This window comes from Sceloporus undulatus, chromosome 6 (genome assembly GCF_019175285.1).
Source record: "Sceloporus undulatus isolate JIND9_A2432 ecotype Alabama chromosome 6, SceUnd_v1.1, whole genome shotgun sequence".
In the NCBI taxonomy this organism is placed as follows: Eukaryota; Metazoa; Chordata; class Lepidosauria; order Squamata; family Phrynosomatidae; genus Sceloporus; species Sceloporus undulatus.
Genome location: NC_056527.1, coordinates 86171702 through 86232788, shown reverse-complemented (window position 1 = coordinate 86232788; position 61087 = coordinate 86171702). Strand labels below are relative to the sequence as shown.

At 40.6% G+C, this 61087-nt stretch overlaps 2 protein-coding genes across 3 annotated transcripts in view; both read left to right on the top strand.

Moving 5' to 3' along the window:
• The first annotated feature begins 5268 nt into the window (after positions 1-5268).
• On the top strand, positions 5269-38431 carry CDC27 (cell division cycle 27). Of its 2 annotated transcripts, none has more exons than XM_042475791.1 (19): positions 5269-5591; positions 13064-13139; positions 14419-14566; positions 15822-15947; positions 17597-17694; positions 18246-18400; positions 18516-18727; positions 21051-21165; positions 23228-23343; positions 23535-23634; positions 27209-27416; positions 27951-28120; positions 30448-30600; positions 31049-31257; positions 31907-32024; positions 32120-32248; positions 33638-33712; positions 35776-35956; positions 37072-38431. In XM_042475791.1, exons 1-19 carry the CDS (start codon positions 5565-5567, stop codon positions 37152-37154), a joined length of 2499 nt encoding a protein of 832 aa, XP_042331725.1. In that variant the 5' UTR covers positions 5269-5564; the 3' UTR covers positions 37155-38431. The 2 variants fall into 2 exon arrangements, with proteins under 2 accessions (XP_042331725.1, XP_042331724.1); XM_042475790.1 differs by having other exon boundaries at positions 27948-28120.
• Positions 38432-56851: 18420 nt separating this feature from the next.
• The window catches only part of KANSL1 (KAT8 regulatory NSL complex subunit 1), a 176610-nt gene continuing 172374 nt past the window's right edge, over positions 56852-61087 (top strand). Inside the window, exons 1-2 of the mRNA XM_042473396.1 lie at positions 56852-56954; positions 58550-58689. The gene's annotated coding sequence lies outside the window, so the exon portion shown is untranslated. The remainder of the gene's footprint in view (positions 56955-58549; positions 58690-61087) is intronic.

Genomic DNA, 61087 nt, shown 5'->3' with positions numbered 1-61087 from the left:
TGGAAGCATTTTCTTCCATAGCTCCCAGGATAGGACATAGCTGGGGGAGGGGGCAAAGAGAGATAAAAATAGCACCCCCATTCAAGGCAGGCTTATAGCAGCATTTCTTCTGTCTGAGAATAAGAAAGCATGCAATACCAAAGATAGTTTGGATGGCGGCAGCATCAGTGTAGGCCAGAGAAGAGGTGTGAAAATGGCTGAGATCAGAGGCTAACAGAACCATGCTTGGTTTCCTGTTCAAATTAGTCCTACTTGGATATCTGTAGAGGACAGTATATTGGCTATGCAAACCTTCAATTATACAGCAACATTTTCTAAGGGGGTGCTGTTACACTAACCATCACTCTGTTCCCATCTGATATATCCCTATACATTTTCCAACCTTAAATAGGAGCAGGATATGTTGGTTGGAAGATTTTGAGAGCTTCCACCTTGAAGCTTTGCATTTGATCAGACAAACACACACGTACACAGAACCACTGTGGGCAAATGTGGTGCAATTTTAACCCCCCCCCCCCACAGCAATACCAACTCCATATGGCACACTACCATTTCAATAGTGAGCTGCAACTCTGCCTTCTCATTTCACCCCATATTTGCTCATCAGTTTGACAGCTAACAGTTACGTTTGTAGCTGGAGCTTCAGAGGAGTGTATGTTTGGGATATCTTTAACAAAATGTTGTAGCAAATCTTCTCTCTCCAAAAGAAGGAGCACCTCTTCAGAGTTCCAGCTAACCACTTCTTTTCTATAAGATAATCCATTCTCTAACCACTGGCTACCAGCAATCTGCACTGCCTTTCCCCAAATATTTTTCCATTTTCTAAATACTTTTAGGCAAACTCCAGTGTTCCCATGAACATGTTAATATTTCCCTCCTTGCTTTTCAGTGGTACGTCTCTGACAACATTGCCTTACTATAGGAGAAGGCAGAGTAATTTCATATTTTGATCCCACCCTTACTATCTGCGGACCTTCTAGCATAATATTAGATCACAAAGAATAACAGATATAATTAAAAGCAGCAGTATATGTTAAAGAATAACAGCTGTGAGACAGACATAGAAGCCAAGTAAAACCCCAGTTGTGCAAAGACATGCTGAGAAAATATCATAGAGCATCCCCAACTTTGGTTTAAATTTCTCTTTGATTTCCCAAATCTTGTGGAAGAGGTCTCCTCCACTTTATATAGTGAAACTAACTTCTGAGTAAACTCACACCCACTTGCACTTTTAAGAGTTTATAAATTTTCACCAGGCAAGCATAGTTCCCACAGCACCAAGATTTCCAACGGAATAATGAAAACTAGAAGTTTGCTCCTCTGTCTCCAGCTGCAAATGAGAGTTAAGGACAGAAACTCAAGCCGTCCCTAGAGCCCTCACTGATGTGATTTTGATCCTATCTAGAACCATTCCCATAAAAGCCTCAGTCTTCCCATGAATTTGTAAATATTTTGCCTCTTATTTTTCAGTTACTCCTCTTTGGCTACAGTCCTTTGGGGCCTTACCACTTCGGAAGGAGTAATTTTTCATATTTTGACCCCACTTTTAATTCTTTGAAACTTAAAATTTATACCATTCAGCACTAGGAGGGTGCAGGGGTTATAGACCATACCAGGTGACACCAAGGAAGGCAGTGATACCACTGGTCTAATTTGTGGCAGAAATGGGCCGTGCTGTTCACTTGCATCCCTTTAAAATGCTGAGGCTCAATGGAAAAGATGGGGTGAGAAGTGTAAGGCTCAAGGGGAGGAGAAAGGAGGGGCCTCAGGGTTGTTTACATTTTTAAAAAATTAAAATGTAAAAATATTGTACAATTTATTTTTAAAAATTTCTTTAAAAACATCACCTATTACCAAACGTTCAGTTTAACCACATGAAACTATGTGCAGGCAAATACATTTAGGTTGTCTGTATGATATTGTAATTTAAAAGTATAATTTTAATTTTGCTAGTAATTTATGTCACAACGATTGCCGTTACATTCCACTGATACTGCTATTACAATTTATGAGTAACAGTAGTACAAAAAACACAAGTAACAATTCTGTATGGTGTGGTATGGGAGGAAGCCAATGGAGGGGGTGACACCATGAGTTACTGCACTAGGTGATGCCAATCCTAGTTACACCACTGATACTTTTGAGCAATTTTATGCTATTACTGCATATTTCCTGCTTCCCAAAAGAACTTCCACTGGTATGTTGTCTCCTTTGGAATGAGAGAGGACCAAATAACATGGCTTTCCCTTCTTCTCATAGTGATCAATCCAGAGGATAGAGCCCAATCTCTGATCCTGGAATGAATGTACAGCCAGTTCAGCACCAGACCCATATCTGTATAAGGTGTTGGAATAAGGGTGATATATCCTTACAAAGGATTTTAAAACTCACCTTTTACTATGGATCTTTCCAGACAATCCAGAGCCCTCCAGACTGACACAGGGCAGCTGTTTGCAATGTGCCCCACTGTGCCAGCAGTTGCTGGCACAAGACTCTCTCTGTGCCACAGGCACAAGACTCTCTCTGTGCCACAGGCACAAGACTCCCACTGAAGTCAAAATGAGGTGCCCAGCCATGTGATTGATGCTGGGAACCTTCTTTTCGACCTCAGAGGGAGCGACTCATGACAATGGTTGGCACAGTGGGATGCACATATTAACAGCAACCCGATATCACTCCAGTGTCTCCAGGTAAGTGGGGGGCACTTCGTAGCAGGCTGCTTCCAGAATATTCTGGCCCATGCAGATATGGCTGTGATTAACAACTTAAAGTGTTGGACTATTTACTAATACCTAAGGGAGGTATGGCCTAAAGAGTGCACACAGTTTAATAGTCCTATCCTACATCAGATCCCCCAAAAGTCCACACCAAAAGTTAACTTTCCAGACCAAAAGTACACTGCCATTTCTCCTTTATTCCTTTTCAGGGCCATGTACAGATCTAGATTATGCCATCCTTATCTGGCTGCTGGGGTGGAATAGGGAAGGAGAGCTCCCCTTCAGAAGTGTCTCCAAATACAGTATTTCTACTTACCAGTAACTTCCCTGACAATTAATTAGCTTTATGCCATCATTCTGCTCCCCACCTTTAAATCTCCTTTGTGCAAACCAACCAAACATATAACAATACTTTCACTTATACAGTATCTTTATGTAGTCCAAAATGCCACAAAAGCGAGCAAGCTTTCAAATTGTCCGAAACTCTTTACAACCAAACAGGAAACTGAGGAAGAAAAAGAAAAGCCCCAAGTTCAAGGTTTGGCGATGAGGTCTTGTTGAACTCATTCCAGAGACAGAGACTGCAGACAGACTAAATCACTAGTGAGTGGGGAGATATCAGATTACACACAGCAAGGCAGGCTTAGCAGCCTTTGTGTTAGTTAAATGAAGACCAGGGAGCTCTTTGTCCCAGGAGGAATGGCCAGGTGTGTAACCTGATACCTGCACAGGTACCACTGATTCATTCCCTTTGCAGTCTCCATCCTGGAACTTAAATCAATGAAGATTCAATGGCCACATCATCTTTATTAATTGGCTAACTTGACATTGGAGTGCTCCTGTTGTGTACTAAAACTTTTATTTCACATATTGGTTGGTGAGTTATACCAAATTGCCTGAAATGTGTTCTCTTTTTATAACCGAACATACTTTTATGGGCTGTCACTGCAATAGGGGTCCTGGATCCAAGAATCAATACTCTTGCAGGGGGGCTTGGATTATCCTTGTGTATTTGGCAGTCTGTGTGCCTCTGGAAAACCATTCCCCAAAAGCTATTAACCCATCTTGATTGAGAATTGTTTATCACATACTTGAAGCCTCATTGGGAATATGAATCGGTTGTGGAAGTCGAAGGCTTTCATGGCCGGCATGCATAGTTTTTTGTGGGGTTTTCGGGCTCTGTGGCCATGTTCTAGCAGAGTTTCTTCCTGACGTTTCGCCTGCATCTGTGGCTGGCATCTTCAGAGAGTGCTTTGCCTGGAGAAAATTGGGTATATATATACTGTGTGAGCCTGGGAACGCAAGAGTCATTTGCATGTGTCTTGTTCTGTGCTGATGGCTGGCCTCAGCCTGGGAGGCTAATGCAAACGAGGATTAAGGTCTGCTAATTGGTGATCAATTGTGGAAGTTTGTGTGTTGCTGAGGTATAAATGCAGTGTCATATATAAGTTCAACTTGTATCGGGAAATATTTATGCAGAGCAGGGCTAGATTCAGAAGGAGGAGGAAGGGACACCAACGGATGACACTATACTACCGGTGGAAAGCATCATAGCCTTGGGACAATTACTAAGGAACAAAGGAGAAAATGCAAAGGCAGGCTTACTGCTGAACACAAAGAAAGCAAAGGTCCAAAATACACTGCAGAAACAATCCTGTCTGAGGCTGCTTTAACACTCATGGCTCAGTGCTGTGGAATTCTGGGAACTGTAGATTTTGTGAGATATTATTATTATATTATTATTATTATTGTTAGGCTTTATTTATATAGTGCTGTAAATGTACACATTTAGCCTCCTCTGTCAGAGAGCTCTGCTGCTACGATAAACTACAGTTCCCAGGATTCCATAGCCTTGAGCCAGGAAAGAGCCAAAGTGGTGCCAAACCAGGTTATTTCTCCTGTGTGGATGCAGCCTCAGTGTGTTGTTTCCAGTTCAGGGAGGAGTGTAGTCAGGTGGCATTGCTTCCTTTTAAACATTATAAAGTCCTGCTCAGCAGGTTGCCTGCACTCCACTTGGAGCTCCCTATACATCCAACATGAGGCCCATTCGGGTATTTCCGTCTCTCGACCGCCTTCGTCCATTTCCGGACACCTTCGTCTCATACACGCTGATTGAGTACTCTTTACCTCATGCCTTCCTTATCAGCTGTCGCACCTCTACGTCCACCAACATTCTGAATAGGCCCATTCGGATATTTCCGTCTAGTGCCTTCGTCTATTTCCGTTACAGGACCCGAACCTCTTCGTCCATTTCCGGACACCCTTCGTCTCAGACACGCCGATTGATACACAGTACTCTTTACCTTCCTCAGGTGTCGCACCTCTACGAGGCCCTTTACGTCACATCAAGAGGGGGCGTGGCTATTTATTTACTTATTCCCCTCCCCTCCCTACACATACACTTCTTTACGTCAGGGCGAGCGAAGAAGGACGACGAAGGCGACTTCGTGTCTTTTCGGCTTTTTCCGTGAATGGTTCCCATTCCCTTCGGGAGGCTTCGTGCCTTTCCGGCCAAGCGAAGCCAGGTTCGGGTGTCTCCGTCTCTTTCCGCCAAGGGCTCGGCAAAACTCGGCTCCTGACGGGCCGAGGCCTTGCCTTGCCTTTCCCTCCTCCTCCTCCGGTTAACGGTCGCTGCCAGTTTAAATGAGACGGGGGCCGGGTCGCCATTACTACTACAACTCCTACTACTACTACTATTATCCCCGCCGCGTCACCCGCTGAGGCGGAGCCTGGCCAGAGGAGGCAGAGGCGGAGGGGGGAGAAGGGGGCGCCCTCTCCCCACCTCCAACATCCGGGTCCTTTCCCTCAAGGGGCAGCAGCAGCGGCGGCGGCAGCGGGGGCAGCAGGATGACGGTGCTGCAGGAACCCGTCCAGGTACGGAGCCCGAGGCCTACGGAGGGAAGGGAAGGAGCAGGGAGGGAAGTGGGGGCGCTCCTCCCCTCCCCAGACCCCTTTTCCTGGGGGAGACTGAGGGGAGGCATCCCCTTCCATTAGTCCAAAACACACTGCAGAAATAACCCAGTTTGAGACTGCTTCGACTGGCCTGGCTCAGTGCTACAGGGAATTCTGGGAGTTGTAGTTTATTGTGGCACCAGACCTCTTTCTGGTAGAGGAGGCTGAACATCTCGCAGAACTACAGTTCCAATGTCCCCCAGCATTGAGCCAAAGCAGTCTCAGGCTGGGTTGTTCCTGCAGTGTGTCCTGGACCTTCTTCATCAGCCTCTTCCTCCAAAAGGAGCCATGTGGGTCGTTTTCTGATTTGTGCTTTCGTCCTCATCTCTATCATCCCTTTTTTCTCCCTTGCTAGCATCCCAGATGCAGAAACAACAATCCAGGTTGAGACTGCTTTTTGGCTGCCCTCAGTGCTAGAGGATCCTGGGGGTTGTAGTATATATCATGGCACCAGAGCTCTCTTTGACGTCAATGTACTACAGACATGATCCAGTTTGAGACTGGCTCAGTGCTAGAGGGAATCTTGGGAGTTGTAGTTTATTGTGGCACCAGAGCGCTCTCTGACAGAGAAGGCTGAACATCTCACAGAACTACAGTTCCCAGCATTCCCTAGCATTGAGTCAAAGCCGTCTCAAACTGGGTTGTTTCTGTTTTAGACCTTCTTCGTCAGCCTCTTCTTCTGGAAGGAACCATGTGGGTGGTTTTCAAAATTGCACATTTTGACCTCGTTCCCATCACCTTTCTACCTCGCTATCACCCCAGATAACCAGGAAAATGAAGCAGTCAAAAGAGTTCAACAAGGAAACTGAAATGGGTCCAAAACACACTACAGAAATAACCCATTTATAGAAGACTAGGAATGGGAAGAGCAACTATGGACAAGATCCTAAAGTGTAAAGATATAACTCAGAACTCTAAAGTGGGGATAGTCAAAGCCATGCCGTTCCCAATCACTATGGATAGATGTGAGATTTGGACAGTGAGCGAAGCCAATAGGAAGAGGATCGATTCATTCGAGATGTGATGCTGAAGAAGAGTGCTGAGGATGCTGGGGATGGCCAAAAAAGACAAATATATGGGTTCTATAGTAGATCAGGCCTGAACTCTTCCTGGAAGCCAGGATAACTAAACTGAGGCTGTTGTGCTTTGGCCACATCATAAGAAGGCATGATTCATTGGGGAAAACAATAATGCTCGGAAAGGTAGAGGGAAGCAGAAAGAGAGAAAGGGCGCATGTTAGATGGGTAGACTCTATTAAGGAAGTCACAGGTATGAATTTGCAGGAACTAAGCAGAGCTGTGGAAGACAAGGAGTCTTGGAGGTGTCTCATCCAGCGGATCACCATGGGTCAAAGTCAAACTGAGGGCATTTGACAACAACAAGAGCACTAAAAGTTCCATATATTAAAAATTTGCTTATATATTTGGATTCTAATGATTTCCCTGTAATTAGAGACTAGATAGTTTCTTAATGTCTTGCTTCCAGATGTCATAATCCCAGTCATCTTTCTCATTCCCATGGTGCACCTTCTTTTACACTTGGTATTGCATGCATATTCTCTTATTCTTCCCTGCATTTCTCCACTTTGCTACCCTAGGTTATTACTGCGCGTCACTTATTTGTTCCTCCGCAAAAAGTCATTGAGGGGTTATGCTTGGAGAGCTGGCCCAAGACCTTTTGGTGCCTCAGCTGAAGGATAAGGTGGCACAAAAGCCTGTCAAGATAGCAGCTGAATCTTCATTGCTAGCATGGGAACCAGCATCTCCCACAACACCCAGGGCCACAATTCTGTCTTAAGGATATATAGCTCTGTTTGGCAGTATCTTGTTATTGCTTCTTATTGTCTCCCCATCCTAGCATTTGCACTCTTAAAATACCTGTCTTTTTTACCTAATGATAGGCGAGACTCTTGTCCCCAGAGTGCCTACTCTATTCCTCCATGATCTTGTAGTACTCCTCTTACCTTCAGCTTCTCCCTGTTTGCAGCAAGAAGACAGAATGGAGCTGGGATAATATGTCAGAATTCTAGAAGCCAGAATGATATTTTCAGGTGACATCCCAGCCCAGGGCATAAGAGGTTTGCAAGTAGCAAGAGGTGTCATAAAACCTTTGCAGAGCCTGAGTAGATCACTGAGATTTTTCCAGCTTTCTATATTGCCTTCTCCTTCTTTATTAAAAATACTGTCAAGTCTCTGTTCTCTTTATTCATCTTCTTTTCTCCTTGTCACCCCCAGTTCCACAAAGAATCTCATCCCATGGCTTCCTTTATAGTAGCTGCAATTATTCTACAAATTATATCCACTGCCACCACTTTGCTTTTTCAGTGTTCCTTCTGCTTACTGCCCAATGTTCTTCAATTATTTGTTAATAATAATTTGCTATCTAATAAACACTCCTACTAGATTGGGCAACTGCAGGGCAGTGTCCACTGTTTCACTCTTCAGAAAAATCCTTGAGTTTGTATTTGTGGCCCAGCTCCAAGATTTCTTTTTTGATAATCTTGGCCCGTTTCACTCTGGTTTCCATCTTGGTTTAGGAACTGAAACTGCTTTGATCAATCGCATGAATGGCAGTTTCAGCAACTAGACGAAGGCATTGCATCTGTGATGGATCTGTTGGAATTCCTACTGGTGTTTGGCAGTCTTCTGGATTGTTTTGGATAGAGTTGCAGGCACCGTTTTATAGTGGCTTCAGTCTTTCTTGGAAGGCAACTTCCAGAAGATGGTGCTAAGGGATATCTGCTTAGTGTCTTGCCTTTCATCCTGTGGTGTCCTGCATTCTTCCAACTTGTCCTTTTGCTTGCTTGCATATCCAGGAAACCACTTGGTTGGGTAATCCACACATTGGGGTTGGTTAACACCTATATATGGACACTGTGGAACTCTGTATGCCATTGCTCTTTTAAACCAGGGAAGCGGTAGAGGTCTGAATTGTTGTCAAGCCAGTTAAAACTCCAGTTGGATAGACAGACTCACCCATAGTTGGTAAGTTCACTGACTCAGTGATATAGGCCTGAAACAGATGGGCTAAAAGCGCCAGCTTCGGTCCACATTGGGGGTGTGGCATTTAGATGCCACATGCCATGAATACAGCTGGAAGCTGTACTGAGCCTGCACCAACCCGGAAGAGCCAGCAGAAAAAATAGTGAGAAGGTGGTTCTTGATGGTGGCTGAGTTGAGGACAGTGGCAACGGCCTGGATTGGGGCTGGACACATGCAGTTGCTGTGACCCCAGCACGATTGGCACCGGCACAGCCATGCACCATTCGTTCGGGCCCATCTGCATGCCCCCATAGTTTCTGCTGCTTTGAATGCTTCCATTGCAGAAGTAGAAAAACAGGATAAATGTGCGCACCTCCACCTGTCTTCCCCATTAATGGACCAAAAGGTCTGAACTGGACCTTTTAGGGAAACTATTTTGATTTCTTATTATCCTTGTGTCTGTGCCATAAAATATATAAATGTTTTTAGGTATGTGTAATCCACACCTTTCCCTCCTCCTTTTTAGTATTCTTGCCCAAGGACAACAATAAGGAACGTTAGCCAAATCATTTATTTTCATGTTTCATTTCAGCTACAAGGGCTGGGGGGAAATTCCCATGATTTTAAGTGCATTATATTTGAAATTTGTGGCTTTCATTAATGTTACTCTTGACCACTCTAATCACAGCATAAAATGTATACTCAAATCTAGAATACAATGGTGCCTCGGGTTACGAAATTAATTCGTTCCGCCATTCCTTTCGTAACCCGAAAATTTCGTAACCCGAAACACTTTTCCGTTAGCACTGGAAAGCCTATAGCTGCACTTTGCAGCATTTGAATTTCGCGCCGAAATGAATTTCGTAACCCGAAAAATATTTCGTAACCCGAAACAGTTTTTGCCAATCCAACTTTTTCGTATCCCGGAAATTTCGTAACCCGATCATTTCGTATCCCGAGGCACCACTGTATATTGTTGGTGAACAAGAATGCTAGATTCTAATGCTTTTTATTTGTGTTTTTTGCTTAGGCATTTAGTATTGCTTTGGCTGCATTCCATCAGTAGCCATACCTGTAGTATTTTGTGATGTTTTGTGCTTTCAACTAATTTCTCACTTACAGCAGTCCAGAGGTGAATCTATCATGGGGTTTTCTGAGGCTGAGAGTGGGCGATTCACCCAAGATTTGTTTCCATGACCAAGCAGGGAATCAGACCCTGATCTCCAGAATTACAGTCTAATGCTGAAACCACTACACCATATTGGCTGTGATCTAGTGGTAGCATCACCAAATTTTAGTTGTGCACACAGTTATTGTAGAATAATATGACTTTACTATTGTGGCAACTATTCATGAACTGCAACAGTAGAGTGCTAGATAATCACTTTTCTCTTCCTAAAATGAATTATATCATCTGTTAATCAGCTTGTATTAAAGGCCTCTGAGACAGGTGAACGTATCCCAAAATGTCAACATCCTTGATTTTTATTTATTTATTTTTATTTATGGTATTTATACCCTGCCCTTCAGCCCTAAAAGCTATCAGAGTGGCTTACAATTATTATTTTTAATTAGACGGTTCTTTGCCCTCAGGCTTACAATCTACAAAGACATGACACAGAAGGAGAAGGGAATGGTGGTGGGAAAGGGAATGAGGTCCAGTGATTATTCTCTCTCTCTGAGGCCTGGACCAAGGCAGGTGGACTGGGGGGGAGGGCTCTTCTTCTTCAGGCTAGCCCTGATAGAGCTGGGCCTGCCTGTTCACTCCCTCACAGGCCGAAGGATGACAGTTATCATGGAGGGAGGGCTCTTCTTCTTCAGGCTAGCCCTGGTGGAGCTGGGCCTGCCTGTTCACTCCCTCTCAGGCCAAGCTATTAGGGATCTCAATTAATTTTAATGTTAGATACTTTACCAGGCTTGTGAAATATTTTCATTTTATGTGCCATATCTAAATTTTCATAAGACAGTGTCAAAATCTTTAGGTAATAGACTGAAACCTGATCGAAAAACATTAGTATTAAGACATGTGGGCATCCAGCTGGTTAAGGTTTTTTTTTAATTTGTTATGTATAGAGTCATAACTAGCCCATAGAAATGCAAGTTTCCTGCTTGGGGACAAAGTTGCCTATTTCTGCCTGTGTACTATGTTTGACACTCTGCCCCATCTATATCATCTGTATCTCTTCCCTTCCTTCTCTCTCTTATTTGGATCACATTTGAAAGCATGTATTGCAGTTCTTCCTCAGTTTCCACAAAATGTCTGTTTGGACCTTTGCCTATGTGGCTATGTTACAAACCTGTCATGAACACCCCAGCCCTCAGAAGTTAATGGTGATGGAGTCTGTGTTCACATTTCACTTTGGATGAGCTATGTGTTTGTGCATGCATCCTGTAAATTCTCACTTGTCTTCTCTGTGAATGTGAGCAGCTAAAGAACTAGAAATGGAGAATTCAGTAGCAGTGTCTAAACCAGAGATCCTTGCTTATGGTGCCCTTTACAAGTCACAATTCTAAACCATGGTTTGTTCTCATGAATTCTGATTTGTTGAGGTGCAACATACCAGGATCCCTGGTTCTAAAAACAAATTAAACAAAGAGAACAAACAAAGCTTTGTTTATGTTTATATCCCCCCATTCCTGTTTGACAAATTGTTTTGTTTAACTGTTTGTGCTAGTGAGAGGAGCAAGGTGGGAGCAAACTGACTATCCATCAATACATACCTTGTTCATGATAAGCTAGTATTCCACAGAATACAATGTTGTAAGAATGACTTGAGAAAGAATATGTAGTTTTTTCTTCCCCTGGTACTTATTTTGTTGTGGGGGTGTGTCAGAGCTTGGTTCCTTACCCACGTCCAGTAAAAATGCCCTTGTTATTCTGCTGCATGCCTTTCCATACTTGAGGTACAAAAATAAATAAATATGAGCTGCCGTGTAAATAAGACCTGTTGTGGCATATGCTGGAAATATTTGTTTTCCTTTTTTGATGTCTTTCTTTCTTGCTCATGTCTCTAGAAACTTTAAATTCATGCACAGATTACAAAGTCTGGTAGCTTTTGCAAAATTCTCCATAATGTGTCATTTGCTGTCCTTTCTTTAAGATAAGAGGAAAATGAATTCAAATTGACTGTTGAATGCATGGGGATTTGCTTAGCTGCAGCAGGAAGGCAGATATTTCAGCCACACATCTTCATGATGTGGCTGAAATTTGCTGCATCTTTTAGCTCCAGGTAAACTCTGACTTACGCAATCATAAAGTTACCCATATTCAGTAAATGTGGTTCTTCATTTGCCTTAATGTGCTGTAGTGACAGAACTAGGTTTGTTCAGGGTAGTGGGTTAGCTGCAGTGCTAAAATGTAGTGTAAAGCCTGACTCACTTTTACGAAGCAATGAAAATGTTCCTCTTGAAATGAATGAAAGGTTAGTCAGCCTTCAGATGCGGGTATATTTCAGGATAATGGATATTTGAAAGCATGGAGGACTCCATTCCCAAGGGAGTGAATACTAGATAGAGAAGCACTTTTTTCTTGAGCCACCATCCCAGCAAGGCATCACAGAAGGATAACATGGTTGATAGTATCAAAAGCTGGTAAGAGGTCCAGAAGAACCAACAGAGACACACTTCCCTTTCTAACTACCTGGACAGGCCATCCGCTGAGGTGACCATTGCCTAAAAATGGGATGTAAGAAACTGGCCAATAATACTCCAGAATGGTGGGGTCCAGGGATGGCTTTTTGTAGTAATGGTTTTATAACAAGCTCCTTCAAATATTTGGTTGCTCTCACCTCTCCAAGAATCCTGTCCACACCCACCTTGGGGTGCCAAATTGAAAAGTATCAATTGTCATTGGAGAAGCAGTGTAAGCTAGAGTTACATCCACTGGATTTTAACATCTAAGTCAGAGCTTTTTCAGAGCTTGGGCAAGTTGTTCAGAGCAGGTTGTCAGGTTATCTGGGCCTGTGTGTAAAAGGCCCCTGACCACTTGAAACAGTTCTGCTGGCTGTGTCCCTGCAGACAGTTGTAGTGCAAAACCACTGGGCAGCATCATATTTCCTGCCCCTGAATTAAAGCATGCCCGTGGTTGTAGTTCTGTTCACCTGAAGTGAACAGCTTTGTAGGTTTGTGTCATCAACCATTGCTGATTTTTTCCCTCTTTTACAAAGAAAAGATGAATGTTTTTTAAATTCAGAAAACATCTTGAGTTATTAAAAAGATCATCATCATCACTGTAATTATCGTTGCTCTTACTGTTTGCAAAAACTAGTATAATGTTATTTAGGAGGAAAAATAATTTGTTTAAAAACCAAATTCAAACAGTATTGTAGGCATTGGTTGTTCTTGTTTTCTCCCTGTGTTTAGTTTCTCTTTGCATTCTAATCTTCCCTTTTTTTCTCTCCCCCTTTCATACAGGCTGCTATATGGCAAGCACTTAACCATTATGCTTATCGAGATGCAGTGTTTCTGGCAGAGAGACTATATGCAGAAGGTACGCATCTGCTGTAACTCTAAGGTTTACAGAATTGTTTTCAGAAATTTAAAAAACTACCATTTTAATGTTAGTCATAAGGTGGAGGCCAATTGTGAAAGTGATCAGGTATGTTCTTGTATGGAGTGCTAAAGTTACCTTATGATATGAAAGTCCTAGCATAAGCTTGAAAACATTTTGATTTAATTGGGTTGCATTTCCAAAATACTGTCTTTGAAGGTTGTGGTAGTGGGTAATACTTAAAAAGAGGTTGACAGAGTTAAGGCCTGTTTGAGAGCTTTGCTCTCAAAGTCTTGCTCCTTAAATTCTAAGGGCATAGAGGCAGAGTGTGTTGCTAAGAGGGGAAAAGTACAGCCAGCCCTCTATCTCCACATTTTTTTATCCACGGATTCAGGCATCCACTGTTTTAAAATATTTTAAAAATGTATAAATTCCAAAAAGCAAAGCTTCATTTTACCATTTTATACAAGGGAATCCATTTTACTATGCCATTGTATTTAATTAGACTTGAGCATCTATGGATTTTGTTATCCATGGGGGTTCCTGGAACCAAATCCAAACCAAAATCAAGGGAAATAAAAAACCTATTTTGGTGGGTTTTTTATTTTTCTATGAAATTAAGTCATTGATGTGTATTTTTAAAAGATGCATGGCCACTAATGAGAAGGATAGTTTTAAACTAGAATGTTGAAAGGAATAGCTTTATGAGACCATATAGTACTTGGAAGAGATTTTCCACCACCACTATTTATACTTCTACCCAAGATTAGTATACAGCTCTTACCATGAAGTAGAATTGATCATGTTGACAGTTTTTTGTGGTAGAGCTGATAATATTGTTCCTGTAAGGCAGAGGTACGCAACGTGCAGCTTACAGACTTCATGCAACCCCAAGTTGAAGCTTTCAACCCCCTCTGATATCCCCTGTCCCAGTGTGTGTGTGGGTTGGAAGTTGACACTTAGGTTGTGTCTAGGAGCAGTGGTTCTGTGTTCATAGATCCTGAACACCCCTCTAATGCTAAAAATGGAAACTAGAAGGAAATGTCTGGTCACTTCTAATTTTGATTTTTTGGGGGGGGAGGAGAGGATTTTAAAATTGCTTTCTGGCCTGGCGTGGCTGGCAGTAATTGCTTGAGTTCAGCCCTCAGTTCAGCCCAGTGCTAATGTTTGGAGCTTTGTCATGGTTGCTAGTGGAAGGATTATAATTTACTTCACTAAATAAAATGAATGATAAAAGGATGCTAATACTTTCCATTTGTACCCCATTCCATTTCTACAGTTCACTCAGAAGATGCCCTGTTCTTATTGGCAACCTGTTACTATCGCTCAGGAAAAGCATACAAGGCATACAGGCTCCTTAAAGGACACAGCTGTACCACCCCACAGTGTAAATATTTACTTGCCAAGTGCTGTGTTGACCTCAGCAAGTAAGTTGCCTCTATAATTTGTTAGTGTTGTTGTAATTTAAGGTTGTTTTATTTTGAAGCCTATTAACACTATCCATTGGTTCTTCAGATCTTGGAATGATTCTGTTTTGGAATTAATTTTTACTAAACGTATTGAAGATCTTGTAAAGGCAGTGGTGAAAAAATACAAAGTGTGAGCGTTTGTGTGTGTAAAAGAGAAAGAGCGGGAAAGACTGGGATTTTAAAATACTGAACTGAGCTGTAAGGGTTAAGCATTTCCAGCACTTAGAGTGCTATAAACATGACAGATTTTTGATATCTGTCATCTGCAAGTTTCTCTTGCAGAGAAACTTGACTGAGCTGCTATTATATCATGAAAGTCTCAGGCTGGGGAAGCGAATCATCAAGGTATGGGACAAGGAATCTAGAAACAAGGGGAATGAAATGAGTAAAACAGGAAAAAGACTAAGGACAGGGCAAGGAGATAAAGGCTGGTAAAAATACAAGGGAATTGAGAAAAAGGGGATCTAATGAGGAAGCAGGCCTAGGGAAAGAGAATGCAAGGTTCAGAGGCACAGGGGGCTGTGCTTAATCTTAACATTTACAGCTCTCTTTCTTTCTGCACACTGATTCGTGTTAACATTTTAAAGGAGATGAATGGAGTATTATGGTTAGATAATCAGCTTGTTTTTACTCCTGTTTCCTTACACTTTCTTCTTCATCACTCATACTGAAGCTCTTTTATCATTTTCTTTATCTGCCATTGTATTGTTCGATGATGAAGGCCTGGACACTGAAGAAGACAGTACTTAGAAAAGCAGCTCTTTCACCAGCAACATTGTTGACATGCAATACATTTGTATTGCTGAAATTGTTTATGGAAACAAGGCTTATACCATGCAAACTAAGCCAGGGGAAAGGCACTTGAATCCATACAAACATTGCAAAAATAGCTTCATTGTGGCAGACTTTGGTAAAGAAGCTATGGAAAATTTTTCTCTGTAAGGTTGGTAAATTTGGCAGGCAGGCAGGTTATTTAATATCAAGTACCATGTATATAGCAATCGATGTGAAAAGTCCCTTGTGCCCATTTTGTAAATGGGGAATTGCACCTGAGACATGTACCTTGTCTGTGACAGAGCAAGGATTTGAATTTTTATTGGTTGTATTACAAGTGTGGTCATTCACTTAGTTCCTCTACACTTTTCTTTCTTTTCTTTAATTTTTTCATTTTCTCCATCGTTGTTTTCATTGTTATTTTATTACCTTAAAACAGACTTGCAGAAGGAGAACAGATTCTGTCTGGTGGAGTGTTCAACAAACAGAAAAGCCACGACGACATTGTGACAGAGTTTGGTGACTCTGCATGCTTCACACTTTCGCTCCTGGGGCATGTGTACTGGTATGGCTTTCTTTTCTTTTTAAGGATAAGCTATTGTTCCTTGCATTCTCCTTCCTTCCAGAATGTTCTTATGTGTCTTTCTTCAGGTGTGCAGCTCCTATGCCTCAGTTTGTAGCTATTCAAGCAAAGAACAGCATAAGAATTGTTTGTGAATAAGTGTCTCTACTTGCATGGTAAAGATGCAGATTCGATGTTTCTTTCTGAGTATGTTCACTTATGTGGGAAAAATCTAGTTTATGGTGAAAATTGTGCAGCCTTCTAGATGTTATTGGTATGCAACTCCAGCGGTTTTAGCCAATGGTAAGAATTGCTGGGTGCTGCAATTTAACAACAGCTAAAGAGTTGCATGATTCCCTTCTCTGTTTTGACATGATACATAGACTAGTGGTCTGACTGTATAAGGCACTTTCATAGTTAAGAAATATGTATCTTCTTGTAGTATTTTGCCTAATGTTAACATCTGGAAGTCCCAAGATGTTTAGAAACTCATTTTCTCCAAAGAAAAGAGTTTATCTTGTACAAACTTGTTTGCAAAGTTGGAAGTTTTTCTTTGCTGCGAGCTTCTGTCAAATCACAATGGCAGAGCTAATCAACCAGGGTCCACAAATTTTGTACAACATCTAACCAAAATCTATGATTATCATCAGACTTTCCCTTCCCCTAACTGGAGAAAGTGACATGGTCTCTTCCCTGATGTCATGCTGACCTTCGGAAATGCTTGGAAGCAGCAAAAAAGGACGAATATTTAGCTACTGCCTCTAGTGCCAAGCAGGAGGTCAGAGAACATCCTTGCCCTCTTCCTGAGTCTAGAGACAAGTGTAGGGTCTCTCTTTTCTTGAGCTGGTGTCCCAGATACTATGCATGCCCCAGAATGCTTCCAGAATCCGGGAGAATGGTAGAGAGGAACTCCCTCCCATCTCACTGCCAAGATCATTTGTGAATCTATGCTGACTATTTGCTATCAGAGGGAACATTTTTCTGCAAGACTAAAATACAGAGATTTAGGGATATATATATATATATATATCCCTTGCATGGCAGGGAGTTGGACTGGATGGCTTTTGTGGTACTCTTCCAACTCTATGATTCTATGATTCCTATGGTTTCCAAACTATCCTGTGGTAGAAAACATAGGTACATCTACACTGTAGAAATAATGCAGTTTGACATCACTTTAACTGCCATAACTCTGTCATCCTGGTATTTGTAGTTTTGTGAGGCACCAGTACTCTGGCAGAGAAGGCTAAAGACCTTGTAAAATTACAAATCCCATGATTCCATAGGATGGAGCTACACCATATAAAGTAGCATCAAACAGCATTATTTCTACATTGTAAATGCACCCATTGTTTCAGAAAGTCCCAGGACAGCAGAGCCAATCACATTCTTCAAAGAATACCCATAGTCAAGTTGTCTATTAGTCCTCCTGCACTCTATTTAATATACAGTTTTATGGGGGCAATGCAAATTCTTGAAATTAGGAATTGTGTAAATGTTGCCATGTCTTTCAAAATATTGCTAACTTAATGTAAGAGAGATTTCCAACATTATTTATCCAATCCATGTGGGATTACTTGTTCTTCTCATCTTCCTGCTGAATTCCCTCCTCATTGCTTTTCTTTCTTTCTCTCTACCTCTTTCATTAACAGCAAAACAGATCGGCTTGCCAAAGGATCTGAATGTTACCAAAGGAGCCTTAGTTTAAATCCTTTCCTCTGGTCCCCTTTTGAATCATTATGTGAAATAGGTAGGTTTTATTATTTCTTGGGGAACAGGTGGATTTTTTTTAATCAACCTCAGGTATTCATGGTTTTGTCTGAATTGGAAAGGGAAGGCAAATGAAAAAAGATACACCAGAAATTTTAAGCCTCTCAAAACACGGTGGTGTCGCTTGCCCCTGCTGCAGTTGTTCTCTGTGGTCTAGCAGGACCTTGACCTGACCTAGCAATGCACTCTGTGTATTATCAATCCATAGAAGAATTGACACTCTCAGGAAGTATTGCAGTCAGCAATGAGGTTCTTACATGTTTTCCACTAAAGTCTCTCTAATACTAATTTGTTTGAGAAATCGTGTGGTAAACATTGGAGAGTACAGTTGTGCAGTTGCATACCCTTATTATTCTTTTTTTTAAATTAAACTATTGGTTATTAATAGCATCATGGAACAATAAGTTCCAGGAAACAATTCTGTACTGTCAAGTTAGGTGAGAAAAATATAAAATATGTTTGTTTACTTCTCTGTATTGCATCATGAATATACTTTCTCCCTTGCCCCAAATCCCCTATCTTGCATTACAGGTGAAAAGCCAGATCCTGACCAAACATTTAAGTTAACATCTATACAAAACTTCAGCAGCTGCTTGCCTAACACATGCACAACAGTGGTGTCTAATCACAGCATACCCCACAGACAGCCAGAGACAGTTCTTATGGAAACACCACAAGACACACTTGTAAGTTTTTGGTAACTCTTTTTAGCTGTCATCACCACCACCATTTAATAGTGTGCGTGGTCCTTAGAAAGAAATTGTGAACTGCTTTTTCAAAAAAAATGGTTTTCCATTTCAGGAATTAAACAGACTCAACCTGGAGTCCTCCAACTCTAAATATTCCTCCAACACAGATTCCTCCATCTCTTATATTGACTCAGCTGTAATTTCACCAGATGCTGTACCTCTTGGATCAGGAACTGCCTTCTTAACTAAACAGGCTCAAAACAAACCAAAAACTGGCCGGAGTCTTCTGGGTGGACCAGCTGCTCTGAGTCCATTAACACCAAGGTAGGTGATTTGAAATCCTATAACAACTTCTCCTCCCTGTTCATTTAGTGAATATTGCTATATGAAAAGCAATATAGGTATTGTTAGGGCACTAAACCAGTATATCTATGCCAAGGTAGACAGTGGCAGCAGGAGGAAAAAGGCTGTGGACATAGCAGCTGCAAGGCAAGATGAGCAAAGTAATTGCTAGCATCATTAGGAGGAGGAAAGTGCCATCTCTGAGGAGCCTCTTTCTGTAGTATCTGGCATTGGGGTAGGCCCTTGGAGCCAGAGTATTCTGAGAAAATCATGTGTGTATCCTGAAACACTAGAACCACAAATGTTAGGATGGGCAGTGACCAATGTCATTGGACCACACCTGCCCTTCAAAAGGCCCCAACCATAGCCTATTGTTCCCTTTATTTTGTTTTTATTTTGAAAAATAAAATTAAACTCAAAATGTCCACTGCATCCTGTAGTGGATGTGTTTGGCAATTTTGCCGTGTCCTTATACCCTTTGGCTGTTTCAGGTCCAGAAGCCTTCTCTGAGTCAGGAGGCCACTTCCATTTTACTTTCTGATTATAAATGGGCATCTTCTGAGCCTAAAATGTTTTGAAGGGTCCAAAATCATATTGTTCTCTGTGCCCTTTGAGTATTGTGAGTTTTAAAAATTCATATTGTTTCTCCAGGGGTTCTTAGTAGTCTTAAAACCTTCCTTGCAGATTGCATAGAACCCATGGGCCACACTTTCCTCAGCATTACACTAGAGTAACAGACTGTTTTCTGAGCATAGTGCTCTGACAGAGTTCCCGCCAGCAAGACCTGTGGACCTGTATGAATGACAATGGCATGTTTTCATGGAATAGAGCTCATACAGGAGGGAAAGTGCAAAATTAACAACTAGAAACAAAAACTATGCAGTGTAAGCAGTTCAGTGGTTCCCTGATGTCTATATTGAAAGTTCAAGTGTGTCCTTTCAACTTCTCTTGTTGGAGGTTCCCAGAGAGTTGTGAAATGTTTTTCTTTTTATTTCTGAACATTGCCATTGTTATCAGAATTTTGTCATTCTGTGCTTTTTACAGAGGCAGACCAATTTGTTCTCTGGCTGCCTGCATAAAAGAAACAGATCCATCTCTGTGTATACCTTTCCTGTATACAAGTATACCTCAGTTAACAAAGTAGATGGGCATTATTTCTTTAACAGAAATCTTGCTTCTAACAACAGAAATAACATGGAAAGAATAGGAATAGTTTCCTACACCACAAAAAACAACAGCAACCTGAACATGTTTCAGCAGACTTTTTATTTAGAATGAAAGGTATGTACATGTGAAATAAAAGAACCAAGTCAAGTAAATAATTCACAAACAAACAAACATTTGGAATATTGTAGAGACCACTTCAAGACTCCTTCCAAAAGCATCTAGGGATTTTTTTTTCTTTAACCAGCCTCCACCTTTCTAATAATTTCCATTTTGGTATCCAAATTTATATATCTATGGATTTTGAAAACATGAGGAGATTAGCTGCTAAATAATGCATCAATAAATAATCTGCACTCCCCTTCTCTATTTGTTTTGCTGTTTACACATACTCAGCAAAGGACTACTCTTTTTAATCCAGTTTTTTGCTTCAGCAATTATTTCACAGAAGGCAAATAGGTAAGGCCCACAGATAAGTAATTTATGGGGGAAACAAAAAACAAAGCCTGAGTACAAGGCAGAGATGGAGTCTGAGTCCTAAATGCCAGATAATAGCCCCCCCCCCCCCACTCCCCGCATAAGCCACAATCCTCATTTCACAAAAGACAAAATGATACTATTTGGAAAAAACATAGGAAACCAAATGTCACACCAAAACCAAAAACACACATAGACAAATCTGAACAGGCAAAATGTATACACAGTGCAGGTAAACCACATATACTTTTCCTACTTCCTCTAGCCCCACCCCAGACACTCCCTGCTGTCTCCCATCATACTTTTCTTTCTGGGTATGTTGAAGAACAGAATTGTAATAGCCTATCATACCTCTGGAGCACAGGGATTACTGATTTTTTAAAAAAAATATGGAACTAGAAAATACTGTTTACTTTGCAGCAATAGTTAAATTAAAACACACACATGTGCACACATGAAACAGAAGGTGCAAGCAGCCTGATGGATGCTCAGGGGTGTCTGCTTGTGTAGTGGTATTCTTGGACATCATGTTATTTCTGAGACCTGTACGTTGCTCTTTGTTAGGAAGTGAAATTCTCTCTCTCTCTCTTTCTCTCTCTCACACACACACCATAACCTTTTAGGAAACATGCATGTTTTGAAACACTCCCTTGTGTTTTCTCAGCTTTGGAATCCTGCCATTAGAAACCCCTAGTCCCGGAGATGGATCCTATTTACAAAACTGCACAAATTCTTCTTCCGTAATTGATGTGCCACCTCCAGGAGCCCCTTCCAAGAAGGTACCTTGAGTTCGAGGGTGTGAGTGTAAGGTTGAAGGCAAGCAGATACAAAGTTCTGACAATTCCTTCTGAAAGGTTGCAAGAGGAAAATTTCCAGCTTTGTGTTGAGGGATGTCTGCTTCTATAGATTTGCTATCCAGTTTTTTTCACAGCCAGTAAGGTCAGACACTTGTTGCTTCAAAAATCTCATAGAGAAGGAGTCTTGTAGAAAACAGCTTTCAGATTTAATGACTATAATCTGCAAATTATTTACTTGCAGTATTCCAAGGTTGTGGAAAGGATTTCATTCTTAATTCAGATGCATGGCGTTTATTTTAGAAAATAGTGGAACCTTTTAATTACAAGTACCGTCTACGGATTTTCATTTAGCATTGGCAAGTGGAGGGGTATCAGCATGAACCCTCCCAGTTTGGGAGTGCATACCCTGTTGAAATAATCTCAGTTTAGTGGATGCACTCATAATAGTTTGTCTCTGGCAGTCCATCTATATCCAGTGGCCTCCCATCCACCAGACTTACCATTGTGAGTAGAAAGTGAGCAGTGGAAATCAGTGGCAAGGAAGGGTTTGATAAAGAATGGTCTATGTGGGGTTTTCCTTAAATGAACTGGATGCTCTTAGATCCAGCCAGCATCTTTCTGCCACTCCCTCCATCCCTTTACATTGGTTTGTGTAGGAAGGAACAGATGGTTGCCTGTGTTTGGTTCTTCTGAATGTTCATTCAGAAAAGCAAAATGCATTTTGAGAAAAGCCAGTTACTAGTATTATAGTGCATAAGCAGTATATTCCACTTGATATTCACAGTATTCCTTCCAAGAGGATTCAGGTCAAGGTGGTAGAATATTGAGGCAATAGAGTAGAGGTACATTCTTTGAAAGTTCCTAAAGTAAAAAAGCTTATTTCTAGTTTCTTTTTTTAAATGATCACACCATGTTTAGAGGAATTATATGGCTCTCCACTCCCTGCTGTGCTAAACTGCTAAGCAATCATTAATTTCATGTGGAGGAAAACATTTTTTAAAAAATGCACACCAACATACAGTCTGTAATGATGCAATCTGTTGTACCACCTTAGGACTCTGTTCTGTTGTAGGTACAGATCAGACCTCTACACTAAATGTGCAGAGCATGGAGACTAATATCAAGAGTAGTGTGAATGAGATAGGGGAGATTTACCTAACAGCAGTAAATACACAGAAGTCATTCTTATAAAATCAGAAAGACTTTGCTGATCAAGGAAGCTTGGAGGAGGAGAGAGCTAATTTAAAATGTAAATTTTTTTGTGTGTTTGAAGAATTTCTTCTTTTCCTTGACAGTTTTATTCTGACTTGTTGAATGCTTAAACTGACATGATGATGAAGTCTTTTGTATTGTTATTGTCCGCTGCTTCTGCTGTAAAAATATAGGAATTAACTATTATAACACTCCTGAAAGACATTCATAAAACCTCTGTTGAAAGACTTCCAAAGAAAAAAGGGCCACAATGAGCAAGCTACAGCTTTATTAATAAAGCTGATTATTGCTAATATATCATATTAATTGAAAACCAACTTGTTCTGTCAGTTCTCTGGTGTAGCATAAGGGTGGGCAATTTAAGCTTGGTGAACATCTTCGAATTTCTGAGCCCATAGCCTTTCCCATCAAAGCTGCCATTACTGTCAGTGCTGCCAAAATTTCAGGAGGATGAAAGAGTAACCTTACATACCATAGAGCCATGTGAGACCTCAGAGCAGAGTTTCTCACAGGAGTCCATCTCAGCTAACACTAAAGGAAGGGCTGAACTGGATTTGTCTAAAAATGTAGAGAAAAGGAAATCACATTAAGCTACATTTCGAAAAGCCTATGGATTATCCTTAGAGATTTTGTATGCGTTCCATTTTCAGTTGATCATGCAGCTGCTTGAGTAACATAATGAATTAATTGCATAATTGTAAACATGTTTAACAGAATGTCACCCCCTCTTGGTTTTATAAGTCACCAGTAGTAACAGCTGATCAATAATAGTGCATCAGATCTGCAGCACTGTTATATATACTTATATACATATATATATATATTTATATAGACTGTCACCAGAATAACCCAAGGTGGAACAAAGTCTGTCTTCTCACAAAGTGGCAATAGCCGGGAAGTAACGCCAATCCTTGTTGCACAAACGCAAAGTTCAGGCCCACAGACAAGGTATGAAATGTGTCTCTGAACCTGGATTACAATTCTCCCTCCTGTTCCCAGTTATATTTTCCTCTTCATAGCTTTTTCCTGTTATTGTTATTCTTCCTGTACTTATATTTGGGAAGTGAAGTGAAGATGGGGTGCTTCCTGCACCCAAATACCAATGGGATGAATTGACCGTTTGGATGTTTTCTTTTCAGTACTACACCTCAGGTATTGAGCCCAACCATTGCTGCTCCACCTAATGTGCTGCCTCGAAGAAGTTCACGCCTCTTCTCTAGTGATAGTTCTACAACAAAGGTAAATGGACTTCTGCTGCTGCCACTGATGACCTCAGTATGGAGTGTTGCTGGAGAATGAGATATGCATTCTGGCAATGTTTTCTTTAAAAATATTTTTAAAAGTGAAAGCAGGGGTGCAAAAATATTTATTGGAACTACAGATGAAATTGAAATGCTACTAGTAAACTTAATACAGCATGAACTTTAGTGTTATGTTGAGGGCCAGCGTGGTGTAGTGGTTTGAGAACTTTTTGTGACTCTAGAGACTAGGGCTTGAATCTCTACTCAGCCATGGAAATCCACTGGGCAATCTTAGGCAACCCTGTGATAGGATCGCCTTTGTTGTTGTTGCTAACTGCCCTCGAGTCAGTTCCGACTCACGGTGACCCTGTGAATGAGCCATCTCCAAGAATCCCTGTCTTCCACTGCCTTGCCCAGATCCTGCAAGCCCTTGCCCATAACCCCCTGATGAAGTCTATCCATCTGGTTTGTGGTCTTTGTCTCTTTCTTCTACCTTTACCTTTCCTAGCATTATTGTTTTTTCTAGTGCCTTCTCATTATGTGGCCAAAGTACGATAGTCTTGATCATCTTAGCTTCCAAGGAAAACCTTGGTCTGATCTGTTCAAGAACCCATTTGTTTGTCTTGGCTGTCCACAGTATCCTAAGGACTCTTCTCCAGCACCACGTTTCAAATGAGTTGATTTTCTTTCTATCTGCTTACTTCACTGTCCAGCTCTGGTATCCATACATGCTAATTGGGAATACAATGGCCTAAGGATTCTGACTTTAGTGCTCAGTTGTATGTCTTTGCTCTTCAGTATCTTTTCCAGTTCTTTCATAGCTGCCCTTCCCATTCCTAGTTTTCTTCTTATTTCAGTCTCCATTCTGGTCAATGTTTGATCTTAGATATCAGAATTCTTTAACGATTTCAATTTTCTTGTTGTCTAGATTGAATTTGTATATTCCTTCTGTGGTCATTATTTTTGTTTTCTTTATGTTCCGCATCAGGCCTGCCTTTGCACTTTCATCGTTGACCTTCCTTATTAACTGTTCCAATTCCTGAATGTCTTCAGCTAGTATTATGGTGTCATCTGCACATCTTAGGTTGTTAATGTTGCTTCCTCCTATTTGAATTCCTCCTTTTTCTGATTCTAATTCTGCTTTTCTTACAATGTTTTCAGCATATAAATTAAACAAGTAGAGTGATAGGATGCAGACTTGTCTGACTCCTTTGCCTATTGTTAACCACTCTGTTTCTCCTAATTTTGTTCTGATGGTGGCCTCCTGTCATTGGTACAGATTCCTCATCGGGACTATCAGATGTAGTGGCACCCCCATGTCTTCAAGTGTGTTCCATAGCTTTTCGTCATCTATACAATAAAATGCTTTGCTGTAGTCTATGAAACATATGATGCTTCTTTTTTGGAATTCTTTAGTGTGCTCTATTAGCCATCATATGTTTGCAGTGTGGTCCCTAGTATCCCTTCCTTTTCTGAATCCTGCTTGCACCTCTGGAATTTCTCTCTTCATGTATGGTTAGAGGTTGCCTTAGGGTCACCATAATAAGTCATACATAACTTGAGGCACATAGCAATAAGCTTTAGTGAAACAGAGTACAGTGGACCCTTGTTATCCACTGTGGTTTGGTTCCAGGAACCCCCGTGAATAACAAAATCCATGTGTGCTCAAGTCCCATTAAATACAATGGCATAGCAAAAAGGTGTCCCTTATATAAAATGGAAAAATCAAGGTTTGATACTTGAAATGTATACTTTTTTAAATATTTTCAAGCCGTGGATGCTTGAATCCGTATATAAGGAGGGCCAACTGTATATTTCAAGTGACTTTAAGTCATTACAAGCCTGTGCTGTAAAGAAGTGTGTTGGTCTTTAAAGTGCTGCAAGTTTCCTCATTTCAGCACAAATTCAACTATCACACATGTCCCTCTATAAATAGATCAGATGTTAATGTTACAGATAAATCATATATAGTTGTGAAGTTTAATTTATTCAGACATTGGAGGTATCAAACACGTATATGAATGCATTTCTTCATTTATATTTGAAGATAATTCACAGTTTCATTTAAGAGTAAATAATCTTCTCAAGGCAGTTTATTCATTAAAATTGGCATAAAAATCTAAAAACTAAACCCATAAATCAACTTTTTTTTAATGAGTTGCTGACATAGTGACACCTTTGCTTCCTGACAGTTCAGTCAGTGTATGCAAACTTTATTTCTTGCATAAAATTGTTAAAAATAATATATAAAATTGCCTTCAGGCTATGTATATGAGATGTATATGAAGCATAAATGAATGTTGTGTTTAGACTTGGGTCCCATCTCCAAGATATTTTTTATGGACGTATATGCAAATGTCAAAATCCAAAACACTTACTGTCTCAAATATTTTGAATAAGGGAGACTCAACCTGGAATTAAATCTAGCCTTTTCTGCTACTCTGTTTGTTTTTTATCCCTGACTGCTTCATCATCTGTTTGATTTTTATTTGGATATTTAACCTGCCTTGTCCCCTTATGGAGAAGAATAGATAATTTGTAAAAAGCATGTAGTAAAGCAGAACTTCCGTAAACTAGTTTTCTTGTTTGTGCCACCCCTAAATGTATAGTTTTTGAAATATATCATAATATAGAGACAGAAATCTCTTTTGTAAACATCTATCTGTTTCCTTTATTGGCCAAACAGTTTATATTGGGTGGAAATGTATGTAAACCGCCCTGATCTGGGGAAGGCGCGGTATATAAATAAAACTTTTATTATTATTTTATTATTTATTTATTATTAGTATGCAGACCTGGACACAGAGCTGGCTCTAATGCAGCTTTCCCTTGTGGAAGTGGGATGGAAACCTTTTTGTGTTTGGTATCTGGTTTTTAATAGTTAATAGATGAAATTACAAACTAGCCCAAAGCTATCAGATTTGATATGTGACTAGGATTCTTCTAAATGTCTGATTAGCTTGATGGTTATTGTCTGAGTTTTGCAAACTGTGTTGTAGAATTATGTAGATGGGTAAGTGATGTGTAGAGAGGTCCTTGAGAAGCTGGAAGACTTTGCTTTGTGGTTGTGGAGGAGGAGCTTGGAATGGATGACAGTGTTTTCTGTCTAATTTTGTTAAGTGGAACAGGAGTGGGGAGTCTTTTGCCTATAATGGGTTTTTGATCTGTGACAAATAATCCATGAGTCCAGGGTCAAAAGTGGGTGTGGTTTGCAGGACTGTATAGTCCTTGCTTGCTCGCTCTCCCTCCCTCCACCTTATATATGTAGGTGCGCATGCACACACATGGAATGTCACCTTAGTTGTCTCTCAGTGTTTCTCCCTTTGTGTCACCACATTTATACTGGAATCTTTGGCCCTACAAATGTTTTGCACATCAGATCCCAGAAGCCTTAACCAGCATCATCAATGTAAAGGGATTGTGGGAATTTAGATCAAAACATCTGGAGAGCCAAGAGTTTCCTAGCCCTACCATAGAGGGTTCCTCCAAATTTTGATCCTTAAATATTCTGCTTTGCTGTCTGTTTTGGTTGTGGGGTAAGAGTCTTAAAAATGTTTGTTCTTTTCTCACAGGAGAATAGTAAAAAGTTAAAAATGAAGTTTCCACCTAAAATTGCAAACCGAAAGACAAAGTGTAAAACCAATAAGGGAGGGATCACACAGCCCAACATTAATGACAGTTTGGAAATCACCAAACTTGACTCGTCCATCATTTCTGAAGGAAAGATTGCCTCTGTAACACCGCAAATCCAGGCATTCACATTACAGAAAGCAGCAGCAGGTGTGTGGTGTGTTCCTAAGAATTCATTTAAAGTAGTTTAGCTTCTGCTGTCCCCAAAGCTGTTCATGGAGAGTAAGAGAAAAACAAGAAATGAATAGAACACTGCAGTTTGAATCCAGCTAAAATAGATCCTCCTTCTTTGACCCAATTAGAATGATATGCAAAGTCTTAGTACTCTCCGAAGCAAAGAAAAATTTTGAGTGGTGGGGAAATAATCAAAACGCTTCCCCTTCTTGCTATTTTGGCATATATGTAGGGTATTCCAAAGGGTATTTATGAGTAAAATATAATTTGGGTTCAACATGTGAATATGAGCCCAAGTTCCCCTGTTCTGTCCAGTACTCTATCTACTAGTAGCTTCTATTGGCATTACATTTATTGTATAATTAAAAATGAAAAACCTTAGGCATTTTCATTTGGACCTCTCAAGATTATATGCTATTTTTGTAGCCAGTAGGATGCAGACAGTCTAAGGCAGGTACTTTCTTACCTTCCTTTGTTTCTTGTATATTTATTGCATTTTTCTCCTAGAAGGTTTGATGAGCCTTCTTCGTGACATGGGGAAAGGATATTTAGCACTATGTTCGTACAATTGTAAAGAAGCAATTCATATACTGAGTCATTTGCCTTCTCATCACTACAACACGGGCTGGGTACTGTGCCATATTGGAAGAGCTTACTTTGAGCTTGCAGAATATATGCAGGTAAGCATGACATGACATGTTTTTTATTCTTAGTTGTTTATAAGCACTAATATGCTTTATAAATATTGCCCCCCACACTATGTTTTCAGAATCAATTAACAAGTAATAATTTTTATCACTCTTTACCCTTTTTAACAACTCTAAACAGAGGGCACCTTTCAGGCTCATAAGTGCTCTTGGCATTGCTCCATTTGAAAATTTTCTCATGTAACAGTGCACCTCCCCATCCGATACAGACTTGCCCAGCAATGGTGTTCCACTGATCAGTGCCAGGCATGCAACATTTCTGATATGCTACTGTACCCTAGATGTAGTGTTAATCTAGGACATTGGTGTCCAAACTTTTTTGCCCACTTTCCTATTGGATGCTTGGTTGCTCCTTCCACGATTATCGAGTGCTGCTTCCAGGATGATCGGGTGCAAAGGGATCAGTGACTGTGCAGCCAGTCGAGCAGCACTCGATCATCCTGGAAGCAGCACTCGATAATCGTGGAAGGAGCAACCAAGCATCATGTCTCCCCCACAGACCTTTAAGTTCCCCCTTCCCAAACATTGTTTCTTCTGTTAACTCTTAGCTTGTCTGATGAAATAAAACAGGAGCAGCAGTGCAGTTCCACCCAGGTAGCCAAATCCTGGCAAAGCTCACAAAGCTTAAGCAGGGTGTGAAATTTTAAAATTCCTTTTTGCTGCTGCTTCTTCCCTACTGCCATGTGCTCTAACTACTTGCTCCAGTGAGTCAGTCTATCCCAAAATGGCCCTGCTCTTAGCCACAGAAGTGATGCCCAGTTATCTAGCCTCACAAAAGTTTCTCAACTGCCACTACTGGTGAAAGAAGTGGCCAAGGGAATGAGCTCACACAGACAGACAAAGAGCAGAAGACATCAATATGCAAAGCAATCTATGAGGCTGCACTGATCTTGGGCATTGTAGAAAAATTATAATGGTTGCTTACAGTTTCCTGGCAAAGAACTGCCCTGACTTTATGCCTTTTTGGAGTAGACATTATACTCTGGTCAAGCTGAAGTATACCTCCAAGGGAAACAATAAGTATTGTCTTCTCTGGAGTGGTATGGCTGAAACTCTCACACATTTCTGGGGATATGGAAATAAATCTTCACTGTAGTTTTTGAACATTCTTATTGTACTCAAGTGAGGGTTCATTTCTTTGTCTATCTTTCCATGAAAGAGGAAGGCCTTTCCATGGCTGCATCTGCACTGCAGAAATAATCCAAGTTGACACTACTAGTTCAATGCTATGAAATTCTAGAAATTGTAGTTTTGTGAGACATTTAATCTTCTCTGTCAGAGAGCTCTGGTGCCACAACAAACTGCAATTTCCAGAATTCCATAGCATGGCAATTAAAGTGGTGTCAACCTGTATTATTTCTGCAGTGTGGATGCAGGATAAATATATCAATCCAATAGTGCTCAATGCTTCCTCAGCTTCCTTTTACTATTATAATAGTGTAATACTGCATCTGCCTGTATGTAATGTGGGCCTCAAAGAGACAAGCCAAAAGGTCTGTGTTGGGGGTCTGTTGTGTGGATGATGCACGTCCCAAACGCAGCTGGAAGCCATCCTGACACCACTCCAAGGCAAAAGAACCAGGTCAAAAAGGAGTGGACAAAAAATGTTCCTTTTTCCAGCCCGGTACAAAATCGTGGCAGTCCCTTGATTGGGGCTGTGTGAATAGCACTGGATTGGCCACAGCCCACTTTATCAGATCCATCTGTTTGAGGCCATGAACAGGTTGGTCTTCTTAAAATAGATTTTTGATGTCCTTTCATTTCCCACCTTATATACTTGGAGCATTTGTTTTAATTTCTTATGCGTTTTATTTCTTGCTGCAAAAGGATCTACCAATGTGAATTAAGAAATATCAAGGTGTTTTATTTGTTGTAGTAGGCAATGAAACTCTATAAAAGCTGCACCACATTATAAATATGGCTACTTGCTTTAGTGTAAGAAAGAGGGAACTTCCCTATGAGTTGGTAAATGTGTGGGCACAGGTGGGAGTGGTGTTTGGAGTTGGCGTTTGGGATTCAATAGTAGTTTGCAAAACTTGTGCAATCCTGGTCCGTGCAGAAAAGCAACAACAAATGCTTTTTGGGACAGAAGGTCAGTCTTGCATCCTAAATATAAAAATGTTTCAAAGTGCATCAAAGAAATAACATCCCTGGAACAGAAACTAAAATATTGTTGAGAAGCCATATGGATGAACAGTATGTACATACACTGTGCCCCAAACAGATCCTGCAGAATGTTTTGGGTGGTTTTCATCTTTAGTTGCATTTTGTTGAAATGCACTTGTTAATTTTTCTCATAGGCTGAAAGGATATTCTCTGAAGTAAGAAGGATTGAAAACTACAGAGTAGAAGGCATGGAAATCTACTCAACAACACTGTGGCATCTGCAGAAGGATGTGGCTCTTTCAGTTCTTTCAAAAGACTTAACTGATATGGATAAAAATTCACCAGAGGTATTAATTTGATGTAATGGCTGATTCTTCTTCTTTTTAAGCACACATGGCTTCCGTTTCACTTCTTAGATCTAGAATAAGAAACTGGAGGTTAATATTACTTTTTATTGTAATGTCTGGGACATAGCAATAGCAAGTACATTTCTATACTGCTTATCAGTGCACTTAAGCACTCCCTAAGTGGTTTACAATGTGTAAGTTAATTGCTCCCAACAAGCTGTGCACTCATTTTAGTGACCTCAGAAGGATGCCAGGCTGAGTTGACCCTAAGCCCCTGGCTGGCATTGAACTCACAACCTTCTAATTTGTGAGTGAGTGATTGCAGTACAGGCATTTGACCATTGCGCCACCATGGTACTGTCCCATACGTTACTATAATGCCTTTAAAAAAGTAGTGGGGAAATATTGTGGCATGGCACATCTACCAATCTACTTTTCTTTATTTTAGGCATGGTGCGCTGCAGGAAATTGCTTCAGCTTGCAACGAGAACATGACATTGCCATCAAGTTCTTCCAGAGAGCCATTCAAGTTGATCCAAATTATGCTTATGCCTACACTCTCCTAGGGCATGAATTTGTGCTGACGGAGGAACTTGAGAAAGCCTTAGCCTGCTTTAGAAATGCAATTAGAATGAATCCTAGGCACTATAATGCTTGGTAAGACATATTTCTAATTAGTAAATTAGGAATGCAAAAAGCAGGGAATACATCATTCCCCAAAGTATTAGTTAGACTGTCCCCTAATTCATGCTTCAGAAGTCTGTCTACTGTCTTTTCCAAGTCTTCTGTTTTATATCCATCTTCTCTTCCATTTGTCACTTCAGTCCAAGTAACACATTTTTCCAGTGCTATAGGTGCCTTTGAAAATATCTGCAGCATACTGAAGTTTTCATATCACTTTCAGGAACTCATAAGTTTTTGTATGTCACTGCCCCTGTTTATGGTTGCCCCATTCAGTGCATTAAGCAAAGAGTTTAAATGAATGAGATCTGTGATAAATGCAAAGTCCTTCCGTTTTCGTGGGGGATCTGTTCCAGGCCACTCCCTCTGCAAAAATGGATGCCCATACTTATTCAAATCCCATAGGCTTGAATGGAGCGTGCCCCCATGTGTGTGGCAAGGGTGCGCGCGCCATTGCAAACAGCGGAGGTCACCCCTCTCTGTATATTAGAAGGGGCGACTGTACTTTAAAGGAAACATCACTCATCTGTACCAAACAGGACTGAACAATTGTTGCAGGTTCTGCAAAAGTAGTCAGATTAATGCAGACAATGGATTCTTGACATTCTTGTTTTAAAATTGCTAGGTATGGTTTGGGAATGATTTACTACAAACAGGAGAAGTTCAGCCTTGCAGAAATGCATTTCCAGAAAGCACTTCATATCAACCCTCAGAGCTCTGTCTTATTGTGCCACATTGGAGTCGTAAGTAAATTGCACCTCCTTTCTAGTCCTGACCCAAAACGTGGACACTGATAGGTCTAAATATTCAGTAAACTATAACTTCCACTCTTTTTCAGGTTCAGCATGCTCTGAAGAAATCTGAAAAGGCTTTGGATACTCTGAACAAAGCCATTAATATTGACCCCAAGAACCCCCTCTGCAAATTCCATAGAGCCTCAGTATTGTTTGCAAATGAAAAGTACAAGGTGAGTAGTAAGCTACAGAAGCTTTTGCATCTCTTGGGCAGCAGCTCCTTTTTCCTATGAAAAGTAAAGTAGAAAAAGTAGATCCATTGAATGACTATACATATTCTACTGAGTTCACTCAGCTTTGTATCAAGTGAACTTAAATTCTTGTAAATATATTTTGTGAGGGCTTTGGACATATATTCCTTATCTGCTTGTGACAGTAGTTTATCATTAAAGCTGTGCTCAACTAATCAAGAGAGCTTGGCTTATTTAAAGGTTTCCCCCCTCTGTGCAATTTACAGCAAGTGTTCATAGTGACATGTAGGGGACCCTTGGTATCCGCTGGAGTTTAGTTCCAGGTTTCTGCTGCAGCCTCTTTTGAAGGGAGTGCACACGGAGCTCTAAGGACTCCGTGGAGCACAGGTTGGGAACCACTGCTCTAGTGAATAGGACCCAGAGCAATGGATTCAAGCTGCAGGAAAAGAGATTCCACTTAAACATTAGACAGAACTTTCTGACAGTAAGAGCTGTTTTACAGTGGAAGAGACTGCCTTGGAGAGTGGTGGAGTCTCCTTCTTTGGAGATTTTTAAACAGAGGTTGGATGGCCATATGTTGGGGATGCTTTAATTGTGAGTTCCTGCTTGTGCGGGGGGGGGGGGTTAGACTAGATGGCCCTTGAGGTCTCTTCCAACACTATGATTTTATGAATCCCATGGATTCCAAAATCTATGGATTCTAAATTCCCATTAAAAGCAGTGGGATAGTAACATGGTGTCCCTTACAAAAAAAAATGGAATGTTTATTTAAAAAAATATATTTTCATGCCGTGGGTGGTCAAATCCATGGATAAGGAGGACAGACTGTATTATTCACCATTTATATGCAGAGAAACTAAATTAAAAAATATCCTTAATGCTTATTTTCAAAAATATATCAAGAACAGTGGAAGAATAGTTTAGCCTTTAGCTTACATCTTGCCATTAACTCAGCTAACTAAATACTGTACCTGAAACTTTTCTAGCTGTTTGTGGGACTAGCTTCTTTCTTGCAACTATTTCAGCTCCCTTCTTCTGCCTGCTGTCTATCTGTATTTTTTGAACTTTTTATATACCAATTTCCTTGAGTGGAACGAAGGAGTCTAATTAATACAATATCTCTGTACTTCCTACTTCTTTATTTATCTTTATTTATGCACAGTAGAGCATAACCTTTGTATTGCTTAGTATTTCTGATTCAAAGTCATAATATTGGGTATCTGTATTTCTGAAACAACTAGCTAAAATTGGAAATGTGAAAAAAGGTCATTTTATTGTATCAAAGAAATAAACTTTAATATACATATTTACAATATATGGCTCCTTGGACCTAATCAAAAATACTCATTGATATTTTTCCCCTTCTTTTAGTATGCTTTACAAGAACTTGAAGAACTGAAGCAGATTGTACCCAAAGAGTCTCTTGTTTACTTCTTGATAGGAAAGGTAACAGCAGCAATCTTCTAAGCAGTAGCTGCTAACATGGTTTTCTTGCATTTTCTCACTTACGGAAAAACACAGATTGTGTGTGTGTGTGGGGGGGGGGGGTAACAGGATGGGTTTAGTACACAGAGCTGTACTCACTGAGTGTATTATACCTGACTTCAGCAGTTCTGCCTACCAAAGCAAGTCCGGTAAATAGTCTATCTCACTCCCAGTTTGAAGCTGCAGAGGAAGGCAGGGATCATCTTTGCAATTGCAGGGCAGTCTCTTGCTATTTTCCAGTTCTGGAGTCCAGAGAAAAAGGCTGGGTTGTTTTGACAATTTTATGACCTACCTGCCCAGAATGTTGTGACAAAGCAGGCCAAAGAGGCAAGGGTGCTCCTCTTGCCCCCAGTGGAACAGGATGCATTGCTTTGGTGACTTACTTGTGTACCACTGCATGAACAAGAAGGGAAAGGGCTGTCTGTGCAGGAGGGCTTGCTGAGTAGCTGGGCTGACTGTTGCATTTGGCCCATGTATATGTAGGTAAAAAGTTCTCATCCAAGCTGTGAATAACTTTTAAAGCTAAAGTTAAGTGCCTGCATTTTAATGACACCCAGAAACAGATTGCAACTGCTACACAAGAATCAGTTATTTTATTTATTTAAATAATAAAGTTTCTGACTCCCAGCTCCTCATCTCACTGACCAATACTGCATCTGTATGGTGACATAATTGTAGTTTCTGAAGTAGTTTCAACCTTGAGATTACTAAAGCATAGATAATTACAGTTTACTGTAGTCTGTAGTCAGCACGTAACTTGTTTGTGGCATGGAGGCCAGTTTAGCCTTAAACAACAAGTCTGAATCTAAGAGCACCCCAAACTGATTTCTTTAGGGGGAGTGAAGTCCCAACCATAAGAGACTGAATGCCACTAGCCAGGATAGATGAAAGGCCAAAGAGATGTTTGCTTTTCAACTGGCAAGCAAGATTTAAAAAAAAAAAATCAAGGCAAGCCTTTGGAAATTCCTTATGAAGAAAATAATTTTAACTGAATAGGTGCTTTATTAATTTATTTTTATTGATGTGTTTTTCAGTTGTGTTTTAAATCTATAATGCTCTTATTTCTTTAGTGTGTTTGTGTGGAGAGAGAGACAGCGTGATGTAGTAGTTTTGAGTATTAGACTAGGATTTAGGGAGACCTAGGTTCAAATCCCCATTCAGCCATGGAAACCTACTGGGTGATCTTGAGTAAATCACACTCTCAGCCTCAGTGGCAATCTTGTTTTGAATAAATCTTGACAAGAAAACCCTATGATAAGACCATCTTAAGTCAGACTTGATTTGAAGGCATATAACAACAACAGCAATGATATTTTGGGGAGGGGGGAAGCCATTCTCTCAGTGCAAGCACCTTCACAGGCACATCTAGTGAGAACACAGGAAAGTGTCTTTTTTGCTGGTTGCTCCCAGGCTTTGAACTCTGAAGAGGCTAGAATGGCTCCCTCTTTGTTCTCCATCTGTTGTCAGGCAAAAACTTTTTTGTTCCTACAGATTTCTGGGAACTTGCTTCAAGCACCTTTGCTACTGATTTTTATCTTTTTGCCTTTTAATTGGTTTCTTTCAAGTAACATGACTACTATTCTATAGATGGTTTAGTCACATTTTAACTGTAACTTGTGTGGGTCTTTATCTTGTATCTGTCTTTATCTCAATTTGACTTAGTTTTCCCACTTTTGAGGAAAAGGCACGATATGAAATAAATTAAGATGATGATGATGATGATGATGATGATGATGATGATGATGATGATGATGATGATGATGATGATGATGATGATGATGATATAGTATATATACTGTATTTATGTGTGCCACTTTGGGTTGAATGTTGCTAGTTTGAGCCACATTTTTTGGAGAAAGGTGGGATATAAATCATATTAATAAAACCACTTACACAGAATTCTGAATATTCATATCCAGCAGAAGCAAGCAAGTTATACTGCAAAAAAACATAATTAACATAATGTTACATGTACACTTGACACTGTTATTGATTGCTTTGGGTTCTTGGTTTTTTTTAACTAGGTTTATAAAAAGCTGGGACAGACCCATCTTGCACTGATGAACTTTTCCTGGGCAATGGACTTGGATCCCAAGGGAGCCAACAACCAGATCAAAGAGGCAATTGATAAACGGTACCTACCTGATGATGAAGAGCCTGTAACCCAAGAGGAGCAGATCAGTGAATGTTGTCCATATGAGTCAGGTAGGTATTCATTTCTGGAGGCAAATGGGAAGGTTCTTTTAGGATAACATGAAAATATTATAATTATAGTACTCCTGGATATCAGTGCGGCTGCTAATATGTGTAGCATGTTGTTTAGTTTTTCTTTCAGGGAATAGCATGGATTTTTTTTTTGCTTGCTCGCATGCTTAGAAATCATTACTTCAGAAAAATTAGTGAGCCTTTCCAGCTGTAGTCTTAACCAAAAAGAGGAGGGTCACTATTCAAGGAGAGAATGCTGACATTCTTTTATACTTCCCCAGCCCATAGCAGACATTAGTTCAATGACATGCCTTACCCCTTCTGTCCTTACCATTCTCTTTTCTGCCACTGTTATTGAAAACAAATCTACAGAAACGATGTATTAATGAAAACAATATCTTAGACAGGAATCTCAGCTTTTGTTTGCTGAAAAAGCCTAACCAGAGTTTAAGATGAGCCAAGCAAATGTTGGATCACTACCAGAATTGGCATGGCATGTCGAATTTCAATGTCATAAAAACATCCTCTCAATATTCATATAGTTCTTCTCCCACATCAGTAAGCAACTAATGCTATAGAAGTCCTGAACTGCTACCCGGATGCATTGATAGTTTGGTTGTGGGAAAATTGAGACTCAATCCAGATAAGATGGAACTAAGAACAGCACTTTGGGAGTGTGGGTGCAGCCTGCTCTGAATGTAGTAGTATTGAAATGCTTTCTGGAGGATCAGATTTGTAGTTGCTGGACAATTTTCTGAATAGGACATGCTCTTTAAGAGTGAGAATACCTAAACATAGTTGTTGCCAGCCTATTCTGGTAGGATCAGTGCAGGTTATAATGGTATCTGCTTATGGTGCATTGAGAGGAGAACTGGATGGTACTCTTGAGCCTTTCAAGGAGTTGGAATTTTAGCAAAGAAAAAAATTGAGTAATATTTGTTGTGTGTAGTTATTATGTATGATATTCAAGAAACTGGATTGGAGCAAATTAGCATCATGTTATTAAGTTTCCATGGTAGAATGGTTTGCCAGAGTAAAACATTGCATGTAGACTTCATTAAATGTATATATATTATGTAGATTTATTCATTTTTGATGCACATTTCCTCCTAAAGTTGGCACAGATGAGTCCCAGGCCAGCAGCATGACCGATGCAGACGACACGCAACTCCATGCAGTAGAAAGTGATGAATTTTAACCATGAAAGGTGGATTCCAAACCTGGAGGTGTGACTGACTGATACTACTGGATTCTTCCCTTCTCTTCCTGCCACAGAGGCAGCATCGCTCTAATGCTCTACCAACACCCCATGCACATCATTCATCAGAATATAATTGACACAGAATTAATGGCAGTACATTTGGGGTCATTCTTTGAGTCTGAATCTTTGTTTTCATCTTTGTAAACACGATTCTTTGAGGAGGAAAGACTTTTTTTTAAAACCTCCCTTTCATTGGCAAACTTATCATGGAAGAAAGATTTGCAATGCAGGAGCTGGGAGATGTAAGGAAGGAGCTGATGAAGCAATGTGTTGCTCTTTCCCAGAAATGTGTCTTAGTTTTGGATCTTTTCTCTGCAGAAAGCAGAGAGCTGAATTTCTCCATTTTCACATCCTTCAGAGACAGTTGTGGACGTACAGAGTTGGAATGTGTAAAAGACATTTCTGAATACCATTAGAGTGTAACTTAAATGTCAGAGAATGTAAATGACCTTAAAAACAGCTGTTTCTCCTGTGAACAAATCCATTACAGAATATATAAATCCCACTTGACCCTGTTTCTAAATTTGTCAACTTGCCAGGATAGAGACTTCCATAGAATACTTTAGTATTCCTACCAGGAGTTAACTTCATCAAATTGAGTTCCAAAGCAATCAGTTGCTGGTATTCATAAACAAGTCGGTGATGTATTCCTGGCTGCTTGTCAGGTGCTCTTGCAAATGCATCTGACACTTGAAATTCTTATTGCAGTTGTAAACTCCTTGAGAAAATAAGTGTATAGATCTGCAGTGTTGAAAGGATCCAATGAAATAAGTCCCCAATAACAGAGATTGCCAAGAAGACAATGGAAGCCTTAATCCAATCAAAACCTTACAATGGTGGGGCATCCCACACCTGTTTGCGGCAGTACCCCCTCCAAAATTATTTTGTAAAGTGTTGTCTGAAAGAACAGATGCAAAAAAAAAAAAATTGTATTTATCTGTCTCTTTTTTTGTTTTGTTTTGTTTTGTTTTGTTTTTTTTAATCCTGTAAGTTTGAGTACTTCCTCTATGACGTCTTGTAGGAATTTAGACCCCAGGAGGCTATTTCTGTGAGGAAGGATGCTAGGCTGTGTTAAAGAAGCCAAAATCTTCCTCCTTTGTAGCTCTCCTGCAACAAAGGTTGGTTGGCCTTTGTGCAGTGACCATCAAGAAAGTGTATGATAACCTTACAGTTTTAAAGAGCAAATTATGCACAATAAAATGGTTTAAATTTCACAAAACATGTATTGTGATTAATCTCCACATCTCCTAACTACTTCAGAATAAATTTTAGAGGACCTATCATATACAGTAATATGTCAGATGAATTGATTCAATAAACGATTGATTCTTGGCCCTCAGATTTGCAAAACCTCAGCAGGGCTGTTGATGGCCAGGGCTACTGGAGGTCTCTCATTCATAGGGTCACCATAATTTTAAGCTAACTTCACAGCAAGTAACAAAATAACGTGTAAAAATAATGCCAGTGAGAGGCAGTGTGGTAAAGTAGTCTGAGTGTTGGACTGGGACTCCTGAAGATCGGGATTCAAATCCCTGCTCACCCATGAAAACCAACTGGATAATGTTGGGCAAGTCAACAAAAAAATAGTTGGATGCTCCCTAGGGCCTCTCAGAATGAATTTAATGCATGCCATATAACCTGTATGTTAGACTGTCCCATGTATCTCCTCCAAACATGGGGAAAATTCAAGCAGATGCTTATGCATAATGCAGTAACAAACGGAAAACTGGTTTTATTTATATAGTCAAAATTGTTTAAAATGTAATTTTCCAAACACTGTTCATCAAAATCTATCAAATTATAAGCCATATTGATCTGTATGAATGTAAAAATATGAACTGGAGTACCCCAAATGACCCACCCCAGTAAATTTAAATCACATTGTTTATATTTTAAGTCAGATCAGTCCAAACATCCTGGTGAAAACCAACTAAAAAGTAATTGGGGTCAGTTTTGTACCACATAGCCTATATTTAAAGACAGACTATTCCAAATAGGCACACCAAATTTGATGAACATCCAATTAAAAATAATTGAGATGTTGCTAATTTTGTCTACACAAATGAATGTTGTGTCCACATCATAACCTGTATTTTAAGGCAGACCACTCCAAATAACTCCCACCCAAATAGGGTGAAAATCTGTCCAGCCATATTTTCATAATGTGGTAATGGACAAACAGAAATGTAATTATATAGATTTGTTTCTGGTAATACCACTGCCCTTCTGCATATCCTGATAGGATGTTTCATCACTCTAATTAAAAAATAACTCTGTGTTGAATAATTACTCTCCCGGAACATACAAAACTTCATGGATGTCTACTTTTTCATTTTGAAGTAGCCTTTAGACTTCTGTTATCAGAACTTAAAAGTCATAAATCACATAAATCATAAAGACTGTTCTGGGTTTTCAGCCATGTTAGCATAAATTTGTCATCCAACCTTTAACTAAAAACAAAACTGTTGATTATCAGCTTTAGGAATGAAGGTGAAATAAAATATAACAACTTACAAAGACACACAAATATATCAGACCAATAGTGACTAACATTAATTTTAAATAAAAAGTATATTTGGTTTAAAATAAATATTTCCACGCTGTGATGAAGTTGGCGTACTGTTGTGTGAAAAAACAAAACTTAAAACAGTAAATTAGTCATAAATATAAAATTTTAGGTCTTTTAATATATATTTTTTAAAACAATAATTTACTTTCATGTTAGTTTCTTATGTTTAACAAGTATTCTCTTGTTAAAAACTGCTAAAAGATAAATTCTTATTCTAAGGTATACTTTTAATTAGATAATTTCCAAGACAGATTAATGCAGGCATTGCTTTACCTTCCAATATTCTTCACTAGCCCAGCAGAGACAAATGTGTTATATTTGCCTGGCATTTGCCCTTCTTGTGCTTCAGCCATGCCTTCTGGTCTCTAATTAGATTCAGTACAGGTGTCAAGAGCTATCATGTTGTTTTATGAGCCAAAGTTTCAAGCAGAAGTAGTCTTTAGGTTTCGCTTCTTGCTCACAGTGCTCTAGACCAGTCATACTCATCTTCTGATGGGTTTCTCATAAATCAGTGGTTCTCAAATGTGGGGCAGGACCCCTAAGAGGTGCAAGAGTTTGGGGTGTGTGTAAGATTTGGGGGCTCTGATCCCTCCTCCTCCTTTTCATAAACTTTTTAATGTGTAACATTTACACATACGTTAAGATAAATATTGAATTTGCTTAAATAAAACTGGTCTAGAGTTGCCACAAGTTGGAAATGACCTGAAGGCACACAACAACAACTTCCTTATAAAATATTAAAGTACAAATATACATGAATGTGTGAATTAAAATGCCCACACTAAATAAACAAAATATTCTCATTCATTTACTCTGGTGTGGGGAGGAGCATGACATCCACACGTAGGTGTAAAAGGGACCCCAAGGATAAAAAGTTTGAGTACCACTGACGTAAGAGAAAAACACGAGAGAAAAAAATACTTGGTTGGTTGCGGTGTAAAAAGAATGCCCATTCTTCTTCATATATTTGTATGCTTTCTTAAGAAGATGAGGCTTCAAAAAGAAAAAGAAAGCAGGTCAACAAAACATGGTGGGGAGGAGTGCTAGGAGTGCTTGCATTCCAGTATCTTGATTCTTCCCAGCAACTGCCCATCAAGATTCAACTGTAAGTAATAATTGAACCCTGTTTTTCTCTTAAACCCTTTAAGCTGCCAGCTATCATCACTGTAAGTGGGGTGTTAATCATCCCTGGCTGAAACAATCCGTCAGTACTTTTTATTTTATTTTTCCTACCTTACTTTTCCCCTTTCTCTCCCAGCTCATGCTGGGAACTTTGGTGAAGGTTGGATTAATTATAGTAGGAGCAAGACTGGTAGCTCCTATGGAGAGAATCCACTCCAGTATTGAAAGGGGCTCTCTAAGGAGCTGAATCCTAGTCCTAACTAGGTTCAGCTCCTTGGGCAGCTCCTTTAGAGGTAGCCAAAAACTGGACTGGCTTCACTGCCCCACTGACCTGGGAGTCACCAGGTGCCATGGCAGCATAACAATACTGTAGACAGAGGCAGTGATGGGTCCACAGAAAGAAAACAACTAGAAAAATATTTGTTCCCCAACAGCAACTACAATGATGTGGAGTCTCAGAAGAAAAAGAGAATTTGTTGAGGAAATGTTCAAAAAGTGTCTTTGTGAGTTTCCCTGGATTCTCAAAGTTTTTCTCCAAAGATATCACAAGCATGCCATCCATCCAGTGCAGTGCCTGAGTGCTTCTTTAGTGTTGGTAATAATGGCATGACTGATCAGTGAAACAGATTGGCCTAAATCCTAATTTAGTCCTGTATATAATGGACCCATTGGAGCAATTATATTTACTCACGTGTTGCCTCACCATTCAACAATGGATTCAATGTGTCTGCTTTAATTTGGACTAAACAAAATGATTCCAGCTATTATCTGATAAAATGATTGAGAACCTTCTTCCTTTGAGTTCAAAGTCATGGTCTGGAAAATCAGAATGCAAAGGGATCTTGTAGCACCCTTAAGACTAATTGAAAGAAAGGGGTTAGTAGCATGAGCTTTTGTAGACCTGAGCCTACTTCCTCAGATGCATTTGGTAGAGTGGAAAGCCCAGGGACAGACCTATATAGCAGTCTGTGTATGAAAATGTCCATAGGAATGCAAAAATTTATAGATTAGGAAATGAGGTGACCAGTTTTAATGATGGTCATGGTCTTTGGGCCAAGGCAAGGATGTTGCCTAAAGCCAAGGTGAGTCAATAACCATATGAATGAGTATTGAGATGTAATGTGGGCGCCAAAAAGAAAATATGATGAACTGGCCAAGAGAGCCCCCATGAATCTGGGAGATGGAGGGGAAGGTTAGCTAGTGTTTTGATTATGTGTGTAGTGTGCCAGGAAACCATTGTCTCTGTTCAACCCACTGCTGATGGACTGCAGTTTGTTGATATACTCCAGTTCTGCTGTTTCTCTTTCCAGTCTTCCTGTGAGATAGAACTGGCTTTGAAGGAATCAAAGAGAGAATTTTCAGAAAAGGTTTCAAACCATTGGACTATTGCTCTTTCTTTCTTTCTTTCTTTCTTTCTTTCTTTCTTTCTTTCTCTCTCTCTCTCTCTCTTTCTTTCTTTCTTAAAGTGATGTTCTTGTGAAGTATTGTGGAGAGGCTGGGGCTGGGTCGCTCTGATTTATAGTTTGTATTTAGGGTAAGTAAGACATAAGGGTTTACTAGGTCACATTCCCACTTACAAATAAATCACTTTGTGATCTGAATCGATGGATCAGTTCATCAGTGGAGCGTGGTTCACACTACATTTCCCCCAATTGCATTTTCTTGCTGCAAAATAAAATAAAATAACCCACTTGTGGTTCATATTGATGAATGAATAGATTCAAAATGGGCACGCTCCAGCCAGCCAGAATCGATTCCAATCCGCATCTGGTTCACACTTGCACAGAATTTATCCAAAAAGATATGGATTAAATCAGTGTCAAAAAGACACAGGTTAAATAGATCTAGCGTGTGACCCCCCCTCTCCGAATCGCTTCAGCTTCACTTCAGTGATTCGGTTCAGGTGTAAACCAGAGTCATTTAAATTGCTTCAAACTAATTTGTGAACCGGTTTAAAACGTAGTATGAATGAGGCCCTACACTGCAGAGATAAGGCAGTTTGACACCACTTTAACTGCAATGGTTCCATCCCATGGAATTCTAGGATTCATAGTTTGTTGTGGCACCAGAGCTAACAGAAAAGGCTAAATATCTCACAGAACTAAAATTTCAGAATTCCATAGTATTAAAACAATGTCAGACTGCACAACTCTAGAAACCAGGGTTGAAATCCCCACTTAGCCATAGAAACCCACTGGGTGACCTTGGGCAAGTCACACTCTCTCGACCTCAGAGGAAGATACAGGAAAATCCATTCTGAACAATTCTTGCCAAGAAAATCTCATGATAGGTTTGCCTTGGGGTCACCATAATTGGAAATTACTTGAAGGCACGCAACAACAACAAAGTGAGAGATTCGTCTAAATATTTTTAAATCACCCCTAATACCCTTTAAAAAGTTTTATTCTAAAAAGCAACAAGAATAGCCAAAAAGTCAACAATATTTATTATATAATAGTTGATTTCACCCTCCCAACTAAAAATTGCAGCAGTCTGGAAGCCAAATCACAGCATTATGGAAGCCATTTCCAGATCAGTATCTGTTATTACATTATTCCAAATAGTGGTTTGTGGAAAGAGAGCAACCAAAGCAAAATGGCAAAACAAAATATATGCTTATCTCCAAATGTATGAATTTTCATTCATATATTCAACATTCAGAAGTAGCATGTTAAAGGTTAACAACTTTACCTGTTGCATGTTACTTTGGCAGGTAATGAGAATATACTGTAACAGCAGTCCTCATCTCCTGATAAGTACTAGTAACAACCTTACTTTTTTTCTATGGGAGTTCACATTTTAAAACCGAGGCTTAAGAGATCTGCCTCAAGCTGCAAAATACCTTGAATATTAGCAATCATCATACGTACTCAGTGTGGTCTCAATTCTCAGAGTGTCCTTCTATCAGAGTGCATGCATCATTTCACACTGCACAATTACAGCATTATGATTCTTCTTTCACTGTCATGGTTCCATCTTATGGAATACTGGCATTTTGCCATTTTGAGTCAGACTGTTTAGAATTTTCAGCCAGAGAGCTCTAGCACTTCACTAAACTAAGGGCTCCTGGTCATTATGTAGTCAAAACAATACCATCAACACACCAGCAGAACGATCAGGAAAAAAGTACCAAAATAGTACATACTACAAGAACTGAGTTTTTAAAAAGATATCTGGACACAAGCAAAGTACATGACATACAGTCACTATATGTAATCTTCCACCACAAAAAATGTATGTTTATGGTAGCTTGGGCATCCTTCCTTTCTCCTCTACTAGTGTATGTGTGTGTCAGTGTGTGTGTTCGTTCTAGTGTATAATTTTTATTGCTTGTTATTAAAACAACTTACTTAAGACTCAGCCCTTGGGATGTGATGGTATTCTCTGTTTTGGCCACATAAGAATTTGTACTCTGAGAACTGTGATTGTTCTGAGGATTGCTGATGTTCAAATATCTTTCTCAAATTTCTGTTCTTTGCATGTGATCCACTGTGAGACATTCTGTTGTATTTGCAGCAGACTGGGTCCTTTCATGGAGTTTGTATAGTGATATTTCAGCATTTTAATGCCTTATTGCTAATCCAGACAGGATAGCTGATCTTTATGTTTCAGTAGACTTGATAGTATCCATACTTTTAATACCTCAAAGCCTTGACTTAGCACTTTAGATGAAAAGAAGGTATCTCAGTGGTAGACCAGTGGTATGATGATATATTTTGAAGTACAAACATTCACTTGCCTTCATAGCAAGTCAAAAATCTAAGGCAGTTACGTTGATTAATGTCTACATTTCTATATTTGTATTATATGTGCATTATCTCTCTCTCTCTCACTTTACCCTAAGCTGCTGTGAAGACTGAAGCTAAGTTAATGGGAAATAAGGAAACTACACCACTGACAAAGATGAATAGCTTGCATAGGTAATACCGGTGGTATTTAATTCTTCTGTTTCTTTAGATGCCTGCCAATGGTTTTACTGGATGGCATCATACCTGTGTATCTGGCAATATATCAGCAAAAATTGAGTCTATATATCTAAAAGGAAAGGAAACTTGGGTGTGCAATTATTTTACTTCTCTTATTAAATCTTAATGCCATGATCCTGGTGTAGCTGTAATAGGTTCAATGCAACATTCACACCCATTATAGATGGGGTTATCCCTTCTCTCAGTTGCATTAACTGTGCCAGTCATATTAGCAGGTCTGTGAGCATTCTCCCCATTGGAAAGCCTTTAAAATCAAATATAATTATCTGTAATCAGGTCTGTCAACATTATTTTTAGGAAAATAATCAAACTTTTAGGAAAGTGGATCCAAATTGTGGCACGTGTGTCTGGGCTGGCAGAATTCAATGGTATAGCTGTGTTAGTCTGGAAAATCAGTATGCTAAGGTATCTTGTAGTACCTTTGAGACTAACTGAAAGAAAGAAGTTGGTAGCCTGAGCTTTCATAGACTTCAGCCTTCTTCTTCAGATACAAAGATGCTTTCCTCAAAGCATCTGAGGAAGAAGACTCAAATTTATGGAAGCTCATGCTATTAACTTCTTTCTTTCTCAAAGGTGCTACAAGATCCCTTTGCATACTGGGCTGGCAGAAGCAAACCTCCCTATCATTCCTCCTCCCAATGCAGTCCTTGTGAAAATGTTACACTGTGTATTGCTGATCCTGTTGACTGAGATAGATGCTAGACTGTACTGTAAAAGGGCTGAGTGAAAGGGGAGGGTTCACTGCCTCTGCGATTTCCAGGTATCCTTTCTTCCTCTTCAGTGCCTCCATACAATCTACCACAATAGGTCCCCCCAATTCTTTGTGAGCCAGTTTCAGAAGACTTAAGGGGGTCCTGTGAAACACAGAAAGGATGTGTGGGATTCTGCTTCCTCTGGTCTTGTTGCACATGTCTAACTCTGAATCCATCTCTATTTTCTTGCAGCCAGTGCTTTTCAGTTTGTAGCAGATTATTAAGACCATTAAGTAGAGTAAGGGCTCGTTCCCACTATGATTTAAAGCGAATTGCTGATTGGTTTATATGACCGTCGTTCCCATTTGAAACCAGTTCCAATCCTACTTTGATCAATTTTTGTCACGATTAAAGAAGGCAAATAAAAAAATAAAACGGTTTTTCCAGACACTAGTTTACTAGTGGTTACTAGTTGGTTTTTCAACTACTTCCCTCACTGATTGCAAATAGTTGCAAAATCAATCAATTGAATCTTGTATCGTCTCATATATATATATATATATATATATACACACACACACACACACACACACCAAGTCAGGCTGCCTGGGCTGCTGCTTACATCACTGATGCCGCACAGATGATTGACATGCATTTTGAAACGGTGCAAACTAGTGGGGACGACAATCGTGCTGAAAAAGAAATGATGACAAGGGGAGGATAAAAAGATCCGCTTTCATAGTGGGAACAATGACCCTTTGGGAATCAATTTACCAACACGGAGCGAAGGCAAATCACACACTGGTTTAAATGTAAGTGGGAATGAGCCTTAAGGTATATAATCCAGGTAGTAGATTTGGGGTCTCAGGAAAGGGCAGCAAGTTGCTAGCTATTTTAATTTCCTGTTGAATTTTTAGTATCAGGGAGAGTGAGAGATACGTTTGGGATTTTATGCCTCATAAACCAGAATAATTTGGCAGGCTTTAGGTGCAATGTATTTTAACTTGGGTGGCTGGGGATGGGGTGGAAGGGTATTCTTTACTAGTCTGCCTCAAGCAGCAAAAAACTTTGGTCTGGCAAGTGTATAATTAGCTTTGATTCCATTGCCAAGCTTGCACCAGTTTTTTGCTTGTTGGTTTGTTTGGAGTCTACTAAACGTTTAGCATATTTAATTCTGAAAAGGAAGATAAGGGAAGTCATATTTTATTATAACAATGTCTTGCTGTGTAACTACACTAGTTGCTCTTATACAGAAGAAACATCACAATTAATGGAATGTCACCTGTATGCTGAAACAGACTGTATACGTTACTCACCAGGCACTTCCCATAAGTTTGGGCAGTTATTTTTTGAACTGCAAGTCCCAGAGCCCCTCACTTCATATAACTAGTCCCAAAAATAAAATTAACAAACTTTGCCCATAACTGTCTACATCCAGCAATGTGAAAAAACATAAAACTTGTAAAATTGCTTGCCTGATGTAATAAAAAGAACAGCCAATCCCAGGTGTATTTTTGTTTATTTTGTCTTGAGTACATACACAGAGAGAGCCAGTAGGTGTGAACGTTGGACTACAACTCTGGATACAAGGGTTCAATTCCCCCCACTTGGCCATGGAAACCCACTGCATGATTTTGGGAGAGTCACACACTCTCAGCTCCAGAAAACCTTGTGATAGGTTCACCATAGGGTCACCATCAGTTAGAAATGACTTGAAGGTGCACAACAACAACAAACACAGAGGAATGCAAGGTCTTTGAATGTTCAGGATGGCTTGTAAATCACCTAGCAATCATTGTTGTAACTACTGTTTGTTTAAAAAGAAAAAAAAAAAGACAACCCAGCAACAACTAATACCTGAAAAAAGAAAGACTATCCATCATTCAAAGGCATAGTCCTTTGAGACTAATCGAAAGACAGAAGTTGGTAGCACAGTTTATCAACACAAGAGTGAGTCCTTCTTACCTTTCCATTCCTGCTCCTGACTTTGGTGTGGCAATGTTTGAGTGTTAAATACACAGTTTTCTGTTACACGTGAACCAGGAAAGTATGATATATGCTCTTCTAATTTATCAAGACAAAAAACGCAAGAAGAAGAGGGATTAAACAAGCATTTCCATGTTCATATATAATGGGAAATTGTGGTTTAATCAAGCCTCAATACCAAAGCCAGGAGTGCAAAGGGAAAAGACATTCAGTGATGTGATGAACACAAGGATTAGGCTCATTCTTGGGCAGGTCCATTGAGCTAAGATTATTACGTATGAAATTAACAAGCATGGCATAGTGATTTGAATGTTGGACTACGACTCTGAAGACCAGAGTTTGATTCCTAGCTTGGCCATGAAACCCACTAGGTGACTTTGGGCAAGTCACATTCTCTCAACCTCTGGAGAAAGCAAAAGCAAACCTTCTCTGAACAAATCTTGTCAAGAAAACCCCATGGTAGGTTCACCTTAGAGTCACTGTACTTTCAATTTGAAGGCACATAGCAACAACAAAAACATGAGCTTTTGTAGACTTGAGCCTCCTTCCTCAGATGCATGGGGTGGAGTGAAAAACCCAGAGGAAATAGTCTCAAGGTGACCAGATGCCCGAACCACTAAGGAGGACAAGGACTGCAAAATGTGACACATTCCAGAAAAATGTTGCACATTCCAAAATAAAAACTAAAAATGGTAATACAATTATAAATTCATGCTTCTTGGGGGGCATTCACACTCATTTTGTCTGTGCAGAGGAGATGTGGATCGTTGTGCAGCTGCATATTAAGTTTGTCGTTCCCATTTTGTTTTGGGTTTGCAAATCTCTTTGAGTCATTGTAACCCGTTTTATTCACACATGCCATCGTTTCAGGATAAAATGGAGCTGCTTCCATTCCTTTGAATGATACAGAGCAATCTGAATTAATTCAGAAGCTTATTCACACTGTCAAATATACAGATCGATGTAGATCTTTCAGGAAAACTGGGGGGGGGGGGGTTATTGAATATCCCAGGTTAAGCATTTTTTCTGCCAGCCCCCACCTCTACATGCATCGAGTTCACTTGGGATGTGTGTGATTCAACCTGGATTCATCACGGATTATTTTCATAGTGTGAATGGGGCCTTAGTCATGCTCAAAATGGAGGACATTTTGAAATTCCTCCTGGATAGAAGGTTGAAATGTAGGGCATGCCCTGGAAAAGGAGGACATCTGCTCAACCTGAGTAGACTCAAGTCTAGGAAAGCTCATGCTACCAACACCTGTCAGTTAGGCTGGATGCTCATTGTTGGAATAATCCAGTTTGACACCACTTTAACTGCCCTGGCTCCATGCTCTGGAATTCTGAGAATGCTAATTTGTTGTGGAATTCCCAGAATTCCAGCGCATGGAGCTAGGGCAGTTAAAGTGGTGTCAAACAAGAATATTTCTCCAGTGTGGAATGGATGCAGCCTTCTCAAAGGTGCTGCAAGATTCTTTTGTAATCTTTCAGGTGTACTTATTTTTCCGACCTAACAAATCCTAGGATCCTTGCCAGGGAAGCGTCATCTCATGGTGGGACGCCCCCTTCTCTTCAACCTCCCCCTTTAAGTTGCCAGGATCCTTCCATGAGTACCAAAGGGCACCTCACTCACTGACCCCTTTCTCTTCCCCTCATGCCTTGTTGGGGCCCTTGGTCAACCATGTGAGGATGGAAAAAGCAATCTTTTCCCCTTTTTCGTTTCTGGGGAGGCCTATTATTTTTATTTCCCCTCCTACCCCTTCTCTTTATTTTTCTGACAGAAGAGTAGCTGCTCAGGCAGAGCCTATTGGAATGTCTGTTGCATTTTTGGGTGCTCTTTTCAAGTCAAGCAGGGAGAGGAGGCCATGTGTAGTAACACATGTGTAGTATCAGAACCTTCTTTGAGGAGGAGGGGTATATGAGGGGGGGGCATGAACTTACAAGTAAAAAATTCACATACAGTCTCATATCCCCATAACCCACTCTCCCCTAAAACATAATAAAACTTAAAAGCAGGGAGAGGGGCTTCTCTGAGGGGGAAGGATGTGTATGTAGGGGACATTGTGTTTTGAGAACCCACAGTTCTTCTCCTAGAGACTTATAGTAGGGAAAGGGACCAGATGTAGTAATACTGAGGGGCTTCTCTGAGGGGGAAGGGTGTGCATATGTAGGGGGCATTGACCATGCCTTAAAAACCCTACAATTATGGCTCTTGAAGACTTCAAGCTGGGAGAGGGGGCCATGTGTAGTAACACTGAAGGCCTTTGAGGAGGAGGGGTATATGTGTGTGTGTGGGGGGGGACACTGACCGTGCCTCGAGTACCCCACAATTCTGTCTCCATGAGACTTAAAAGCAGGGAGAGGGGCTAGTAGTAACACTGGGGGCCCTCACTGAGGAGGAGTTGTGTGTGTGTGTGAACATTAACTGTGCCTTGAGTAACACACACACACACACACACACACACACTCTCTTCTGCCTCTTGGGAGACTTAAAGCAGAGAGATGTGCCATGTGTAGTAAGACTGAAGGGATTCTCTTAGGAGGCTTCAAGCAGGGCCAGGTGTAGTAACACTGAAGGGCTTCTCTGAGGAGGTGTGTGTGTGAACATGAACTGTGCCTTGACTACCCCTGTCCCTCTGCCTCTTGGGAGACTTAAAGCAGAGAGATGAACCATAGGAGGAGGGGGGCATTAACTGTGCCTTGAGTATGCCACAGTTCAGCCTCCCTGAGACTCAAAAGCAGGGAGAGGGGCTCAGTAATACTGAGGGGCTTCTCTGAGGAGGAGGTGTGTGTGTGTGGTGGGGGGACACAGACGTGCCTCAAAAGTACCCCACAATTCTGCCTCTTGCAGACTTAAAGCAGTGAGAGGGGCCATCCATTTGTAGTAACACTGAGGGGCTTCTCTAAGGTGAAGGAGAGGTATATGTGTGGGGACATTGACTATGCCTTAAGTCTCCCCCAATTCAGCTTCCCTGAGACTTTCAAATAGGGAGAGGGACATACTGAAGAGCTTCTCTGAGGAGAAGGATGTGTGCCTGTGTGTGTGTGTGGGGGGGAGTACCACCACCATTTTCTCTTCCTTAGACCTATCAGTAACACCGAGGGGGCTTCTGTGAGGAGGAGGAGGAGGAGGAGGAGGAGGAGGAGGAGGAGGAGGAGGAGAGATGTGTATATATGGGGACATTGGTCATGAATACCCCACAATTTTGCCATTTGGAGACTTCAAGCAGGGAGAAGGGCTCAGTAACAATGAGGGGATTCTGAGGAGAAGGTGTGTGTGTGTGTGTGTGTGTGTGTGTGGACATTGGCCATCCCTTGAGTACTCCACAATTCTGCCTCGACTTCAAGCAGGTAGAGGGGCCAGGCATAGTAACACTTGAGGGGCTTCCCTGAGTAGAAGAGATGTGTGCGTAGGGAACATTGGCCATGCTTTTTGTACCCCACAATTCTGCTTCTTGGGGACTCCAAGCAGAGGGAGGGGCCATGTGTAGCAACACTTGAGAGGCTTCTCCGAGGAACAGGAGGAGAGGTGTGTATGTGTGTAGACATTGGCCGTGCTTTGAGTACCTCACATTTTGGCCTCTTGGAGACTTCAAGCAGAGAGAGAGGGGCCATGTTTAGCCACTATTAGGGGCTTCTCTGAGGAGGAGGAGAAGTGTGTGTGGGGGGGACATGGACCATGCCTTGAGTACCCCACAATTCTGCCTCCATGAGACTTAAAGCAGGCAGAGGGGCTCACTAACACTGAAGGGCTTCACTAAGGAGTGGTATTTGTGTTTGTAAATATTGACCATGCTTTGAGTACCCCACAATCCCTCCTCAGATGTACTTCCAGCAGGGAGAAAGGGGCCATGTGTGGCCACACTGGAGCCTTCCCTGGGGAGGAAGGGTGTTTGTGGGGGACACAGGCCATGCCTTGAGTACCCCCCACATTTCTGCCTCCATGAGACGTAAAGCAGGAAGAGGGGCTCAGTAACACTTATAACTGTGTTAGGGGGGCTTCACTAAGGAGGAATGGTGTGTATGTGTGGACACTGGCCATGCCTTGAGTACCCCACATTTCTACCTCCATGAGAATTAAAGCAGGAAGAGAGGCTCAATAACACTGAGGTGGAGGAGTGGTGTGTGTGCATGTGTGGACACTGACCATGCCTTGAATACCCCACAATCCCTCCTCAGATATACTTCCAGCAGCCACACTGTAGCCACACTGAGGGGCTTCTCTGAGGAGGAGGAGGGGGTGTTTCTTTGGGAGGGTGTCACTGATCCTGCCTTGAGCACCCCACACCCCCCCCCCTTTCTCCATTCCCCAAACATCTTCCTCCTCCTCCATCCAGAACCACAACCCAAGGGAGGGCTATGAGAGGTATCACCACCAAGCCCCCCCCCCACATGCCCACATCTCCCTCAAGCCCCGCCCCCTGGCGCCTGACAGACACCCCTTCTCCCAACCGCGCCGGCCCAGGTCTCCCAGCCAGCCAATGGGAGCAGAGGAGGGCGGAAGACTTCCCTCCCACCCCCATCCCACCCCACTTCAAGGCTGGTTGAGCTGTGCAGGTAGGTGCTGGGGGTCCCAGAAGGTGCAGGTCCCAGGGCGCTGTTTCTCAGCCTCCAGTGCAAGGAACAAGAGTGGGGTGCAAGAAAAAAGGGGTGAGGAGGAAGGGAAAAAGGGTCTGGGGGCGTGACGTTGCAGATGCATGCTACTGGGTGGAGGAGGAGGAGGAAGAAGAAGGGGGACCCCCCCTTTTTCTCCCAACGGCAGCCCCTCCACTACAGCGCCCAGGCCAAGTGGATGGAGAGGAACCCACCTCCTACCCTTCTTTCTCCTAACTTTGATGGCAGTGGGGTGGCCCCCCAGAGCCCTGGCTTCCCCACAGAGACAGGCCAGGGAGGGAAGGGGGGGGGGGGGGGGGGGGAGAGCATGGGGTATGAAGGAAGAGAAAGGGGGTCAGTTAGTGTTAGGGGGCACATGGTGGTCTTGGAATAGCAACCCATCCCCTCTCTCTTTGCCCCCACACCCCAAAAAAGGGTGGTTGTGGGGTGTAAGGCCAGGGTGAATGAGAGGAACTTTGTGAAGTTGTTCTTCCCCTTGGAAGGCAGGATGGTAAGGCCAACCTCCTCTTCCTTCCTTCCTTCCTTCCTTCCTTCCTCCTAGGTGTATGTATATACAGCCTAGGTGTATGTACACTGGCTGCTGAAAACCGTGGCTTAGTAGTCAGGCAGGGCGACTAAAAGGGAAAAGAGTGGCCACTGCAGCCCTGGGGAGAAGAAGTAGGGAGGCCAAATCCCCAGGCCTCTCTCTGGGTCTGGAGGTTGCAGAGGCAAACAGTCCATTGCAAAATAAATAAATAAATGTAGAAGTAGGGAAGTAGGCCTTATTAGCCATCTTGCCCAGGGCCCAGTTCTCAGGGTTTCTGCCACTGAGGTGGGCCATGAGATTCCCAGAAGATTTGGGTTTTCTGATAGGGACAGTGAGAGGGAGAACCATTTCTTGTGGGCTGGACACAGGCTTCATGTCAGCAAGGGTTCCCAGACCTAAAATCACTCACACACACACACATCTCTCTCTCACCACTTCCTCTTTCTTAGATTCAGTCCTTCCGAAGGTGATTTTTGTATCCTACATGACATGGAGTGTATGATTAAACAAGTGTGAGCCTATATAGTGTCTACTCAGAAACAAGTATCTCATTGAGTTCAGTGGGGCTTGTACCCAGGTAAGTGGGTTTGTAGGATTCCAGATGAAATTTCCTGAGCAACTGAAGAATTCCATGTATAAATTTGAGAATTAGGTAGGGCTCTTTGGGCATTTGTTTCTAGGCAGCTCTGGGATTCAGCTTCTTTCTTGTAGAGCTGCTGGAGTTACTGTAGTCGGGACATCCCTCTACTGTATTGTGTTTTAAAGCTCTAGGTCAGGGGCTGTACATGGCCCTCTATTTTCCAGCAGTTCCTTCAGACTGTTTAACATCTATCTATAGTAGGACTTTATCACATGGGGAAAATCGGGGGTTTAAACAGCTATTACCCCATGAAAATCACGCAGCCGTGATTAACATTTTCACATGACGTCACGATTAAGGTGCCATTATCTTGGGAATAAACAGCAACAAATCATTCACAGGAAAATTCTGTGAATGATTTGTTGCTGTTTATTGCCTGTTTATTCCTGGGATAATGGCTCTTTAATCGCGATGTGTGTGAAAATGTTAATCGTGATTGCGTGATTTCCACAGGATAATCACTGTTTGACCCCCCGATTTTCCCCATGTGGTAAAGTTCTACCTATCTGTTTATCTATATCTATACATATCTACACACACACACACACACACACACACACACACACACATAAAACCAGGAATAGAGTATTAGCCACTGTTGAATTTGGGAGGAGAGGCCATTTTGGGTAGTCTGTGCAGCCCCCCAGAAAGTCTGAGGGACAGAATATTTGTTCCTTGGACCCATTGCTGGTCATATAGAATAATGTTTACAGAACATCATAGGAGCAGAAATAAGGAATCTGTGTTCTTTTAGAGTTGTTTTGTTTTGGAATAATACCACAAACCTAAAGATGTCTTTAAAGATCTTTAGAATAATGGAATTCTGGAGGGATGAAAAGTCTTTGTGTCAGCTTTGTGCGTGTTGTGCACTTCTTAAAAATCCATTAATTCTGCACACACAGAGACACAACCATTTAGGAAAATGCTTAAATATGCATACAGCCTAGGTGTATGCTTTTAAAAAACAAAAGATATTAGTGGCAGTTCACTTACTAGCCAGTTTCAAATATCAAAATGCCTACCACTGTAAGGAGATTATCACACCAGCCACTTTCTTGCCTTTTTCCCACAGTGGTCCTGCAATAAAAAATAAAATGGGAATATACCATCTGAAGAGCAGGCACCACCGCGTTTCTTTCATTAGTGGGACAGGGGCAGCTGCCCCCATTGCACTCCCTTTCTGTCCTCTCACTTAAACCCTCCCTCCCACATTCGCCAGGATGCCTATGTATTTTAATTTATTTTCATTTTTTTCCACAATTGCAGATCTCTACAGCCCCAATTTAAACTTTTAAAAATGTCTTTTGAGGCTTCAGAGCTCCGAAATTGTGCAAAAAAGAGAACAAATAAATAAATATTGAGAGGGGAAAGGGGGAGGCGGGGACAGTGACATCACGTGATTGCCAATTGCTCAGCTGCCCCGGGAATAGCTTTTCGCACCTGTGGCATTGCGCAGGTGGTAGTTCATTCATGGGTTTCCCCTGTGAATGAAAAGGGATGGATGGAGGATGGCGCAGCTATAGGAGGGAGGTGGCATCATGCAATCAGCATTGCTGATGCTACTTCCTTCTCAATGAAATCACAGTTTAAAAATCGTGTGTGATAATCTCCTAAGAGAAACAGGCTGTGCAGATGATGGTAGGATTCTATGCATTGTGTTCTGTGGGACCTACCTCTACATATGCATGTGTATTAGAACTGCAGTTTGAGGTAATTCCTATGAGCAAGGATACCCTCTCAATTGGGGCAGGAGGGTGCTGGAGTCATATTCCCCTATCCTTTGCCTTGGATCTGTTGCTGTCAGAAACTTTGTAACAGTCAAACAGGAATCACACTGCTGTGTATTGTCAGGATTGGCTCTTTTAGGTTTTCCATTGGCTGCTAAGATTTTAGATTTCCTTTTTGCTTTCTGAGAAAATAGAATGACCGTAGGTGTAACACACACATACACTAAAAACATTTGAGCAAACAGAAATTGACAGGAGTGAAGTTAAACTTGTAAAAGTGTTAGTTTTTTTTAAAAAAAAAGAGTGATAAAGGTAAGATTTTATTCTAGATTGTTTTTGGATTTCTCTGAAATTTTATACTTGCAAGTGTTAAAAAAGGCTATATCAAGAGTTTGTACACCTAAATCTTGCATTTGTCTTCTTGGTATAGCTTGTTCCTAATACACATGTCTGTAATTAAACCAGCATATAAATTAGACATTTTACATAGACTGATGCTGGTCTATGGAAACCTTGCTTTCCTAGTTTTCATTCTTATAGAAAAACCAAAGTTTATGTGGCCACATGCCATAGCACAGGTAATATGAAGAATACAAATGACAGGACTATTTCTAATCTACTAGTTAATGACCAGTTAATGACACATAAATAATTTTAATTACATTTAACGACATATAAATAATCCTGAGCCTAAGTGAAAAGAATAGTTGTCTTTTTAAATATGAAGTTTTCACAGACAAAAGCTACTACCCACTTTTAGAAGGAAAGCTGACCTTTCACATTAAATTAAAGGTGGACATCTGGAATGTTTTCAGTTCTGTTTGCATACCAAAGGAAAAATGTCTGCTACGTTTGCACACACAGAACCCAAGAACAAATGCAAGCTCTTTCAGCATCTGGGACACTGACTGGTAGCTTTTCTCTGGAAGGCAAACTGTATGCTAGCTTTGGATACAATCTAGAAATAAAAGCAATTCTTATATTTTATAAATAATAAACAAAATTTGTGAAGGAGCTAGCAATCTGTGGGCTGATAAATTCTGCAGAAATTCTTAGCGCTTGACAAGCACATCAATGGAGGAAACTTTTAAGTGGCAGTTAAAACTTCACTCGATTACTTGGTATTACTTTTATTAAAGCTTTAAGAAATAAACTAAGGAATAAACTAAGGTGGATTTAATTGTTTGAAGTGTTATCATCAAGCACCAAATGCTTGTAAATGCAGGCTGAGTCTCCCTTATCCCAAATTTGGAAATCCAAAATACTCCATAAACAATTTTTTAAAAAATCATAGGAGACTGAAATGGTGACACCTTTTTCTGATGGCTCAATGTACACAAACTTTCTTTCATGGCCAAAATTATTTAAAATATTCTATAAAATTACATTTAGGCGATGTGTATAAGTTATATGAAACATACATTAATTTAAACAAAAATCCATCAGTGATACCTTTACTGGCCAACCAAAATGCACAGTATACTTGATGCCAGCTTTCGAAGCTCCATAGGCTTCTTCATCAAGTAAGATGTTACAAACCAAACAGGAGGGTAGAAAAAAACAACAACAATTGGAGATATTAGTCAGATGCCTGCATGTTGTTTCAGTCCTTAGTAAAGATGGTATAGTGGGGAGGATACATTTTGTGCAGGCAGGCTCCTCTTCCTTCTGGCCATGCAACAATAGGGAGATTTTCAAAGTCTAGGAAATTTAAAGTCCATTTGTATCTCAACAGGGACCACTCTTTTGCAATCCAATATGTCTCCATTCCAGTGAGGTCACAGGCCCCTTTGTAGGCAGAGAACAATCGATTCCTCAAGAGGTCTCCATGTTTTTGCATCAGGAAGATTTTGGTGGTCTACACCACCAATAAAAGGTATCACTGATGGTTTTTTGTTTGCATTTGTTAAATGGACGACACTGCTACCCCTGCATAAATTAATTTAGTATTGAGATTTGGGTCCCATCTCCATGGTATCTCATTATGTATGTATATGCAAATACAGGTATTCCAAAATCCCAAAAATTCCAAAATCCTAAACAAGTCTGGGACCAAGGATTTCAGATAAGGGAGACTCAGCCCATATGATGAATTCAGAACTTTGAAATGACATATTAAGAATAAAGTGATGCGTTAATTTGTAGGAGGAGAGAAACAAGAGAAACCCTCTTAATTTTATGTGATTTTAAAAGTCTATCACTTTTTGGGGGGAGGGGGTCAAAATGAACATGATTTTTCATAATTGTTATATACTGTTATTCCTTACAGTTATTTATTTCTAATGTTAGTAGTAATACATCAATTTTGAGGACTTATTAGTCCTCAAATTGGGAAAACTTATTTTTTTTTTATTGCTAGTGTTTGAACTCTGCCCAAATCCCCCAAATTAGCATAGAGGGCAAACTCAGCAAGGCTTTTAAAAAGCAGATTCCAGTTCTTCCTTCCAAGCCATTGCAACTTGTGTGTAGGAGCACTTTATATATCTGAAGCTTGTTGTATGGCGAAGGAAGCTAATGATGGGTAGTTCTCCATTAAGAAAAAAATTTCAAATGTATGCACCAGCTGTTATAGATGAGAGAACATAGTGATATGAATGCAATCTTGTACTTTCCATTTTGTTTTCCTACTTTCTCTGTGTCTTTGGCTTTCCTCCCATTGTTAGTGAAAAATACTAGTATGGTATATTAGTCTGAGTGTTAGACTAGTCCTCTGAGAGACCAGGGTTTGTATTCCCACTCAGCTGGGGAAACAGCAAGATGTCTTTGGGCCACTCACACACTCTCAGCCTCAGAGGAAAGCAAATGTAACCCCCCTCTGAACAAATCTTACCAAGAAAGGTCTACCATAGGATTGCCATAAGCCAGCATTGACATGAAAGTACATAACAGGAAACTATATATGAAATATTGTCTCTCCCCACACCCCATGTTCTCTGAAAATGTAATACTCTGAAAATGTAATACCACTACTCCAAATCAAACCATGTACATAGTTGAGATAAGACTACAGTTTGTGAGTACAAATTGCTCTATGAAGAGTAGACAAGTGGTGCATTGTAATGACAGTGTATGTCTTCACATGAGGGCTTCGTCCAAAACTTATAAGGGACAGTTAGAGGATTGTGCTTTGTTTTTGGGGTTGACATAATGGAATAAGTGTGGTTAGGAGTCATGTTGCCTGCTTAGTTCTGAACATTGGGGAAATAGGTCCTGAACACAGGCAAAGGTGATTGATAGTGAAGGTAGCAGATAAATGGAGGAAAGGATGGGCAATTGTCCTCTGTGTTACTGTTTTTTTCCCCAGGGGGTGGGAAATGTTCTGTGAATTCTTCATAATCCATCGAATATGTTTATTCCTGTCCATCTTTACTTCCCCCACCCCGTTTTCCCTTCTTTCTCCACATAAGAATTGTACCATGTGTATTTTATTCATGCAGTTTATTCCCACTGATTTAAAATCTTCTGTTACAGAGGTGAGGTTTCTTCCTTAAAGTCAAAGAGGTCTGCAGAGCTGCAAATCGGGCTGAAAAGAAGCTTATCTCTACCAGACCCCCAATTGCATCTGAATTATTCTGAACATGATGGGTTCTTCCTTAGTGTACCACTACAAGGTAAGTGTTGTTTTTTCCACTTTGTTAACTTTGAATTGACTTTCAAAGAAGAGTTAATTTCAGCCAGGATTTGGCCTTGAACCCTGCTGGAATTCATTTGAAGTGATGTCTCTTGCTAAAGTGCAGTTGGTGTCCATACTCGTGTTAGTGGTTTTTCCCTCCAATCAGAAATACAACTGTTCAACAGGTAATATAATGCAGTCTGTTTGTTTCAAGTATCGCTTGCCACTTGGGAAATGTCTTCTGATCAGGTTCAGGAGGCTGGTTCACTTTGGGTGTAGTCTACATTTTAGTGATGCCAACTGAAAACAAATTGTTTTTATTGATCCAGATTGCATTCTTTTACAAATACACCATGAAATGAAACAGTCTTCAGTCTAGTGGCCAGGTTGGCTTTGAGGGTCTGGGAATTGTAGTTCAAGAATATAACTGTGATCAAATGTTGCAGAAGGTACAATCTGCCTGTCTCAACCATGAGCTTGCCATGTATGGATTGAGCATCCACAGATGGCAAATTCCATTGGCCCTAATGGTGGCATGTGCATGAGGTCCTGTGGTTTTTGGCATCTGCGGAGGGGGTCCAAAATGGACAGTAAGGGCTGACTGTACTGTCTGGATCTTGGAGTCTTTCCATGTCATATAGAAATTGTGGGGAAACCATTCTTCCTTATATTCATGGCTCTCTTTGTCCTCCTGTCCACCCATTGCATTAGGGAACAGTTTCTATGGGGGAAGCCCAAAGCCTATATTTTTAAATAAATTATATACGCTTTTCAGAACTTCGTTCATTGCAGAGACCTGTATTTTTGCAGTCTTCTCTTTTTTTCCCACTGAGATGTTGTCATATAGCACAGACCTCTGATTTTCTAAATTCACATTTTAAGACCTGTTGTAAGCTCTTCAGCATTTGCTGCATGACTATACTCATATAAAATGCTTTTTTGGGGGTCTTCCATGAAATATTATGATGTCACATTTGCTGTTATTATTTAAACATAAGAGTTTCATTGTTATTCAAAAATGTGGAAAGTCTGTTTTAAAAAGCTGACATTTCAGAAAGAGGCCAGAATACTGTATCACTTGGCAGAATGCATTTCTCTGCCTATGCAGTTCTGCATCCCCCCTGGAAGACATTTCCCAAATGTTTGAGCATATTGCCATAAACATTTATTGGTTGGGAAGCAGGAGGGAAGGAGGTGCCTGGGGAGTACCAGGCTGGTGATTTGGGAGGATACCTGCTCGCTTCTCCCAATTGCAGAGCTGCAGCCAGATGCTACCTGGGTGCCTCTGCTGCTCCTGGCCAATAAATAGCTGTAGTTATGTGCTTCAGTTCTTGGACACTGACTTGAGGGGATGCCCATTTTGCAAAGAGGTATGGAATACCTCCTTCACAATGTCTGCAAAAGGACATACACAGGTGTAACCCCAGGTTACATGTGTTTATATCACCAACAGGATTCCCAACAGTAACCTATAGTTTATAATCTCAAATCGTGGAATTGGTATATGTTTGTGTTTTAATTTTCATTAAAGAAATATTAAAGAAACATGTACAATATTAACAATTTTCAGTAGGCAAGAACTGGAATATTTTGTTAGTGCAGAAAAGTAATGGTTGACATAGAAAACTAAGCTATTCGAGGATAGTATAAGGTGAGAGGAAATCCATTTCAAATGGATCTGACTGTGCTCCCAAAACACTTTAATGAATGATCTCTGTTGACTGGTGGTGGTTTCAGTGTCGGGGTGTAGTGAATTGTCTATGTGCATTAGTCCAAACTAAGCTTAGCTTGAGTTACTGTTGGTTACTGTTGGTTTCTACTCTGAAGGGCAAATTAAATTGCTGATCTTAAAGCCTCTGGGCCAGTAAACTGTTGGATGATTCAAGATAATTTAACTTCTAATATAAGAGTACACTACTAAATTAGTGCTGACCCTTTACAAGATGAACCGTCACGAAATATGACATTTGAGTTTATAATGTATTTTCCAAAGTATTACATGCTACTGTTCTCAAGCACTGGCATGTTCTGTTTCTTTGTGTGTCTGTGTGCACTCACACTACAGTAAAAGGTAGAGAATATTGTGTATTAATTTTAAACTGCAAAATGCTTTCTTTCAGCTTAGTGGGACATGGAAACCAAAACATATTGGTCTGATCTGTTTGCTACCATCCTCCTGATTTATGGAATGGAAGAAACACTAGGAAAGTGTGTGTGTGTGTGTGATGTTGTGGATGTAAGAGTATCTAGTTTAGTAGTGGGAGTAATGGTGTTATCCATATGGTCATGCATGGCTGGATATAGCCTTTTTCTTCTAGAATTACAACAGGTAGCCAATGATAACCTGCTTCTCTACAAGCATTGGATTTGCTGGAATGTGATCAGTAGGGTATAGT

Coding starts and splice junctions, on each gene's coding strand:
- CDC27 (XM_042475790.1), top strand. CDS start 5,565: ATGACGGTGCTGCAGGAACCCGTCCAG. Junction 5,592..13,063: donor TGCTGCAGGAACCCGTCCAG/GTACGGAGCCCG, acceptor CCTTTCATACAG/GCTGCTATATGGCAAGCACT. Junction 23,635..27,208: donor GTGATAGTTCTACAACAAAG/GTAAATGGACTT, acceptor CTTTTCTCACAG/GAGAATAGTAAAAAGTTAAA.